This window comes from Aethalodelphis obliquidens, unplaced genomic scaffold, assembly GCF_003676395.1.
Source record: "Aethalodelphis obliquidens isolate GAN/ISIS:26980383/991018 unplaced genomic scaffold, ASM367639v1 scaffold147, whole genome shotgun sequence".
NCBI classification, from domain to species: domain Eukaryota; kingdom Metazoa; phylum Chordata; class Mammalia; order Artiodactyla; family Delphinidae; genus Aethalodelphis; species Aethalodelphis obliquidens.
In genome coordinates, this window is record NW_020838091.1 from 170,921 (window position 1) to 243,009 (window position 72,089).

General features: G+C 43.3%; 2 protein-coding genes and 1 long non-coding RNA gene across 5 annotated transcripts in view; all 3 read right to left on the reverse strand.

Annotated features, from left to right (window-relative positions):
* LOC113616522 (uncharacterized) overlaps nucleotides 1–8,269 on the reverse strand; it is a 15,863-nt gene extending 7,594 nt beyond the window's left edge. Inside the window, exons 1-2 of the long non-coding RNA XR_003431317.1 lie at nucleotides 8,024–8,269; nucleotides 7,836–7,910 (exon numbers count right to left, since the gene is read on the reverse strand). This is a non-coding gene — a long non-coding RNA (uncharacterized LOC113616522). The remainder of the gene's footprint in view (nucleotides 1–7,835; nucleotides 7,911–8,023) is intronic.
* A 4,528-nt stretch (nucleotides 8,270–12,797) lies between these two features.
* TSPYL2 (TSPY like 2) lies at nucleotides 12,798–19,960 on the reverse strand. Of its 3 annotated transcripts, none has more exons than XM_027099904.1 (7): nucleotides 19,027–19,960; nucleotides 17,684–17,761; nucleotides 17,445–17,556; nucleotides 17,212–17,357; nucleotides 16,988–17,085; nucleotides 15,821–16,659; nucleotides 12,798–13,510 (listed from the first exon to the last, which is right to left on the reverse strand). In XM_027099904.1, the coding sequence occupies exons 1-7, from the start codon at nucleotides 19,837–19,839 to the stop codon at nucleotides 13,341–13,343; spliced, it is 2,256 nt and encodes a 751-aa protein (XP_026955705.1). In that variant the 5' UTR covers nucleotides 19,840–19,960; the 3' UTR covers nucleotides 12,798–13,340. The 3 variants fall into 3 exon arrangements, with proteins under 3 accessions (XP_026955705.1, XP_026955704.1, XP_026955706.1); XM_027099903.1 differs by having other exon boundaries at nucleotides 17,684–17,794; nucleotides 19,027–19,955; XM_027099905.1 differs by having other exon boundaries at nucleotides 17,684–17,794; nucleotides 19,657–19,954.
* Nucleotides 19,961–22,309: 2,349 nt separating this feature from the next.
* GPR173 (G protein-coupled receptor 173) lies at nucleotides 22,310–43,062 on the reverse strand. Its single transcript, XM_027099906.1, has 3 exons — nucleotides 42,795–43,062; nucleotides 42,219–42,375; nucleotides 22,310–25,227 (listed from the first exon to the last, which is right to left on the reverse strand). The coding sequence occupies exon 3, from the start codon at nucleotides 25,128–25,130 to the stop codon at nucleotides 24,009–24,011; it is 1,122 nt and encodes a 373-aa protein (XP_026955707.1). The 5' UTR covers nucleotides 25,131–25,227; nucleotides 42,219–42,375; nucleotides 42,795–43,062; the 3' UTR covers nucleotides 22,310–24,008.
* Nucleotides 43,063–72,089: the final 29,027 nt, after the last annotated feature.

Here is a 72,089-nt window from a genome sequence, read left to right on the forward strand (position 1 = left end):
ATCCATTTCTTAAAAGCAGAAAGAAGAAAGAATGAAAAAAAAAAGAAACAGTCTCAAACACCTGTGGGACACCATCAAATGTACCAACATATACATAATGGGAATCTTGGAAGGACAAGAGGATGAGAAAGGGGCTAAAACATCACAAATTTGATGAAAGATATTAATCTATACATTTAAGAAGCTCAAGTAGAATAAACTGATCAAAGACAAGAAAATCTTGAATGTAGCAAGAGAAAGATGACTTATTGAATATAAGGAATACTCAATATAAGGGATACTCAATTGAATATAAGGGATACTCAATATAAGGGATACTCAATAATTGAATATAAGGGATACTCAATAAGTGTATAAGGGATACACTCAATAATGAATGTAGCAAGAGAAAGATGACTTATTGAATATAAGGGATACTCAATAATATAAGGGATACTCAATAAGGGATACTCAATAAATATAAGCTGATTTATCATCAGAAACCATGGGGGCCAGAAGACAGTGTAATGATATCTTCAAAATGTTGAAAGAAAGAGACGGAGACTTCTTTATCCAGCTAAACTGTCCTTCAAACATAAAAGAAAAGTTAAGATAAACAAAAACTGAAAGAATTTGTTGCTAGCAGACCTATCCTACAAGAAATACTAATTTCAGGCTGAAGTTAAAGGACAGTAAATGGTAACTTGAAGGTAACTACACAGGTATTATAAGAGAAAGTACTTTTGTTTGTAATACTTTTATTCTCCTATCTGTTTTAAAAGATAACTACATAAAGCAATAATAATAAAACTGCGTTGGTAGGCTTATAATGTATAAAGAGGTAATTTGTATGATAATAATACTATGAAGCAAAGGAGAGGGAACAGAGATATATTAGAGCAAAGTTGTTATATACTATTGAAATTAAGTTAGAATTAACCCAAAGTGGATTTTCTCAAGTTAAGATGTTAGTTGTAATCCCTAGGGCAACCACTAAGAACTTAACTCAAAAATATATAGTTAACAAGGAAATTTAAAAGTTATACTAGAAAATATCTACTTGATACATAAGAAGAGAGGAATCGAAGAACAAAGAAACAGAAAAGACATAAGACATACACAAAGCAAGTATCAATCCTTCACAAACTCTTCCAAAAAATATAGGAGGAAACACTTCCCAATTCATTTTATACAACCTGTATTATCCTGATACCAAAATCAAAGACATCACAAGAAAACTACAGACCAATATCCCTTATGAATATAGATGTAAAAATCCTCAACAAAATACTAGCAAACCAAGTCCAGCAACATATATAAAGTATTATATAACATGACCAACTAGGATTTATTTCAGGAACGCAGTTAGTTTACTACCTGAAAATTCATCAATGTAATATACCATATTAATAGAACAAACATAAACTCCACATGATCACCTCAGTAGATGCAGACAAAGCATTTGACAAAATCCAACACCCATTCATAGCAAAAACACTCAGAGAACTAGGAGTAGAAGGGAACTTCCTCAATTTGATAAAGGGTATCTATGTAAAACCCACAGCTAACAACATGCTTAATGGAGAAAGACTCAATACTTTCCCCCTAAGATCAGGAACAAGACAAGGATGTCTGCGCTCATTACTTCTAGTCAATACTGTAGGTCTAGCCAGGATAACTGGTCAAGAAAAATAAATACAAGGCATCCAAATTGGAAAATAAAAGTAAAACTATCTCTATTTGTAGATGACACGATTTTATATATAGAAAATCCTAAGGAAACCACTAAAAACTATTTGAACTAATAAACAAGTTCAGAAATGTGACAGGACAGAAATCAATAAACGGAAATCAACTGTATTTCTACACACTAGCACTTAACAATCAGCAAGTGAAAGTAAGAAAACAACTCCATTTATAATAGTAGCAAAAAGAATAAAATACCTAGGAATAAATTTAACAAAATAAGTGCAAGACTTGTACGCTGAAAACTACAAAACACTTCTGAAAGAAAGAAGATCTAAATGGAAAGATTTCCCATGATCATGGATCAGATGACTTAATATCGTTAAATGGCAATACTTCCCAAATTGATATATAGATTCAACACAATCCCTATAAAAATTTCGGCTGATTTTCTGCAGAAATTGACAAGATGATCCTAAAACTCATATGGAAATGAAAAGGACTTAGAACAGTCAAAATAAATCTTGAAAAAGAATTACAAAGTTGGAGGAATCCCATTTCCTGATTTCAAAATTTACTACACAGTTAATTTAATCAAGACAGTGTGCTCTGGCATAGTGACAAACATATCGATTAGTGGAATAGAATTGAGAGTCCAAAAATTAACTGTTACATTTATGATTTATGGTCAACTGATTTTTCACAAGGTTGTCAAGACAATTCAATGAGGGAAAGAATACTCTTTTCAACAAAAGGTGCTGGAACAACTAGATATCCACAAGTAGAAGAATGAAATTTGGACTCCCTACCTCACAGCATGTACAAAAATTAACTCAAAATGGATCACTGGCCTAAATTTAAGAGCTAAAACCATGCAATTCCTGGAAGAAAAAGGAATAAATCTTTGTGACCTTGGTTTATGGAGTGGTTTCTTGGATACGACACAAAAAGCTCAAATGATAAAAGAAAAAAACACATAAATTGAACTTCATCAAAATTAAAAACTTTTGTGCATCAAAGGACACCACGAGGAAAGTGAAAAAACAGGGACTTCCCTGGTGGTCCAGTGGTTAAAACTTTGTCTTCCAATGCAGGGGGTGCAGGTTAGATCCCTGGTCGGGGAGCTAAGATCCCACATGCCTTGTGGCCAAAAAACCAAATAAATAAATAAATAAAACAGAAGCAATATTGTAACACATTCAATAAAGACTTTAAAAATGGTTCACATCAAAAAAAAAAAACTTTAAAAAAGTGAAAAAATAACCCACAGAATGGAAGGAAAGATGTACAATTCATATATCTGCTAAGAGACTTGTATCTAAAATATATAAAGAATCCTTACAATCTAACAATAAAAAGACAAATAATCTAACTTTAAAAGGGCTAAGGATTTTAATAGACATTTCTCAAAAAAAGATATACAAATAGCCAATAAACACATGAAAAGATGTTCAACATCGTTAATTATTAGGGAAATGCAAATAAAAACCACAATGAGATACCACTTCATACCCATTAGGATGGCTATAATAAAAAAGACAGACAATAAGAAGTGTTGGTGAGGATATGGAGAAATTGAAACCCTCAAACATTGCTGGTGTGAATGTAAAATGGTGCAGCCACTTTTGCAAACGGTTTGGTAGTTCCTCAAAAAGTTAAACATAGAGTTGCCATATGACCAAGCAATCCCACTCCTAGGTATCTACCCAAGAGAAAAGAAAACATACATTCACACAAAAACTTGTACACAAATGTCCTTAGCAACAGTATTTAAAATAGCCAAACGTGAAAACAACTGGAATATCTATCAACTGACTAATGAATAAACAAAATGTAGTATATTCACACAATGGAATATTATTTGGCAATAAAAGCAAATGTCACATGCAACAACATGGATGGACCTCAAAACCAGTACGCTAAGTGGAAGAAGCCACTCATAAAGGCCAATATATTGTATGATCCAATTTATATAAGATGTCTAGACTAGACAAATCAATAGAGACAGAAAGTGCATTAGTGGCTGCCTACAGTTGTGGGGAGGGGAGTCATGGGGAGTAACTGCTAATGAGTATGGAGCTTCTCTTAGGGGGGAATAAAAATGTTCTAAAATTGATTGTGGTGATGGCTGCACAACACTGTGAATATACTAAAGACCACTGAATAGTACCCTTTTAAAGGGTGAATTTTATGGTGTGTGAAATATATCTCAATAAAGCTGTAACAAAAAGATGGAAGCAACAACAGGATGTCTGTGTGCTAATGGGAATGAATTTGTAGAGAGGGGGAAATTGAGGTAGGAGAGAGAGGGGGATATTGCTGAAGCAATGTACTCAAGTAGGTAAGAGGATGGGATCTAGTGCCAAAGTGGAAGGACAGGATTTTGATGACAGCAGGGACAGTTTTTCCATAATAACAGAAAAGAAGGCAGAGTATATGAGTACAGATGCTGCTTGGTGGTTGGATGTGGTAGTGGGAATCAGTGGAGGTTTTCTTTTGATGGTTTAAAATTTTCAGTCAAGTATGCAGCCTGAGCCTAGGATGGGAGAGGAGGTGTTGGAGATTTGAGGAGAGAGAAGGTATGAAATAGTTATCTAGAAGGATAGGACAGTGAATGGCCTAAGAAAGTACAGTGGAGCTGGCAGAGGTGGATTTAAGCAGGGCTGGGGTTTTGCCTGATAAGTATGCTAAAGTGACAGAGGGCAAGGGAAGTGAGGATGTATGCAAGGGAATGATTATTATGATGGACCACGGAATCTAAGCTGATTGAAGGAAGGACATGGGAACATGGAGGAAGTAGAGGGTAATGAAAACGTTCAGTTCCAGTGGCATTGAAGGATTGTTGGAATTGGGGTGCTAGAGGGAGTGAGCTAGAAGGATAAGTACTGGTTGGAGAGCAGGATGCCTGAAACTGAGATTATGGAGGAGATGCAGTCACAGATACTGATAAGAAGGGTAAGACTATCAGGGTGCGTGGCTGAGGTGGGGCTGAAAGGCAAGAGCACTGTAGAAGAGCAGACAGAACTGAGAGACAAGACCACTGGAAGGGTCATCTACGAGGATATTAAAATCACCAAGAAGTAGGACTGGAGTAGTGTTATAGAGTGACAGTAAGCTAGTAGCTAAATCCTTCTAGGAATGAGGCGTGACTGGGGCAGGTATGTGTGTATGTCTGTACCTGACTACAACACACAGGTAGGTGATGGTATAGTCTGATGAGTTGAGATTTAAAACAAAGTGGTTGATATTTATATAATCTTAATGTATCTCTCTACAAATTACTTATTAATTACAAAGGAAAAAGAGTAACTACAATGGAGAAACCTGGAGACACTAACTTAAACAAATAGTCAATGTGAACAAAACCAGTATTGGGATAAACTGACATCATGTGCCTCCTGATATAAAGCACTGAAGACACATCTCTTCTGTGGTATTCTTGCCAAAATTACATAACTTAACTGTAATCACAAGGAAACATCAGACAAACCCAAGTTCTATAAAATAGCTGGCCAGGACTCTTCAAAAGTATCAAAGTCATGAAAGACAAAGAAAGACTAAAGAACTGTCCCAGATTAAAAGTGCCTAAGGAGATATGACAACTAAACACAATGTGGGATCCTGAATTAGATCCTAGAATAGAAAAATTATATTAGTGGAAAAACTGATGAAATTCAAATAGGTTCTGTACTTTCATTAAGAGTATTGTACCAATGCTAATTTCCTAATTTTGATAATTGAACTGTACTTGTATAATTTCTTAACATTTGGGGAATGTAAGTGAAGGATATATGGGAATTCTTTGTACTATTTTTATAACTTTTTAAAAGTCTGAAATTATTAAAAATAAAAAATTTTAATTCTAAAAAACCAGAGCGTTTAAGGAGGAGGGAGAGAAAATGTCTGGGAAGGACATATAGAGTGAGGACACCTACCCCCATGTCCTGGCCTCCTGGCAGGAGGGGTATGAGGAGGCTGCTGGGGGAGCAGAGTGCTCAGGGGAAAGCCAGATTTCTATTCAAGCAGTGGTTCTCAGTGGGGGATTGAATAGACAGTCAAGGGGTGTTTCGGAGACATTTTTGACTGTCAAAATAATTGGAGATTATAGTGACATTTAGTGGGCATTGACCAGGGATGCTCAGCATTCTGCAGTGCACAAGACAGCTCCACACAGCAAAGAATCGTACTGCATCCCATATGACTTTAGAATGTTCCACCAGACAATCATGTAGGTGAAAAACGTGTTCATTCATTCATTCAACAAACATTTATTGATTGAGCCTACTGTGTCCAAGCACTGTTTTAGGTAATAGGGATACATCAAGGCACAAAAAAGACAACCATCTCTGCCCTTCTGGAGTTTACAATCTAGTGGGAGAGTCAAACAATAAACAACAAACATAATAAAGATATGTAAGAGAGTGAGGAGCACTATGGAAAAAACAGATAAGGGTACGTGCTAGGGGATAGTTGCAATTTTAAACAGGATGGTTGGGGTAGGCCTCATTGAGAAAGTGACATCTGAGTAGAGGCCTGAAGGAGGTGAGGGCATGAGCTTTGTGGATATTGGTGGGGGGCAAGCATTCTAGGTACAAGGGATGGCCTAGTACAAGCCCCTGAGGTGGATGTGTGCCTAATATGTTCAAGTAGCCTAGAGGAGGTCAGGATGGGTGAAAGAGAGGGAGCAAATGGGGACAGTGGTAGGAGATGAGGTCAGAGAGGTTATGGGAGCCAGATCATGGATTTTAATATATAATGACTTTTACAGTAATTCAACAACCATATAAATTGAGGGAAGATTGCACTTTGTTTTGTTTAGAACCTTATGAAGAATTGTTCATCATCTAGGAAAATTGCATCACCCTATCCATGGTTTCTGAGTCACAGTGTAGCTGTCACACTCCCAGGTACAAGCATCGTATGTGCAAGACCATTTCATTATGTCTTCTAGTGGAATTATATCCCAGCCTTTACATATTGAAATACATATTGTTTTATTATAAATTATTTTTCCTTTACTTCTCCCTTATATTGAATTAGACATTTTATTGATTTGGGGGGGAATTATGTGTGTAGACAGATTCTATTATCTATGCACTTCAATTCAGAACAGTGAAAGAGATGTTTCAAAACATACATCATAAAAATGGAGTGTTGTGTTCAAAAGGTATGAGAACCACTAAGGCATGGCAAGAAAACAATGGGACTATTCAGAAATCAGGGAGAGAATGAAGGGGATTTTGCTGATGACTGAAGGTGAGTTCCAGAGGCCTGGTCAATTCCAGGGCTGTATGGGAATGTAACTAGGAGACCCCTGGTCTCTGATCTTCTTGTGGAGACTAACACGATACAGGATAAGGGCCTGATCCACTTTTTCATCTAAGCTGCTCCCCACCCTGGCGGAGGGTGTCTCACCTGTTTAACACAGGAGGGTGGGGAACAAAGAGGGTTGTCTCCTCAATGAGGCCAGAAGCAGCCTAAGGCCAGCTCCATTTGTTTACCCCCAGAACAGACAAGAACCCCAGACTAAGCTCATAGGCACTCTCAGGCCAAGCTCATTGCTATAAACAATGCACCTCTAACCTGTTTAGGGATGGGAAAGAGGCAGAAAAAGGAAAAGCAATAACAGAGAAAGACAGAAGCATTCAGAAAGAAGAACAAGTTGGGGTGGGGGTAGGGTCAGAGACAGGGAGAAAATAAAGCCAAAGGCCAAGAGAGACTATATTCTTTTCAATTATAACTGTCATTATTTATTGAAACTTTTCAAGGGGCCAGGCACTGGGCAAAGTGATGCACTGTATTGTCTCAGGTGGAGATTATTAGACTCCCATTTGACAGATGGGGAAACTGAGGCCCAGCTGGGTGAGGCTCAAGGTCTTATGGCTAGTTTTAACTGGTTGGGTCAGGATTCAGCCTTATAGGCCTGGGCGGTCTACTATATCTCAGAGAGGGAGCCAGACAGAAAGATAGAGACAAACAGAAAGATGGAGATAGAGACAGAGGAAGGGGGAACGGGGTGGGCAGAGAGTGAGAGACAGACGGAGACTTACAGACACGCAAGCAGACGATCACGTGAGCTGCAGACCTGCACAGTACACCGTTTCCCAAGAGACAGGAATTGGGGGACCGCGGAGGGTGGGCATGGGCGGTGGGCTCCGCAGGGTACTCACCTGGTTGCCGTCTGGGGGCCGCAGGAGCACTCGCCCTCCCCTTGCTACCCGCACGATACTCCGCAACCCGCTGACCTAGGGTTGAGAGGCCGCCCAGGTAAAAGCTCGCTCAGGTCCCACCCCTCACGCGCTCCAGCCCGGCATCTTTCCCACCGCGTCCTCCACCCCACGTCTTTACAGCGTCTCACCGGGAACCTCGGGCCGTCGGTGCAGCCGCTGCCTCGCGCGAGTAGATTCCAGGGACCGGCAGCTGGATCTCGCGAACGCACTGGACGCGTCCCTCCCGCTTGCTGGAGCGCTAGCGGGGTCGCAGGCCGCCACCGCTACCGACGGCTCCAGACTCCCATTGGAGGAGTGCCCTCCTGTCTTCCCTGGGATTGGCTGGAGATGGACACACTTTATTTTTACCCCCCAAGCCAGGATCCAGGCCGAAGAAAACCCGCCCCTTTGGGGGTCTTTGATTGGTTTATAAGCTAAGCCCACCCTCTAATAGGATTGGCCAGGAGGAGGATCTTCATCGCTTTTTGCCAGTCCATTCGACAGGTCTTCGGGCAGTTAGTTGGGAGCACGCAGGCGCGAACCCCAAAGTGAGGCCTGGCGCGAGTCACAAGACGATCGGAGGCGCGCGGCTTCTTGACGTCTTATTCTCCGTAAGCCACCTTGCGTGAGCCACCGCTCCGCTAAGAGACACGACTCTGCCCTCAGTTTTCCATAGCTTACCCCCACCTGCAGGGATTTCTGAGCCAGGTTTCTCTCGCTCAAAGTGAACGTAGTTCCTAGTTTTATCCCTGGAGGATGAGGTGGTTATAGAGGTCTGGCCAGTCACCCACCAGCCCCTGCTACTTACTGATTAAGACATTGGTCGAGTGACAGCCTCGCTTGGAGCCTCAGTTTAACCATCTGTGAAATGGGAAGATAATTTAAAAAAATCTTCCCTGAAAATGCCATTCATTCAATGGAGGATTCAATGAGAGAACATAAATTAATTGCCTGGAGCATAAATAATTAAGGTCTCCCCTCCCAATTCTTGCCTTTGCCGTTGTTTCAGACTTAGGGAACTATGGCCCAGAGAGGCAAACTGTTTGGCTTGAGGTCACACAGCAATAAGACCCAGCATAAAACCTAGGCTTCTGTCCTCCAAACGAAAGGGGTTTAAGAAGAAAGGAGATACAGGAAGGCCCTTCCTATTACCAGGGTTTCTTAATTTGGGTTCACAGATCTCCCTCCAATCCAGTCCAGGGACAGGGTTTAGAGGGGTCCATGAATTTGGATGGGAAAAAAATTACATCTTTGTTTTCACTCTCCTCTAATTGAAATTTAGCATCTTTTCAGTAAAGAATGTAACTGACCATAGTATAATAGTGATAGTACCTGTGACTCTGTTACTAATAGAAATCACAGAGATTTTTATATCATATTATAGATGTTGTACATTTCTTGAAATATCATGTAATCTCATCTCTATCTCAAAATCATGATTGTCATTAGACTCTCCATTAGATCTCACAAGGATCATATATATTACTATAACATATTTGCTTTTCCATATTTTAGTAACTATTTTTCAATATAGTCAATATTTTGTGGCTCTAGGTATCTTATTTTATGCATTCAAAAGATACTGTTTTCTGAGAAAAGATGCATAGGCTTCACCAGATCACCAAACAGGTCCATGGCACACAAAAAATGTTAAGAACACTTGTCTTCAACTCTGGGCTCCAGGGGGACAAAGACTTGGTCTATTCATGTTTCCTTGTTGTAGTCCTATCACCGAGTTTCTATCAGGCACACAGCAGGTGCTCAGTAATGTTTACTGAATGAAAAATAGGATGCTTCCTAATGAAAAACAGGATCCTCCACACCCCCAACTGAGGGAGCCACTGATGGCCTTTTTGATCACCAAAGAAAGAGGGATCTAGTTTCCTGAATCTAGTTTTGTCCCTGCCAATCTGCTTTTATTCACAGAAGTGGGTGGTACTTTTAAGGTCTGGCCCCAGGAAGTCCTTGGAACCTTACCCTCAGGAGCAGGGCCCTCTGCTCCAAGGGAGTTGGGTGAGTTGTGAAGGATACAAGGACAAGTAGCTTCAGCATGGGAAAGGCCCTGGGGCACATTGGGCCTATGACTCCTCATTCTCCTCCTGGTTTCTGTTTGGGGTCCCAGCAAAAGGGCCTGTCTTCACTGGTCTTCAGCAAAGACTGTATTTTGGAGTTGGATGAGACCTTAAAGACCTTCTAGGAGAGTCTTCCCTTTTGGAGGACCAGACTAGGCAGGACCTGAATGAAGCCACACCACACAGTGAGGAGTGAGGGCACAGGGAAAAGATGTCACCCTAGGCAAAGAACATTTTCTCCTCCCATGCCTCAGTCCAGGACATGAGCATCCTGGCCAGCTATATTAGAATCCCATAATTGGGTCCTAACAGTGTCCCTGAAGTCAGAGGCCCTCTCTAACAGGGTGGGTGAAGAGGGGCCTCAAATGCCAGGATGAGGGGCTAGGGATTTGATTAGAGAAACAGAGAGGAATCAGGTAAGAGCATGATGAAGGCCAGGCTTCAGAGGTCTGCTTCAAGGCTAGACTCCATCTTGGGATCTTAGGCTGGTTGCTTCTCCTGGGCTGATCCCCCAGCATGATTAGCCTATTTGCAGATGGGAAAACTGAGACCCTCTATAGAGGGTGAGGAAGTCACGTTGTGAGCCAGAGTATATTGAGGCAAGGATACCCAGGCTGTCTCTCTCTTGAACTGACAGGGATCCTCTTGCCAGGCTGACCTCTTCCTGGCCCACTCCAGGTCCTTTGCCCCTCCTGCTTACCCTGCCCCTCCAATTCATCACATACTCATTGGGACTGGCTCCAGATACTGCACATAGGTGTCTCTTCCCTCTGCACAAGATGCCTTGACTCAGCATCCTGCACTCTCAGCTCTGGCCCTGGGGCAAGATGTTCTCCTTTCTGAGCCAGAGTCTCCTCTATCCACTTCTGACAGTGTGGTCCCAGGTCAGAACTAGAGGCATCCAAGCTTCCATGCTCTCCCCAAAACATTTATCAGAATCTGGAGTATGTCCAAGATCTGGTATTCCAACCATTTCACAGAGGAGGTCCCACAGCAACCTGGCAGTCATCCCTGACTTCTCTCAATCCCTCTCTTCCTATATCTAAAGCCTGTTGATTCCAGCATCTTAAAATCACAGAATACACACATTTCTCGTACAGGAGAATTCCAATTAATTTATGTAGATACTTCCTCCCCCTTGAGGAGTTGGAGGATAACTCCCCACTCCCTAAGCACGGGCTACACTTAGTGGCTTCCTTCCAAAGAGTACAGTATGGAAGGTGGGGGAATGGAGTAATTTTACAGTGGAGAAACCTGACATATACTACCTAAGCCAGGTGATCAGGTTAACATCAACAGTGATAAGGCATATCGATAGCGTGTACCCTTGATAGGATATGAAGAGAATGGTACTTTATTTCTGTGGTCTTCCTTTCCCAAACCCATAACCCCAGTCTAATCATGAGGAAAACATCAGACAAATCCCAGTTGAGGGACATTCTGCAAAATACCTGACTAGTAGTCCTCAAATGTTGATGACTCCAGGTCATCAAAAACAAGAAAAGTGTGAGAAACTGTCACAGCCAAGAGAAGTCTATGGCAACATGATGATTAAATGTAATGTTGTGTCCTGGATGGCATCCTGGAACAGAAAAAGGAAATTTGGTAAAAACTAAGGAAATCTGAACAAAATATGGAATTTAGTTAATAATAATGTATTGATATTTGTTGTGACACATGTATCATACTAGAAGTCCAATGCGCTATCCATTGCGCCACGGAGCCACCTACATGTATCATACTACATGTAAGATGTTAACAATAGGGGAAACTGGCTTTAGGGTATACGGACACTCTCTGTATTATCTTTGCGATAATTCTGTAAATCTAAAACTTCTAAAAGAAAAAATTTATTTTAAAAACCTTCCATTATTGCCCCCATCACGCCACTCTCACCTTAGGTATAGCGTCAGCTTCCTCACTGCTCTCCCTCCCTCCAATCCATGCTCCGGGCAGCCAGCAGAGGGCATTCTGTAAAACGCAAATCTGACCCAGTCTGAAGACTTCCAGCAAAGTAAGGGCGTTGGATGGAAAGTTCGGGAGGTATATTACAGAAGACATACCTGGATATCTGTGTAAATTATCGTTATGATCCAGAAAGAATCTGGGAGGTTTTTCTGGTGTCCGTGGAAATAAAGTTACTGTATCCAAAATTTAAAGCCACTGGGCCTTTCAGACGCCCAACTCCCCCCCCCCCCCCCCCCCCCCCCCCCCCGCCGGTCACACAGCTACATAGTAATTTTCCTTTGCTTTTCTTTTATCTCTATGCAAACTCCCCAGCCTGGGCTGTCTTTTCTTGCCTTCTCTCCCAGGTCCAGCTCCAGGGATCCTACACCCCCTTCCTAAGACGAGAGAGCACTCCGGCATTATTGGATTGTTAAGTCCCGACCGGTATCATTTTTATTTTACTACATGCGAGCAAGAAAAATGGATTCCTCTGGTTCCCCCACACTCAGCTCATACTAGGCCCGAGGAAAGGTTTGACGCACGATAAATAAAAAGATGAATCACTGAATAAATGGATGTTCTAGGGCCCAGGGCGTTCCTGTGCGCGTGCGCGGAGGGGAAGGCGTGGGATGCTGTTTGCCACCTGCCTGGGTCTGCTGCGGCCGCCCGGAGAGGGAGGGGCTTCCTCGGCCTCGCCCTGCCATTGGCCAGGATGGTCCGCATTGGCCTGACGCAACATTTCTGCGGTCCCGCGGAGCTCGCCCCCAGCCAGCCACCCCCACCCCCAGCAACTACCATCTTGCAGGCCACTGCGTAGGCGAGGCGACTACTTGCGGGCCTGTGGGAAGGGAGACTGGCTGCTGGGGACCGCGCACCGAATGGGACAAAAGACTCGAAGCAGCACTCTGAATTTGCTCAGAATTTTATTAGGATTACCAGGGTTCACAGGGAACGAGGCGGGACTTCTGGGGGAGGGGGACCAGAATACCGCAATGGCGAAGCGGCCTTGCATAGACACCGAGGCGGGCTAGCGGGCACAGCGGGGAAGGGCGAGGGATGGAGGGAAAGAGACGGGAGAACAGGGTGGCGGCAGAGACCCCCAAGGCCACAGCGGCCCTCCCCGCTTTGGGATCAAGGGTGTCCACTCCACACAGCACGAGGAGGGGGATAGAGGGGCCCTGACCAAGGCATCACAATAAATACGTTTAGCAGCACACAGAAGCCTGCGGGAGAGGAGGGCCAAAAGGAAGGGGGAATCCCCCTTTCCCTCCGCCCAAAATAAGAACTCTGCAATTACTAAACCATAAAAATAATCTTTAAACCCGTGTACGAAGTCAGTCATCCCCCAGAAGTGCAATATGGGGCCGCTCGGCCCTAGCTGATAGGGAGGGCAAATGGGGCAGGGGGAGAGGGATACAGAGAGGCAGCCCCCGCAAAGGTAAGACATTTATCCCGTTTTGCCCCTCTTCCCCAGGTTGGCCCAAGGGTTTGGGACTTGAAGCACCTCCTCCATGTCGGAGTCTTCTGAGTCTTCCCCTCCTTCTGAGTCTTCTTCGATTCCTTCCTCCTCCTCGCTTCCTTCCTCATCATCACTGTCCTCACCTTCTTGTTCACTGCCTGTACAGGGGAGAGAGAAGTAAGGAGGGAAAAATGGAGGAGGATGGTTAGGTAGACAGGTAGATGTCACTCTTAACAGGGAACAGAGTCCATAGTCAGGGCTTTTGAGGGGCGGGACCATTCGCCAAAAGCCTCTGCTTGGAACAAGCAGCCAAGTCTGTGTGAACTCAAGTCCAGAAAGTAAGGGCAAGTGGGAGGGAAGCAGGAAGGCAGAGTGGGATGCCTCTGTCCTATCAAAATTGATACATCTCTAAAAGTAGCTTTTTCACCCCCTGTATGCAACGTGTGTCTCTTCCTGAGCTCTGACCTCAGCTAAATAGAACTTCTGTTCATCCAGAGGCAGCTCCCTCTCTCTTTCTCCCCAGTCTGATCCAAATAGGCCTCAGTCTGTCTTCTTCAGCCCAATTCCCCACCCCGGCTCCCACCCTAGGGTTGTACAGATAATTCTGCCTCCCCTTCTCTGAAAGAAGAGATGCCACCGAGTAGGAGGGTATGGGGCCAGCAATTCTCTCCGTTTCCCTACCTAGAAATATGTCTAGATTGTGTCTACTCGCTCATTCAATTCCTCCTTCCTCAGTGCCCTCAATGGAAGTTTGCCAGGGATTCCATGGCCAAAACCCCCAGGAGTGGTTGGTCTTCCTGCACCTTCCACCTACCCCAGGGGGCTGCCTCTCCTCCATCTGCCTGCCTACAGCCAGGCTCAAACATATCCCTTGTCCGCCTTCTGCCATCCCCTTCCTAGCCAAGGTTTGACTCTACTGCCTTAACCCCTGTTCATTTCCTTCCCATTCCTACTGTGGTCTGGCTCTACCCCCACCAATCCATTGAAACTACTCTTTCCAAGGCCACAGATGATCTATTCAGCCCCCAATCCAATGGACACATCCCAGTCCTAATTTTACTTGACCTTTCAGGAGCACTGGACACCGGTGACAATCCCCTCCTTCTCAGAATGTTCCACGACCTAGTGCTCCTCCTAACTCTACCCTCTCAGAACCTCAGTTTCCCCATCTATAAAAGGATTAGTAGTACCTACCTCATAAGAGTTGCTGTGAGGATTAAATTAGTCAAAGCAAGAAAACCACTTAGAATAGTGCCTGGCAACATAGTAAATACTTCATTAATGTTAATTGGACCCAATTAATGTTAACTGGCTCCAGAATCCAGAGGTAGGATTCTGCTCTGGCTTATCTCCTTTCTTTACAATTTCTGACTTCCCAGGCATATCACCAACCACTTGCCTCTAAGCCGCCCGTACCTTATGCCCAACAAGCCCTTCCAACTCCATGTTCCTCCCTGCATCCCATCAATCCCACCACGACGCCCTTCCCCATCCCAGGAAATGGTGCCTCCTTTGGCCAGTCATCCAGGCCAGAACCAAACCTAGCAGTCACCTTAAATACTGCCTTCTCCCTCAACCCCCCATATGCAACCCTTCTTCAGCATTTCCCAAAATGTATTCTTTGGTGGACAGTGAACAATGGCCTTTGTGATCAAGATGTTTGGGAAATGCTGACTTCCACAATGTTTAAATAGGTTTCTTAGAGCAGGACTTATCAGAGCCTTTAAGGTGCCAACATACATGTGACTCTACATAAGGATATTATTGTATGCAGTATTTCCCCAACATATTTGACCACTGAACCTTTTTGTGAGCAGCTTTGGAACCAGTGAAGGGTCCTCAGATGACAATTTGGGAAACCCTGCCCAACATACTATGCATTTTCACCCTTCCAGGTTCTTTTTCATTTGATCCCTTCCACCAGGAATGCCCCATAATGCTCCTTAATGTGAAGACAGCCTCCAATTCAAATGTCACTTCTTTTCTCTAGTTCTCTCCTTCTTGATTCTGGAGATAGAATTAGCTCCTCCCTCCTCTGGACTCACTGAGCACACTGTTCACTTCACCCCCAGCCCCCCAAACAAGCCTGGGAGTTCCCAGAAGGCCAGGGCTGGGTACAGAGTGTGCTGAATTGCAACATGTTTGACATTTTTTTCCCTCTCTCTGTGTGAGAACCTGTCTTACTTAGTATATCACCCACTGCCTCCTATCTCTTCTCTCTGCTTCATTTGTCTTGTGCTCTGTTACAACCTATCTACCCATCACCAAGAATTGAAATTTGTTTTGGTTTTGTTACATTTGTGAGCTAAATGTTCCCTGACCTTGCTCTGTTTAAAAACTTACTCAGAATGCTTTTTTCTTTTCTCTACAAGAGCAGATTGTGCTCATGCCTTGATACTCTGACCATGGGCAGATTTTCTCTGAGAGAAGAGAAAGGAGGTAAGACAAGAGGTGAGGGTCTAGCTCACCTTCCTCACTGCCCTCCTCTTCTTCTTCCACTGATGATTCTTCTACGGAGATGTTCTCTACCTCGTCCTCATAGTCATCCTGGTTGGCGCTGTTATGGTGATCCTTGTCAGAGTCTTCAAGGTCATTCTCATAGTCTTCAATGTCTCTGTCGTCATCATCACTGCCTTCATTGTCACCTTCATTGCCATCATCATCACTACCTTCATTGTCACCTTCATTGCCATCGTTATCTTCAATATCACTGCCGTCATTGTCTCCATTGTCACTGTCGCTGCTGTCCTGGTTGCTGCCGTTGCTGCTGTGATTGCCACTTTTGGGGTTCTCATCATCACCAATGGTGTTCTCGTCACCATCGGCGTTCTCATCGTTATCATCAGTGTTCTCTTCGTTGTCATCAGGGTTCTCTTCATTGTCATCAGTGTTGTTGTCTTCAGGGTTCTCATTGTTGTCATCAGGGTTCTCATTGTTGTCATCAGGATTCTCATTGTTGTCATCGGTACTCTCATTGTTGTCAGTGGTCTCGTTGTCATCAGCACTCTCATTGTTATCAGTGGTTTCGTTGTCATTGGGGCTCTCATTGTCAGTGGTCTCACTGTCAATGCTCCCATTGTGGTCAGGGCACTCGCTGTCACAGAGGCTCTCGCTGATGTCAGTTATCTCATTGTCAGTGGTCTCGAAGCAGTCAGTGGTCTCCATGAAGTCAGAGATCTTGATGTCATGAATGGTCTCATTGTCGGTGATACCATCACTGTCTGAAGTCTCTCCAGTAATGTCTTCCATGATGTGACAGTCATCGGAGTCTTCCACGATCACCACCTCATATTCATCCCTGTTTTTACTGTGGGGAAGCCTGGGGTTGAGTATAGGGTTGGTGGGAGGTGGTGTACCCAGAGCAGACACTGAAAGGTGGTAAGCAACTGGGGAGGCAGTAGGCTACAGGGGTTCCCAGGGACGAGGCTAGGTGGGGAGAGTCCTATTTCTGCCCCTGACTACATAACCTCAGGCCGATCACACCCCATTTCTGGGCATCACTCCCCACTTGTAAAACATAGTGGACTGGATTATCTCAAAGGTCCCTGTTGGCTCTACAAATACTGTGTGACACTAGCCTAGTCTTTGCCCCACCCCTAACAAACCACCTCTCAGCCACCAACCCCCACCATCACCTTTCTTCCTTTTCTTGCTTCTTTCTGCTTGCCCTGTAGCCCCCTTCTCCCATCATGTAGTAACGCACAGGGTTAACCCACAGGTCATTCTTGATAATCTGTTGAAAGAGACAGGGGAAGGGAGAACAAAGCTGAGTACATGTCACAGAGCCTACTCCCAATACCCCACGCACCCAGGGGCAAGCTAGCAAGGCCTTCCCTGGCAATGCCAGGAGGGGCCCCACCTCAGCAATCCTGTCAGCCTCTGGGAGGCTATGGTTTGAGAACCAGCTGAAGAAGCTGTGGCTGGCATCCTGGTTCCTGTGCCTGTGGGCCTGAGGTTCCTGGCCCCGGTGCCAGCGAATTGGGGTGGAGTGAGACACCAGCCGGCCTGGGGGGGAAAGGAGGCTATGGAGAGGGCACTGGACAAGGATAGATGGGGCAGGGGGCATGAATTTGCTCTGGGACTGCCTCTTACCCGAGCGGCTGCGCTGGAACTCCTTGACGATCACCATATTTGTGAAGTAGGGGTTTGTCTGGAAGTACAGCTTCATTTTATAGCCCATGGAGATATGTCTGAGATCCTGTACCTGCTCAGGGTGGGGGTAATGGTGGAATTCCCACCACACTGTGACCCCTCCCACCCAACCTCCCCTCACCTCCAAGGACCAGATTCCTTGCCCGGTCCTGGTAGAAAAGATATCTCTTTGGCCTGACCTGCAGATTGGTCAAGTAGCGGAAAATGTCTTCATCACGTTGGTTGATCAAGATTGAAATTTTGGGGTGGTTGAGGAACTGATGGAGGGAGCAGTTTAGGTCAAGGAGTGACTGTTCAATGAGAAGGAGGGAAGGAAGGCCAGTCAGGGCTAGGCAGGGCTGAACAAAAGAGAGGCTGGAGAAGGAGAATTCCTTTTGTGGTCAATGGGACATGACCCATACTTTTATTCCCATGATACTGTCTGTGTGGTAAGAGCCTATGTTTATAAAATGTCAAACCTCTGTATTAAGTGGCCTTGCCATGGTTCATATTTGCCGTGTGTTTGGGTGCTGGGAGTCTATGTCCAAGTGATGTTGTGTCTCTGGGTGCTGAGGGCTTGTGTTCACAAGACATTGTGTGTCTGGGGGCTGAAGGCCCATGTGCAAATGGTGCTATATCTGGTTGCTGAGGGCCTGTCATCACACGATGTTATATATATTTGGGTGTTATGGGTCTGTGTCCACATGATGTTGTGTATCTGAGTCTGAGGGTTTGTGTCCAGGTGATGTTATGGTCTATGTACTGAGGACCTGTGGCCACATAATACTGTGCCTGGGTACTGAGCGCCTGTGATCATGTGATACTGAGAATGCCAAGGGTCTGTGTCCATATAATTCTATTAGGATGTTAAATCCATGTGTTCCTAACATGTTGCATGGTCCCCTAGAGATAAGCTTATCACCAATAGTGAATTCTTGTTATTTTTCCCTTTCCTTCATTTAACTCCTTTCTCTCCATTCCTAGCTACTCCTTCTCCTGATCCTTCAGGGCTCCAGTCCCTTTCTAGCCCCGTCCTCTCCAGCCAGGATTGGGGTTTGCCTAGTATCTAAGCAGAGACCTAGGCTTGCACAGCCATGTGTGACTTGGGCACCCTTTCTGGGCCATTTCTCTGCTGTGTGCCCTTCTCCTCCCTCTTCACTGTCTCTGAGTCAGTTTATCTTCTGTGTGACCCTCCCCTCCTCCTTTCACCATCTCTGGTCCAATTTTTCTGCTGTGTGCCCCTCTACTATCCTCCCCCTTTCACCGTCTGTGATCCATTTTCTTTTATGCTATGCTCCTCCTCTCCCCCTTTCCCATCTGTGGTCCAATTTTTATGCTGTGTTGCCCCCTCCCCCCTTCACCATCTCCAGTCCAGCTTCTCTGATGTTTTGCCACACTCCTTCCATCCCTCCTCCACCAGACCTCGTCATTCTTCCAATAGGGGCCCGCCCCCACACCCTTTCACCCAGCCTGTCCCTCCCCCCCACCGCCCCCCATTTCTGGTGATGGGCTCCTGGCCCATGAATATAGATGACAAGGATACTGCTTTGACCCAGAAGCCTGGGATATGCTGGATGATGAGATCTCTGCGCTCCAGGAAGGGTCTTCGCATCTGGATGAACTTGCGCTTGAGACGGAGGAAGGCCTTGCCCGCCTTGATATTCACCGCCTCCAGGTCCAGCTGAATGTTTTCCAGCGCCTGCAGGATACACTCTATCTTCTCGGCATTCTTCTCTCGGCTTTCCCTCTTCACCTTCCTGGGCTTCCTCTTCCTCCTCCTCCTCCTCTTCCTCACACTTTCCATTTCATCCTCGTCGTCGTCTTCCACGATGATGATGGTCTCTTCCCTCCCCCTTGGACCGGCTAACCTCTGGTACCCCCGCCCCCCTGCGCTACAGGTTTCTAGGGCCTTCTCTCCTGCAAAGCTGCTGGGCTCCGTCACCTGGAAGTCAATCTCCAGGCTTCCCCCAGAAACCTCCGAGGGAGAAAGCGTTTCCAGGCTCTCCGTGGGAGGGGGCGTCCCCCCGTACCCTGACTCGATCGCGGGCTCCCAGCCGGGACCCCCAGCCCCCAGGGTGAAGTACGCGCGGATTCCCCCCTCCTCCAGAATGACATAGGGCGGCGGCGGGGGCAGAGCGGGGCCCAGTCCCACCCCCCTCATGTCAGCCAGCACCTGTGCCGCCTCGGTTTCCTCCCGGAGCCTCGGGCGCTGCTGAGGTGGAGGCAGGGGCAGGCGCAAGAGAGGTGGAGGCGGCGGCGGCGGTGGCGGCGGCGGCGGCGGCAGCTCGCTCTGAGGGGTCTCAGAGCTACTGAGGCGGCGGGCCTTGGCCGGAGGCCCCTCATCCGGGCCGTCCATGGTGACCGCGTTCGCACAGCTCAGGGGCTCGCGCTCACCCCTTCGCTCTCAGCCAGGCCGCCGCTGCCTGTCACACCTGAAGCAGAGCCGCGCCTCACGCGACGAGCTCTGCTCTCAGCCTCGCTCTGGCGCTCCCTCCCACAGCGCCTGCCCCACTCCCTCCGCGCCAAGCGCCAGACCCCGCCCCCTCGCTGACGCCAGGGGCCATCCCGCCTCTCCATTGGCTGCCAGCCGCCGCGGCTGCTCTCGCGGCCCCCCGCCCCCTGCCCGCTCGCACGCAATCTGCTTGCCAACACCGCACCTCATCACTTTCCCATTGGCTATCCTCGGGCCCGCCAATCACCGGGCCACCTCCCTTAGCGACCTTAGAGACGGTGCAGGACTATTGGCCTCGGGGAGAGCTGAAGGGAAGAAGACCCTCTACCTCACCCTGCCGACGTCTTATCCAATGGGATAAGTACCAGTGGTTCTGAAGACCCAAACGCAAAACAAAAAACAAGCGCAAGCAGTGAGCAGGATGTGCTCAGATAGACTCGAGAGCCTCGCTGTCGTTCTCCTCCTCCTCTCCCCTCCCCGTCAGCAACTACGCACTTCTTAAATCTGCCCCTGCCCCAGCCCTGGCTTTCGCCCCTGCGGCGGCGAACTCGGAGGCGGCTCCTCGCGGCTCAGGGGGCACTCAAGGAGCCTGGGGTTTAGAAATCGAGGGTCTTTTGTTTGGGGCCAGGTTTTGACGTGGCGTTTCCCATTTCTGCACAATAGCTCTAGCAATAATAATCGCACCAAAAAAAGTAACTTCCTCTGCGTCATGAAAATGATTGTGATTCAGTTCATCTGCTAGATCTTTCTAGGACTTTCTATGTGTTCATCGACTCCATACTTCTCCTTCCCATCCTTTCCATTTCCTCAGTGTATGCTGTTTTAAATTATATTTTAGATTTTGGGGAGCCAGCTGGATGGTCTCTCGTGAGGCATGGTGGTGGGGTTCTGGCTTAGGTGTGGGATTCGCGTCAAGGATCTGCTCCTCACTTAAACCCTAACCAAATCACTGCCTCTCTCTGAGCTTGTTTCCTCTCCTCTAAATAAGGAGTCCCTAAAAAGACATGTAGGAAACTGCCCATTGCAGGCTTGTGGTAGCAGAGGATTGGAGGCAACCTAGAGACCCATCACCCAGGGGAATGAATAAGAAAAATGTGATACATGTATAAGATGGACCATGTTATAGAATGAATTAGGTCTACATACGGCAACATGGCTGGATCTCTCAAAAACAGAATGTTGAGTGAAGAAAGAAACAGAACAAGATTTATAGTACAATACTGTTTATGTAAATTAAAACACATAACAATACCATACATTTTCACAGATACACATATATGTAAATAAACACATGAACGGTGGATTGGAAGGACGGTACGTTAAATACACGAGAGTGGGTGCCTATGTGGAAGGGGACATGGGATCAGGGATGGGTGATGAAGGGGACAAAACAAAACGAAATAAAAAATATAAGGGCCTCATATGAACCAATGATGATACAGTGTGCCAAGAACTGAGGAGTATGGTCAACTCAATTCTGTGCATCTGAGAGAGTAAAGTAATTGAATGCCCAGGGAACAGGCTGGCTGGGGAGACTCCCAGGCTTTTTTTTTTTTCCCCTGTGACATCCCTCCCTCTGAATTTAATCAAAGCTTACCAAAATCCGAGCTGTATACAGTGGACCCTTCCGAAGGGCTCCTATCCCAGACTGAGCAGTCCCTCCAGAAGCCATTATTTTGTGTGTTGGGGGGCGGGCATTACCTAACCCCAATAGTTCCCCTCAAGTTTGATCCCCAATTCCCAGTCAACATTCTCCATGGTGGTCCACTTTCAGGAACACCTTATCTGGCTTTTTGAGAGGAGACTGATACAGGAGTTGGGAGTGGTACCTGGGGGCTCCAGGCTTTGGAAAGAGATGGGGTACTCAAGTATCCTGTCGCCCATGTTCAGAGCCTGGGCCAAGGGAGGAAGATCTTATGAGATGGGAGTCTACCCTCTTGCTACATACATACGTACCGTTTTCAAGTTCCATCTCTCCGACCACTCTACTTCTTGCTGCAGGCACATACTCTATTTTGTCCCCTCTCAATTAGGTGCATATGTGTACATGTGTGCACTGTATATGTCTCCACATACAGGCATTTGGTCACATGTGTGCCCCAGGCAGGAGTGCCCCCCAACAAAGTCACGCAGATACACTGTCTCACTTGACCATACCTCCCCACATGTAGTCACACAGACAGGACACACACACACACACACACACACACACACACACAAAGAGAAAACATCCAATATAGCATTGTTCATTTGTTTTCCATTTACAAAATCCAATGGTGAATCCACGCAGTTAGAAAAAGGAAATGGAGGCAAATCCTCCTGAATGTACCCTATCTACCCCCACCCCTGTGGTGCCCCAACCCACCCCCTGAAAGGCACCGCCATCACTATCACTGAGAGAACAGGTACCCCCCACCCCCAGCCTCTCAGCCACTCTGGCCTGCCTTTCCAAGGCCACTCCATAGCCAGGCTCATTAGTGTCTCTCCTGCCTAGAGTGCCTTCTCCATCCCTCTTGGGTCAAGGTTTGCCCAGTTCTGGAGCTGTCTTGGAGTAGGGAGGGAGTGTAGGACAAGGGCTTCTGTAGGGAAGGGAAAGGAGGTGGATAAATACAGATCTCCTGCTCTCCCAGGAGATGAGAGGGGGACAGAGAACTTGGGCAAGACCAGGCAAAGAATGCCAGTTTGGCTCACCAGTCCATGAGACTTGATGGGAGCCCAGAGTGGACTCTGCCCTGGGAAGGAGGCTTGGGATCTCCCACCTGGGGATTCTGGCTGCAGTCTGCTCCACTTGGGGTGGAAGTAATGGTGGAGGGAGGAAGAGGGGAAGGGCTGTTCAGTGCAAGGAAGTTGGGGGCTGAGGGCCCAGAAGGCCAAGGGTTACCACAGAGGGGCTTGAGGCTCCTGAGGCTTGAGGGGGACAAAAAGAGGTCAGAGAGGAATGGACTCAAGTCCACAGTGCCCTGGAGTTTATACCACTATGACTTACCAAGTCCCTCAAAGAATTTTCATCTTCAGGAGAGTATCATGAACTCAGGAGACAATTCTGGGGTTGAATTCCACTCTGACCCCAGCCTTTGGGATCCAGCCATTCTGGAGAGTTTGACTTTCTCCCTACACTTCCATGGGGTGGGGGGCTGCTCCTGCCTGTATGGCACCCACATCAACCCCGGTGGGGTTGGAGTGGATTTCCATCCTCAAGAAGAAGAGTTGGGGCACGGGGATCCAGTTGGCAGCTTGAGAGAATGCAGCCAAGCTGGGGTCTCTTCAGCTCAAGGCTTGTACTCACATCCTGCTCTTCACCTAACCTGGGCCCATCCCAGAAGCCCTTCTCCCTCCCCTCCTGGCTTCTCAAACAGATGCTCAAGAAACACTTGGGAGGTCTGGACATGGTGGGGATGGAGAAAAGACCGGGCGTGGGACCAGGGTTAGCCTAAAACAACATTGCACACAACATAGCAATTAAACATTCCTTGCTCCCTGGGAACCCAGCAGCCCCTTCGGTCCCTCTTGTCAGCAGATCAATTTCTCTCTAAACATCCAGGCCTTGCTAAAGGACTTGGAAGGGGAGGGTACGTGGGAGCAGAGGGGACAATAAGGACTCTGGAAGTCTATTTTACAGGACAAATTTCCCCCTTCTGGACAATGTCAGAGGAGAGACATTAAAGCAAGAAAGCCTGTCTCCTCAGCTGTGAGTAGAAAAACCTGCATTTTCAGTTTTTTTTTCTGAATTGTCACTTCTGTGTGTGTGTGTGTGTGTGTGTGTGTGTGTGTGTGAGAGAGAGAGAGAGAGAGAGAGAGAGAGAGAGAGAGAGAGAGAGAGAGATTGTAGAAGTGGAGAAGGAGGTGGCGGAGACGGGCCCCACAGAACTAGAAATGCCTCTTTCCTAGTCCCCCACCCAGTCCCCAACCCTGGGGAGGTGCTGACAAAGGTACCTAGATTCCAGGTGGTTCGAGGGGCTGGGGCTGGAGCTCAGAAAGAAAGGCTCCTGTTATGGAGCCCCACCTCTCCCCTTCTGTTGGCCCCATCATGGTGGCCCTGACTTTCTCCTTGCCTGTCTGCCTACCAGCCTGCTTCACATGACACAGTAGGGTTCTCTAGGCGCCGGGGCATCTCCTGTGCCCCAGCAGGGGGCATGAGTCCTCAGGCACTTCTTGAGGTCCTTGTTGAGCAGGAAGCAGACGATCGGGTTGACGGCAGCCTGGGCGAAGCTCATCCAAACAGCGGTGGCCAGGTAACGGTGGGGCACGGCACAGGCTTTCACAAACACTCGCCAGTAGCAGGCCACAATGTAGGGTGACCAGAGTAGCAGGAAGAGCAGTGTGATTGCGTAGAACATACGGCCCAGCTGCTTTTCACCCTTGACCTCGTCCATGCCCAGCAGCCGCCGGCTGGCTGCATGCCCATTCTGCCGGATACCCAGCAGGGTTGGTGGCATGGGCCCACGGCCAAAGCCAGCGATCCAGTTGGCAGCAGCCTGGCCGGTGGCCCCAGGACCATGGAATGTCCAGTTCTGGCTGATGGCTGGCACCATCTGCACGGGCTTCATCTTGCGGTGACGATACTCGAAGAGGAGCAGCTTGCCATAGACAGCATGTGTGGCTGCCATGAGCACAGCCAACATAAGCATGAAGCCCAGCGTGTCATTGGCCTTGAAGTAGCGATGCTCAAAGATGCACTGGTCCTCCTCACGGATGAACTTGTAGGTGCCCACGTCGAAGACAGGTGGGAAGGCCATGGCCACAGACAGGGTCCAGGCCATGCAGATGACAGCTGTGCATGTCCAGAGTGTCATGCGCTTGGCGTAGAAGCGGTGGTGGGCGATGGCCATGTAGCGTGTGACGCTGATGCAGAACAGCATGAAGGCCGCATGGAAGCAAAAGAGCACAGCCATAAAGGCCACAATCTTGCAGCTGAGCGCACTGAAGGTCCATGAGGAGCCGTGGCGCACAGAAGCCAGCACAAAGGGGAAGCAGACGGCAGAGCGTATGCCATCAGCCAGGCACAGGTCCAACAGAAAGTAGTAAGGAGCCTTGTGCAGGGCACGCTCCTTGAGCACCAGCAGGGACAAGATGGCATTGCCCGCCAGGCTCACGCACATGATCAGTCCCAGCAGCACCAGCTTCACGTAAGCCGATGCTGATGGTGGAGACAGTGCGCCGCTCACCTCCTCGGGCTCTCCAGTGGTGTTGGCCATACTGAGGGGCAGGGGCTGCTCCCAACCCTATGGGGTCAGCCAGTCCGGTGCTCGATGGGCCCCGGGGGACTCCATCAGTTGTCCTGCTGGGCTGCACCTGCAAATGAGGACACAGACACAGAGAGACAGAGATATGAGGGCAGGAAAGAGACAGAGAGAAAACACACACAGGGGCACAGAGTGAGAAAGGAGAGAACAAAGAGATAGAAAATGGACACAAATTGAGACAGAAATGGAGGGGATGAGAAAGAGTGAGAAGAGACAGGGAGAGAGACAGAACCAGAGAGACAGGAAGTGGGGGAAAGAAGGAGGGCGTAGGGAGGGAGGGAGAGAAACACAAGAAAGAGACAGTGAGAAACAGGTGGAAAGGAAAAGTGAGGAAGAAACAGAAAGGGCAGTGTTAGTATGTCTAGGTGGCCTCCCCACTTATTCCCCAGCTGGTGTCAGGCCCTGCCCCTGGCCCACTGCTGCTCCTTCTCCCTCCTTGCTGGGTGAGGAGGTGCTTCGTCTCTCTGGATGTCCTCGGTTATCTGTTTCCTCCACTGGTGGGTCTGTGGGATGGGGATGTTGATGCAGCTCTTCTCTCCCTTTGCAAAGCCCAAAGTTTGTGTTCTTCAAACTTTTTAAACTGCCACCCATAGTAAGAAATACATTTTACATCACAGCCTGGTACACATACAAGCATGTGTACATAGAGCTGAACCAAAAGTTTCACAAAACAGTACAGATCCTATGTATAATGTACCTAGTTTCTATTCTGTTTCACAGATTTTTTGGTTAATGCTGGTAGCCACTCATTAAATAGGTTTCTTTATTCATAACCAAGCATGTGCTTAGCATGCTCGTGGAACAATGGGAAGACCAGTGTGGCTGGAACAGGGTGGCAAGAGAGACAGTGGAAGGTGAATTCACAGAGGGGTCTGGGGCCAGATCGTGCAGGGCTGTGGGCCATGACAAGGACTTGGGTTTTTACTTTAAGTGAGGTGGAGAGTATATGTGAATATAAAGACTTAGGTATGCTTGTGTGTATTCATTTGTTGAAAAACTATTTATTGAGCATATACTGCATGCCAGGCACTGGTGATACAGCTGTGAAATAAACTGACAAAGATCCCTGCCCTTGTGAAGCTGATATTCTAGACAATAAAGAAGATACATAGGTGAAGTATACTAGGTCAAATGATGATAGGTTCCTAAAAATAAAAATAAAGAATGGAAGGGGGATAGGAAGTGCTAAGGGTGGGAGAAGTGCAGTTTTAGATGAGGTGGACAGGGAAGGCTTCATGGAGGAGGTGTCATCTGAGCAAAGACATGAAGGAGGTGAGAGAGTGAGCCATGTGGTCATCTGGGGGAAGAGAAGTCCAGGCAGAGGGAACAGCTAGAGAAAAGGCCCTGAGGTGAGACTGCATGTGGTACATTTGAGGAAGAGCAAGGAAGAAGGTGGAACACAGTGAGTGAGGGGAAAGTGGTAAGAGGTGAGGTCAGAAAGGTGGTGAGGCCAGATCACATAGGCCATGGTGAGGACTGTGACTTTTACTCTGAGTGAGATGGGAGCTGTGGGACGGTTTTGAACAGAGGCGAGATGTGATATGACTCAGGATTGAATGGGATCCTGCTTGCTGCGGTGAGGAGCACAGATCATGTGAGGCAAAGGTAGAAGTAGGGAGACTACTTAGGAGGCTCTTGCAGTAATCCAGGTAAGGAATAACAGCACCCCCGTGCCTCTTGCCCTGCTTTGCTTCTCTTCCTAGAATTTCTCTCTTCTAATGTACTATATAATTTACTTTTAAAATAGTTGTTTTAATTAATTAATTAATATTGATATATAGTTCATGTATGGTATTATATAAGTTACAGATGGACAACACAGTGATTCACAATTTTAAAGGTTATACTCCATTTATAGTTATTATAAAATATTTACTTTAAATTTTTGGTTTATTGCCTGCCTCTCCCTATTAGAAGGAAAGCTCCACAAGGGTAGGGATTATCGACTCACACACTCTCCTCTAGAAGAGCAGTGCACAGCCCATGGTAGGCCCTCAGTCAAAAGCTGTCAAATCAATTGGTTGAGGGACTAGAGGGGCTGGTGGCTCAGGGAGGGCTGCCTGGAGGCTTCCAGGTGGGATTTGCTGAGAGAGCTGTCTGGGCAGTAAGTGAATGGGACAGCACAGGCAAAACCTGGGGGGAAGCAGGAGAGCTCCTAGTGTGTGCGGGCTGGGTGTGGGGTGTGACAAGGTAGCAGGGCAGTTCCCTAAGGAGAGGCAGCAAGGCAGAAGCTGGAGAAGCTCAGAACTCCTGCTGGGACCGGGATGGGCTTGAAGTTGGGGGAAGTGGGGCTTGAGTGGATGTCTTTCTACCTCCTCCCTCCCAGGAAAACGGCTCCCCTCTGCACTGTTTCCCAGTTCAACCCAACATGGCCTGCCACAGCCATCTGGGGCCAGACTTTGATGGTACCCCAAAGTCTCAGAGCTGGTGCCAGTGGGCCAAGAGAAGGTGCTAGGGCAGGGGCTTGAGAGAAGCGGAGTTGGTGGGCCCCTTCGGCCCCTCAAGGCCTCATAGCTCCCACACAACTGTGGACCAGCCGATAGCTGGGTGTGTGTAAATATGCACACACACACACACACACATACACACACGCACTTCTTAGCCTTCAGGAGAGGCAGGGAGGAAGTGATAGAGACAGAGACTGAATGTAAGACAGAGTCAGAGAGACACATGAGTGACAAAGAAGGAGAGAGGAGCAGAGAGAGAGAGACAGACAGACAGACAGACAGATGGAGACATAGGAGGGAGGGAGGGAAGGGGTGGGACAAATACACAGAGAAAGGAGAGAGCCTTACACAGAGAAGAGGAGATAGAAATAGAGACAGAAAGAGGAAGAAGAGATAAAGTGAGAAAAAAGAGAGAGACACACACACAGAAACAGAGAAAGTGCAAGAGACAGACAAGGGAGAGAAATAGAGACAGAAAGGGGAAAAATACAGAGAAAAAATAGAGACAGAAAAAATAGAGACAGAGGGAGAGAGGGAAGGAGGGAGGGAGACAGAGACAGAGAGATAGAAGGAAAGGGATAATGCCAGGAAATAAAGAGAGAAAGATATAGAGAAATAGACAGGGACGGGGAATGAGAGACAGATAAAGAGGGGACGGACACAGAGGCAGAGACAGAGACAGAGAGAGGCAGAAATAAAGATGGAGACAGAGGGGGAGACACAGAGAGACACACTAAGACCAAGAAGGTGGATAATGTGTAGCCAAGTCCCAGTGAAAACAAAAACAAACACTAAAACAAAACAAACAAAACAAAAACCCATAAAATAATAGAAGCAAACAAACAAAACTCTGGTGTTGCCTGGAAAGCTGGGGTGATTATATAAAAAGTGAGGAGAGTGTTCTTCTAAGCATAGACTGGCAGCCACAGCCTGGGACCATCCAAAACTAAGGGTGCATGTGCATACACATAACATGTACACACCTGCTCGTGCTCAGATGCCCTTAGAGATACACAGACACCTACACACACACTCACAAACACATAGGCTACTCCTATAGAGACCCATAGACAGCAACCAGCTCACACACAGGGGCACTGGTGTGCACACACGGCACTCATACACACACACACACACACACACACACACACACACGGTATATCGTGTATGCGTCCTCATTCACACAGGCACAGTGTACCCTGCTTAAACACCAGTGCTTTGTCCTCAACAAAGGCATTACTGCCCCCTAGGGGACATTTTGGAAATTTATAAGAGCATTTTTGGTTGCCACAGTGCTGGGTGTGTCCTTCTAACATTTGGGGTCCTGGGCGAGGATGCTGGCCATTCAGTGACCTGCGGGGCAGTCCCACACAGCCAACATATGTCCCTCAACCCATAGGATTTTGGACTTGGAATGAACTGAACCTAGAATCTAACTCTATTTCACAGTTAAACACAGTTGTTCCTTTGATTTAATATACCCTGAATTATCCAGGAATGTGGCTGCCATGTAAGTCTAGAGACTGTACTTTGTTTTGTAGAGCACTTTCCTTGAGCTGTTCAGTATTTCAGAAACTCTCACCCCTAGGCCTTTGCCTGTCATTTGCCTGCACTTCGTACAAGGGGCAGCTTCTGATTTTTCCCCTTCTCCTAAATCCACGATTACTCATCATAAGATGTTACAAGCTTCTAATTCACTTAATCTCCTGGAGAGTGTCATGCCCAAGCATTTCCATATTGAAATGCAAATTATTTTCTTATAAGTCACTTTTATTTCTTATTTATTTATATTAGAGTTAATATAATGTGGCTATTGTATAACATACTATATGAATTTTCTTTTGAAATTATATATGCAGAGAGATTGTATTATCTAAGAACTTCATGTCCAAATAGTAAAGGGGGTGTTACAAAATATGTTACATAAAAGAGGGTGTTGGGTATGAGAGAGCTGAGAATTGCTAATATGCAGACACACTCAGACACACACACACGTGCAGTGGCCCACAAACCCACAATTATAACTCCCTTAACATACACACAAACTTTCAAATTGTGACAGATACACACACACAAACCTACTCATTGTCACTCACATGTAGACTCATATATACCCTTTGTCCCAGTGTACCTGATGATTCAAATCCTCTCACGTATTTAAACTCTTGCAACACAGTTGCAAGAAAACAGTGGCATACCTATGTCATCACATATACAAACATGGTTACACATGTTAACACTCAGTCACTTACATATGCCAGCATGCTCACATGCACTTGAACCCTGCCACACATATGTATATACAGACTGCCCCTCAGATACCCACAGAAAAAACAGACAAGTAAAAAACTGCTCACATATCACACATGTACATACTCTAACACACTCTAACATACAGAGACCAACTGATCCGAAACCTCTCACATAGATTAGGCACACTCACCAACACAGATGTGTACACTCTAGCACAGGTATACACAGATGCCCATACATGTACACGCTCACTCATGCAGAGAAGTAGACCAGCTCCAACACAGACACACACACACACCCCTTAGAAATATGCAAGCACAAGCAAACACAAAGAAAAAAGCCAGATATAGTGTATACAGATACACTCTCACACACAGGCGTCTATACACACACAAACTTGCTCACAAACCAGATACTTACTTGACATATACAGCCTGCAACAGGTATACACCCAGAGACAAACCCGTGCAAGTGCACAGAGCAGCCAACTCCAGAACGCACAGGTGGAAACATTGGCAGAGCTGTCTGGGGCTGGAGCAAGAGGGGGCTTGAGGGGACCATGTGAGAAGGGAGGTTGTAAATGTCTGGATTGCTTCCTGTTGAAACATTCCAGATAGTCAGATTTATTACTTTGGTTGCCACTGGTTGTTCATCATCAGTGAGGTTTTTTGGCTTTGCCCATATATGTACAATGTTTGTTTTTCTTTTAATTTGATCTCATTCTTATTTTTCCACAATTTTTTCTATGAAAATAGAAGGGCTGTATGATTGTAGCAGTTATTACTATTATATAGAATTAGGTGTTCCTAAAGAGAATATAACAATTTTGTTAATTTCCTTGATTGTTGCTTCTTTATTAAAAAAGTTTTCTTCTAGAACATTTCATAATTAATTTCATAATTAATTATTATCTTTTGTTTTTAGGTAAAATATTTGTCAGTAAATGAGTGCAGCCTGACTATAGTTGAATTGAATTGATTCATTAAAGGGAACTCTAGGCCTTTCTGGGTTTGTCTCAGAGTGCTGCTTAAAAATGCAGAAGACCTAAAACTTGATTTTTGGAAAAAATCAGTTTTCAGAAGTCACAAAGGGTCACACAAAGGGTCAGTCTGCTGACCCCTTCAATACTTTATATTCACGTAGATTTAATTCTTAAGATATTTCTTTCCCCATCAAATTGGACTTTTTGATTAAAGCTGGAAAATCAAGAGACTCATAAGACAAACACAGTAGTCTCCCCTCCAAAATAATCCAGGATGTTCCTAATTTAAGCAATTTAATGAGGATTGTCTCAAATTTGAGTTCAGCTGCCCAGTTAGCCCTCTTTTCCTCAACCTAAATGTCCAATTTGTGTGGAAAAGTTATCAACAGAAACCTTCGCAGTAGGCTATGTTGGTCAACTGACCACAAAACACTCTATCACACAGAGAAAGATTTGGACTTTTTGAAGCATCTGGAAGAACAAATTAAGAAACTGGGCTCTTTTTTGAGATGAGTTAGAACATTCTTAGATGGAGTTCAACCAGCTAGTAACAGGGTTATACAATTAACAAGTAAAGCTAAGATGCCTGCCCAGTAGAATCTCATATGTTAGCAGTCTGCCAGGAAAATGTCCACACTGTATTTGAGACCAACAAGGTAGAAGAAATAGGACAGGGGCCACTTTCAATTATTTCTGTTAGGAGATACACTGGTGACAGGTCAAAGGACATCGAGATAACACTAACCCAGAAGATTGCTGAATCAAAGGGGTTTTCATTTTCTATTGATGTATCTCAGGATGTTGATTAACTGTGCTTGGTTTATAGTACTAGTCAGAAAGCCTGAAGAGAAATGCCAGAAGCACCAAAATAAACTAAGGTTGAAATACTCAAAGTGATACATAAATATTTTGAAATATTGTGGAAACTCTGCATAAATCTGTGGACTGACGCTGCTGTTGTGATGGCAGGAAGTTTACAGCTGGAATTTGTTCTGAAAATGCTGAGAGTCATCCACTGAGGAGCCTTAACCTATAAAAGTTTGCCTGAAGGTCTAACTTCCACAGTAAATGATGCCAGGTGAATTTAATTAGATCCAAGGCACTACCCACCCACTTGTCAGCTTTCTGTGAAGCACTGGAATCAGTACACCCTTCTCTATTGTTTTAAGCCTAAGTGTGTAGAGTTTATAATGGATTTATGAGCTAAAAGAAAAATTTCAGCATTCCTCTGTGAATGACTCTCACTTTGCAGATTTGATGCTTACTGGCTTCAACACATGGCTCTTTGAGCACATGAATAAAATTACATCAAAAATTTTCGACACTCAAAGATACATGAAAGTATACCAACAAGGTTTATGGATTTGAAGCCAAACTTCAACTTAGAAGAAATCAGGTCAAGTACGGTTCCTTGGGTGATGTTTAGTTAGCATTATAAGTTAAATACTAAAGAAGATTTACTAGGATGAATAGAACAAGGTCTACTTAGGGGAAAACTTCATCATTATTTTTAAATACTCAAAATGAAAATTTTCTGTTGGATCCAAAATTCATGAGCATTTGTTACAAGAAATTTCAAGATCACATTTGACTGAAAGAAAAGAAAGAGGTGTTAGATTTAAAGAAGGATCTCACCTTTGAAGTACGAAATTCAAAGACTAAGAATTATAGATTATTGATGAGAAAAGAGTTTTAATAAATTAAAAAATACCCTTTGACCATTTGCTGCCACTTAGGCAAATGGTTTCCTGTTGATGGTGACTACCAAGAGACAGAAGAGAGTATGTAGCTATTCTGAGCATAAAAGCTGGGTCTCTGCCTGGGCATAGCAAGAACAAGTGAGTTATAAAAGGGAGGTGAAAAAGGGAGGCACGAACAAGCAGTTGTTCCATTTGTTAAGAAAGGTTGGTATGGTGTGAAAGCACCAGCCATATTCAACACAAGAAACTGCACCTGATGCTTCAGAGAAACCAAAATGATACCTGATGACCCCAAAGCTCATGCTTTTGAGGTGAGTTTTGCTGACCTGCACAACCATGCTGCTACATTCATACATTCAAGCTAATTATGAGGACATTAGGGCAAACTATGCCTAAACAACCTCCATGGAATGGGTCTTACCTTCAACAACATGCCTTCCAAGATCAAGAAGAGGCAGGCCACAATAGAAGTTTATATCCGTGTCAAAAGTACCAATGGTTATTTGCTTCATTTGTTCTGTTTGGGTTTTTACCAAGAAACACAACAACTTGGCATAAGGGATCTACGCTCGGCACCAAGTGATTTACCAAATCATGATGAAAATGACCATAAAATAAACCAAGACAGTCATGACCAAAGATGCAGAAGAAGTGGGCACGAATGTTGACCACTACAGATTTGCACGAGTGAATTAAAAAGTTATGTTTACAGAAGTGAGCTCAAGTGTACTATGAAAATATTTGGAAAAGATTTCATTTGAAAGTTGCATACAAATTCAATATTAAATAACTCTCCTAAAACTTGGCATTTTAATTTTTCTTACCACAATTTTTATAATATAAAGAAAATGTAAGGAATTTCTTTTCACCAAACCCCAGTAGCCCTACATCCTCTTAAGTTTACTACAGTGTGCCATACAAATATTTCACCTTCTCTGTGTGCCTGACACATTCACAGCTAGTCGTATTGCGTGGACACTTGCACACATGAACAGATACACAGCACACAGGCATAGGTGTACATGGAGATTCAAATTTACACACACATCCAGACTTACCCCAGCTGATAGGTGCAGTCAGATGCTCACACACACACCTCCTCCTCTACACAGAAAGAGGCATGTGTGTAGGTGCCCACTTACCAGCAAATCATGCAAAGATTTATATAACACACACACACACATATAACCACACTTCTATAGAAATACAGGCCTAGGCACCAATACATTCGCCATTCACATGGGCACGTGCACACACATACACCTACAGACCAAATCGTATGGACCTATATGCTTTCAGACACAGTCATGTATGCACAGATGTAAGAACTTGACATTCAGTCACAGGGCAAGTGCAGCTCACATCCTACAGATCCAGGCCCTTCCCCACCCCAGGTTCTTACACTAAGAGATTAAAACCTACCATCTTATATGTACCCTGCCCTGGCACACATACATATACACACAGTACAGACTTGCTCGCCCATACAGACACATGGCTCAGGCTCACTGAGGCAGGCATGGCTCAGGCTACACACAGAGGCAGGCAGGCAGGTGAAGCAATGCAGGCTCACACATACACACCCATATAGCTACTGCTGCTTATAAACACAGACAGACACACTCATTCACACCTACACATACATTCACATGACACAGATACACACATCCTAGTACATGGCCATATAGGCCTAAATCCTCTACACACACACGCATCCACCTACATCATCACATATAAACCTGAACACCAACCTTCTTACATTTACAGACACTCAAAACATGCACACATTTACATCCTGACCACTATAAACCCGTTTACATATTCAGATAAAAACGCACTGCGCACTACCACAGATACAGGTATATGCACTCATACACTCAGATGTGTGTATGCTGGGAAGCATACACACAGGGCCAAACCTCTTCCATCAACCTCCTAGACCCACACTTCCATCCTTATACACCCATGGTTTTATATACACACTGGGACACATATAAGTACAAACCCACTTTTATGTATAAACACACCCTCACATACACCCACAACCTGCTCATTCTCTCACACATACATGTGGATACTGATAATGTGGCAAATACACACATAGAAACTACCCCGTTCACACTTGCAGATAGACACATACTGTCACTTACACATAGGCGTATGTGACAATTATAGTACTGGGTAACTCCTTATGTGGCACAGAGGACTCAATATGTACCAGGCACAGTCCAAAGCACTTTTTGAATATTAACTCATCCAATTCTCACTCTATGAGATAGGTAGTATTATTACCCCTACTTTACAAATAAGAAACTAGGGCTTAGTTGAGGTTAGGTGACTTGTCCAAAGCCACACAGCTAATAAAGGCATGTAAACCCAGAGCCTGGCTCAAGACCTTACAGATCCAACTTACTCACATGTAGAAACACACTCACCTCATACACATATACAGATACACACTACTTTAGCACAAGCACATGCACACACAAGCCATGTACTGACAGGCTCAGGTACAAACAGTTACACACATACACATACACAAACATGGACATGCTCACATTTACAGACACTCCAGCAGAGGTATATCTTGCCCCAGGAAAGATATACACATTCATACACACACCCACAATCATGCACCCCACCAATACACACCCACACTACTAAACACACAAAACACCCACATATACCACCTACACACCATCTAAATAAATCCACACTCACATACAGATGCACCCACATTCTCAGATACTCTCCCCAACCAGATATACCCAAATGCTCTCACACACACTACCCACATATATTCACATGCACACACATCACCCAGATATACCCTATCTCCCTCCCATACACCATCCAGAGAGAACCGCACACATCCTACTTAGATATACCCACTCCCACACTCCCCAGCCCAGGTGGGTACACATTCTCTTTCTCACACACACTATTCAGATGCACCCACTCTCACACACACACCCAATACTGATACACACTCTCTCACACACATCCCATCTAGACACACCCATCCTCATACACACATACCTCAAATACACCTACACTCACAGGCACTCCACCCAGGTACAGCCACACTTTAAGCAAACTTCCAACTCAGTACACCCACACTCTCACATACAACATTCAGATACACCCAAACTCACACACACTCCCAACCCAGAGCCCTCATACCCAACCCAGGCAAACCTACAGTCTTTTTCACATGTGGTATCAAGATACGCCTACAATGACACACACACCATTCAAACACACTACACTTACACCCCACCCAGATACTCACACTCACCCAATTCAAATACATCCACATGAACAGATACCCACATACACATAATCCAGAGACACCCACTCACAAACAAATCCTATCCATATATGCCCACACTTCTCATGTTCTTTCTTTGTCTCTCTGTCTCTGCCTCTCTCACACATACACACACACACAGAGCCCACTCACACAGCCCCAGCCAGATACATCCACACTCTCATACATACACACAACATCCAGATTCATCCCATGTGGACCACTGAGATACATTCACACCCATATGCATCATCTAGATACACTCCACTACCATCTAGATACACTTGCAAATTCACACACACACATCCCATCCAGATAATCCAACTTTCATACATGCCATCCAGGTGCACTTCCCCAGACACTCCACTGCCCAAACACATCCAATGTTCTCATCCTCTCCACACCACCCAGATGCCCCCACATTCCAAACTCACACTTCCCACCCAGTAATGTCCCCCAAACTCTCGTTCTCACACCTCATCCAGTTATACACACACTCACACACATACCCAAGTACATATATACCCAGATATGCACCCAAAGCTCTAACAACACACCATTCAGATATACCTTAATACATACTCCACCACCCAAATACACCTGTGCTCTCACCCACCCACCATCCAGATGCACTCACATTCAAACACACTCCACCCAAAATACACCCACACACTGTCTCACAAACAGCCCAGATGTACCACATTCTCTCACACATCATCCAGATACACCCAGCCACACACCAAAACACTCACATTCACTCCCTGACCCAATAAAACCCAAACACTTCTACCCCATCCAGATACACCTACACACTTCTCCCACTGGATACATTCATGCTCTCACACTCCCACCACACTCAGAAACACCTACGCACTCTCTTATACATACACACAATCCAGCTCCCCCCTCTCTCTTAATCACCATCATCTAGAATACCCACACTCCACGCACACCATGCAGGTATACCCATGCTCTCTCACACACCACACACACCTCACTCACATATGCCCCCCACAGCATCCACAGATACTCCCAATTATATACACACTCACATATACCCCACCCTCACCCAGATGTGCCCAAATTCTCTCTCTTACACACACACACACACAGACACACACACCATCTAGATAAACTCCATCACACACTTATATTGCCTAGATACACGTGTTCTCTCACCCACCTACACACCATCCAGATACACCCACACTTGAATGCCCCCACCCCAATACACCATACTCCTTCATACACTCACTCTACCCAGGAATACCCACACTCCCTCTTATACACGTAACATAGATAGGTCCACACTGTAAAACATACATCATCTAGATAACCCCCGACTCTCTCTTGCGCCATCCAGATACACGCATACCTACATACCCCTCAAATATATATATCCTCACACATATTCCCACACAGCCACACCCAAAATGTTACTTATACCATCCTCCACCGAAATAGGCCAATGGTCTCATAGTGCCTCACAAATGCACCATTCACACACACCCACATCCACACTCATCCCTCTCAAATACACCCAAATGTCTCACACTCAAACCCTACCCAGATACGCCCAGGCTCTCTCTTACATACACACAACCCAGATCCCTTCTCTCTCTCTCTCTCTCTCTCTCTCTTTTTCTCTCTCAACAAATATAGCACCCACTCCACACACACACCCCACTTTACCTGAATATACCTTCACTTTTCACTTATACATACACATTTAGATCTAGATTTCTCCCTGGATAGCACAACTTGGGTGTTGTGTGTGAAAACCATTTACCAACCCTTGATACCATACAATGCCATTTTGTCCTGGGCCTTTGATGGTGGGGGGAGGATGGGAAATGAGGTCTTTGTGTTTCAAGAAATCCTTTTCTAAAGAGGTCACAGGCCCCCTTCCCTAGTAGGATATCAGTCATTTTTGGTTCTTACTTCTTGAGTGTGAATGATGACAGGAATTCTCCTGAGACCCTCACAGAAGCCCAGCACATGGTCAAGGCCAGAGAAACCCCAGAAGGGGGTCATGGATTGCTCAAGTGTTTTGGCTTCCATCATCTAGGATGTCTACACAATTAGAGCCAGACATAGTCTAGCAGGGTACCTGACTTTCAGACAGGCACATAAATACACGCTGGAGTACACATAGCATCACACAGACTCATAAGTACCCCCCCTTATCACCCTCTCAATGATAAGGCCTATCTGCACAAGCCCAAGGCCAAATCTTTCTCCCTCTCTCACATACATACCATGAGACAGGCACATGCACAAATACCTACACTCATCCCTACAACAGGCACACCCACAGCAGTGCACACTCACACTGCACTTGGTCCCACATATGCACATCCATTTATTCTCAAACACAGACATATATGCATAGCATATACTCATATGACATAATGCCCATGAAGGACATACTTTCACTCACAAACACAGGCGTACACACAGGCATATTTACATATGTCCACAGACAGGCAGACTCTGTATCACACCCAGTGAGACAATGAACAAACACGACACACAGAGGTGAGCTCCCAAATGTATACACATACAGCCCCAGACATGACCACATAAGCATATTCACACATACTCACACCAGGATGTACTCACACAAATGAACACCCAGATGTGCACATGCTTGTCAATTAGATGGTGTACTCATACACGGACATTCTAACACACATAGACTTATACACACAACTGGGCATGTACACCTATAAGCGTATTCACATGAACTTAGGCTTGTACCTCATTCATTTCTGCATGCACAGAATCAGACATGGAGACACAAATGTACTTACAAAACACAATTACGCACACCATTTATGTTGACACATGTTCATACACCCATGAGAAAATATGCAAACAAAAGAAGACTCATGCACACATGGAAGAATAGTCACATATTCTCACACACTTGTACATCTGCACAAGAAGAATTGCTAACACTCATTACAGACACACACATGCAAAGACAACCTCACACACACACACTCAAACGCACTTATAGGCCAAGAGTGGTGTGTATGTACATTCACTTACACGGTTCTACAACATATGCTCCAGAACAAACAATGGTAGATAAATACAAATACACATATGCAAATAATTAGAACTATACAAATTGGTGCAGTTCAGACACCACCTGTACATTCAGACAGACACACGCCCAGGCATATTTACACACACATACACTTAGATGTGTGTGAATACACAGGTAAATATACAGACATGTTCACTCAAGTGCACACACAGCTAGATGTTCACACATACTAGCATATACACACACATTCACTCAGTCACTCACAGGCATTTCCACACACACATTCACATTCACTCAGAAATTCAAACAAAATACATAATGAGACAGGTGCATCCAAGTATTATGAGTTGTAGTTACTCATGCACACACCACACTGAGTGAGTGTGAGTGCACACTCACACTAAGAGATGCACTCACACCACGCTCAGAGATGTACGCTCAGAGGTACAACAGTGTACCCAGAAACACAACTAGACATATACATGAATGCAGCCATTTACCTATGCACACAGCTTTTTGTGCATATATTTAAAGGTGTACAGCCCCCCAGCCATACCCATATATATAATCAAATGTGCACACATAGGCAAACCACAAGGCATACTTTCATGCACAAAACATGTGCATTCACACACTCTCCCCTACCCACACAATTAGTTATCCTTATACTAGTGTGACCATCTACACTAACATTTCCCTAATCAGATGTAGACCCATGGGTCTGTCTACAGACAATATGTATTCAAACATGCACACACAGACGTAGACATAATTCAAAATGCTGGAGAATCCACAAAGACATTCACACACAGGCCTACTCATACATATACACGACAGGCACACCCACACAGAAGCATGTGTATCCACACTTACCCTCCCATACATGCATGGCCATACACACATACACATGCCCTTACACTTACAAACACACCATTTAGATGCACTTGTATTCATATGCACACAGGGGCATACACAAATATACACAATCAGATATATCTGGACAATCACCTAATAGGACATGTACACCCAGGCATTCTGAAACCCTCACACTCATACACATACAATCAGACATGTACACTCAAAGACAAATGTATACCACATACATATATTTAGCCAGACATTCAACAGGCCTATTGGCTCAGAGAAACACACCCTCACTGAGGCTCAGGATCCAACATGCCCATTTGCTCACCCACACAGACATGCAAAGTCATACCCACTCCCTTGTACACACACCATCCTACCCAGACACCCACACACTTTCACACCATCATGTGACCTGCTAACACACACAGACTCATACACATTCGTAGTGCCCATGAACAGACAGACACACACAGCTATATGTTTTCAGTTGCACATATACACCCACGCTCAGGCCTAGATGCCTCTGGACCACAGGTGGGGTTCTCTCCCTTCTGCACCTAATGCTTCTTCAGAAAAGTCTACTCCATAAGCCTACTCTATATATCCCACCCCTCCCTGCCCCCACAGAGGAGGTCTTCTGGGCCTCAGTGTTTCCCCTCTTTCTAATGCTCCCCTGGCCTTGAGGACTCTCCTCCGGCCACTGACCCCTCACTCAGTGTTCTACCACATCTCACACCCAGAAACCAGCCAGCAGACCCAACTGTCCCTCCAGCCTAGGCTCTATGTTAGTGACTCCCTGGGACCCGTCCCCCACAGCTCTGGCTGCTGCATGGGCCACACCCGAAGCCCTGTGATCTCAGAAGCTTCAGCCCTGTCCCCACGCCCTGCCAACCACTGACCACAGGCCAAACTCTTGCCAAGTCTCCCCTCAACAGGGAGATGCATATATCACCAGAGTCAGCAATGCTGCAGGCTGCAAGCCAGGCCTCTGCTAGCTCACGGGGGCTAGAGCCTCTGTGTGTGTGTGTGCACAGACAGGGGAAAGTGCAGGAAAGGAGCCTGGAGGAGGGTGGGGGCAGGAGGCTCTGCCCACAGCCACCACTTATTCCTCCTTACAAATGAGGAGTAACAACACAGAGTTGCTCCTGCCTCCCCTTCCCCTCCTCCATTTACCTACCTGCTGCCCTCCCCAGATCTCAGCCAAGACCCTGGAGAAGAGGGGCCAGTCCTTCCCCCAAATAATTAATGACAATATTAATCATGAACAATCAGCAACAATATTGACCATGAGCTTTGCTGACATTGCTTCAGGGCCACTTCTATACACATCCTTTACTTACATGCACCAACTCATTTAGTCACTACACACAGCCATGAAGGAAGGGTTACCAGTCTCTTTGACAGATGAGAAAACTAAGGTTCAATAAGTAGCACACTTTCACTAAAGTTGCAGAGCCAGTAGTTGAGGGAGGTGTCCCTGAAGAATCCATGTTCTCCATATACCAGGCTTTCCTGCTTCTTCAGACAGAGGGACCACAAGGCCATAATATCTGGGGAATCCCAGACACAACATGGGAGTCCGAAACAGACTGAGAGCCTTGGATGAAGGCTGGGGCCCACACTGTGGGGACAACCATGTTGTGTCTGGCCCCTGCAGGATGTTGTGTGGCATGGTCCTTGCCTCCACCAAGGCATCAAGCAGACTAGGGCCTGGAAGTGCTCCCCACCCCCACCTCACCTTCCTTTTAGCCCTACAGTGGCTTCCTCCCCCTTGCTGGAAATCACAGCAGTATCTTCCCTGGTGAGTGAGCAAAAGTCAGTGCTACTTGTGGGCAGAGACAGGGGAAGGAAGGAAGGAAAGAAGGAAGGAAGGAAAGAAGGAAACAAGGAGTGGGGGGTGGTCTGGGCTGGGAGCAGCTTCTCTGTCACGTCTACTCACCTGCCAGCTCACACACTCAGGCAGACACACATACACCCTGCATGCTGGCCAAGGAAGCTGTCGGAGAGTGGAAGAGGAGGGAGAGGGAGAGGAGGCAGCTGCAGGAGGCTGAGCCTGCCCAGGGTGCAGGCATCATGAGGGGAGCACAGCCGGGCTCCAGGCATGCCTTCCACAGACAGCACACAAGGAAATATTAACACAGCCTCATGCTCAAATGTGACCATAATGATAAAAACAGACCTTGTACGGGGAAACAGGTGGTGGTTCCCTTCCTCACGGGACATTTGGGATTGAGGAAGATGGGGATGGCTAGAGGACTCTCCAGGCTTGAGTGCCCAAGTAGCCCTTGTGATGGAGTAGAAAGAGAGAGAGACTAACAGAACCAGAGAGAGACAGAGAGCATGGCAGTGATGGAGACTCTGGAATATGTGTGGGGAGACAGAAGTCCCAGCCCCCCATCCTCGGTGGAGGGACGCTGACTACTTACCTTGGCTCTCTCAGCAGGGCTGTCTTGGAATCGAGGGAGGGGGCTCAAGCTGTCTCACTCAGGATAAATCACAGCCCAGGCCACATTGTGGGACCCTCCGTGAGCTGGCAGCCAGTGACATTCCTGCTTCTGTTGCCGTGGATACAGCCGGGCTGGTCTAAATCGCAGACATCAGGGGAAGCAGGCACTGAAGGAGTGCACTGGGCAGGGCTGGGGGTGTTGGGGAACACCAGGTGGGCAGCACACAGCCTTGGGGTGCCCAGCTAGCTGGCAGGTGGGGGTCCAGGCAGGTGCTTCCCCAACTACACACTCCCACCCCCATCTTCACGCCACCGCCAAGCTGGGAGGGGGGCCAGCACTGGCCCCTGCTACCCGTCTGCCCACCTGGCTGCCGGTCCCCCCTTCCCCCTCCCTGTCTGCCCGCTGGCCGCCGCCTTTTGTCCTCAGAAGACACGGTCCCCGCGGGGCCTCTGCCAAGCCTCCAGCAGATGCTCAGGGTCTGGGGCTCCTCCCTGGGAGCACTCGGGCCATGGCCTGGGAGAGCCCCAGGTTGTGGGAGCTCTCATCCAGGCTCACCTCGATCCCCAGGCCTGTCGGGGATGGGGAAGAGGTGCAGGTCCACAGCCAGAGGCAGCAGCAGAGGTGGAGTTGGGGAGGGGATGGACGCCAGAAAGAGGGGGTGGGGTGGAGAGAGAGGCTGGCCTGATAGCTGTGTCCCGGGTTTTAGATCCGGGTTGAGGAGGGTGGCTCAGAGCATCCGAGGGGGGGGGTCCTGATGCAAAACAGGGGCACCGTGGGCCTGCCGGAGGGACCCTCCAGGCCTGGGAAGCACCCCAGCTTACACAAATTTAGGTCCCAAGATGCTGGGGACACCCAGCCTGGATAAGGCATCGGCGGGGAGCCCAGGGCACTAAGCTGGACCCCATCTGGGCTGTCCGTCCCCCCTCTCCTCGATTTGCACGGTCCCTGCCTCAGGGGCGGGCGGAGGAGGGAGGGAGGCAGGGAGGGAGAGGGAGGGAGGGAAGGAGGGAGGCTGAGCAGGCAGGGAGACTCCCAGCCGCCAGCCTGGTCCTCCCTGGGGCGGAGCGGGGCGGGGCGGGGCGGGGAAGGGGGGCTGGTGAGGCCGGGGAGGACCCGGCTGGCTGGCAGGCCGACTGGGTGGGGATGCTGGCGTGGCGGCTGTGCTGCCAGGACAATAGCTGCCTGGGGAATTCAGACTCCGGCCTTTCTGAGATGCTGGAGAGAGGCATGCGTGGAGGTGGGGAGAAGTGCATGGGCTACAAGTGCAGAGGAGGCAGGGGTGGGGGGATCTACGGTTGGGGTCAGAGCAGAAAGGTCCTGTGGAAGTTTCTCAAAAGCTTTCGCTTGGGAGGGATCCTTAAAGCTCTGAGAGGTAGGATAGACAACCTTATTTAGAATGGGTTCTATGGGCATTTTCCCAGCAAGGCCTGTAGGTGGGAGGGGGTGGGGGCGGGGGCGTGGCAGGGAGCGCTGCCCATCTCTGAACAGCCCTTCTCAGGACGTCATCTCCCGTGCCACCCCTACTTTCTCTGGGCCAGTAGACAGATACGCACCCATAGTTATGGCCACGTTCCAGGACAGCAGAATGGGCCAGGGGAGGAGAAGCCTTGTAGGCAGAGGTTCGAAGGCAAGGAAGAAATACTTCTGTCCTGAATAGATTAAATTGGGACCAAATGATGCCATAGTGGTTCCCCTAATTTATAGCATTTAAGAATTCCAGTTCCCTTGATATAAGCAATTTTCTTCTATTTTCTTTCTTCCCTCATTCATTAGTTCACTCATTTATTAAGCATGGCTGTATGCTAGGTCCAGTGGTGGGCACTGACAATGTAGGTGAATCAGACTTGCTCTCTGCCCTTAGGAAACCCTTGCTCCACTGCCAAGCTGTGGTCCTGCAATCCACCTGCATCTGAACCCCCATAGAGTTTGTGAAACCCAGGCCTACCTCCCAGAAATACTAATTTAGGAGGTTTGAGATGAAGCTCCAAAACCTGTATTTTGACACGGCCCTCAGGTGGTTATTGTTATGTTTGGGCATCATGCTTTGGAGAGGGAAGAAAACCCATGAGTCAAATATAAATTCACAATGGAAATTAGAAAATATTTTGAACTGAGTGATAATGAAAATATTATATCTGAAATTCTGTTGGATGCTGCTAAGGCTATGCTTAGAGAGAAATTATAGCCTTAAATATATATTATTCTTTAAAAAGGCTGAAAATCCATCTCAAGAAGTTAGACAAAGCAAATTAAAGAAAGTAGAAGGAGAGAAATAACAGAGATAAGAGAGAAATCAATGAAACAGAAAACAGAACCACAACAGAGTATTGACAAAGCTAAAAGTTGATTCTTTGAAAAAAAACTAGAAAAATGATAAATCCCTGAGACTGATCCAGAAAAAAAAAATAGAAGGCACATAACTAGTATCAGGAACAAAAGGGGGCACTACAATATGGGTTGGATATACATTAAAAAATACAATAAGGCAGTATTATGAAGAACTTTATACTAATAAATTTGAAAATTTTGATAAGATGGGGACATTCCTAGAAAAATACAATTTACTAAAACTTGCACAAGAAAAATTTTTTATCTGAATAATCCTATAACTATTAAATCATTGAATTTATAATTTAAAAAGCTTTCCACAAAGAAACCTCCAGACCCAGAAACTGCCAATGGTGAATTTTACAAAATAAGGAAAGAAACCCCATCACTTTTCTAATTTTACACAGAATTTTCCGGGGAATTGAAGAAAAATCATATGATCATTTCAATAGATGAAAAAAAAAAGCATCATGACAAAAAACTTAGCAAACGTAAGTTTGCTAAGAATATAAGGGAAGTTCCTTAATTTAATGTACATTATCTACAAAAAATCTATAGCAAATATCATACCTAATGTGGAAACGTTGAATGCTTTCCCTCTAACATAGGGAATGAGGCAAAGATGCCCGCTATAACCACTTCTATTCAAATTGTACTGGAGGTCCTGGCCAGCACACTAAAGCAAGAAAATAAATAAAAGACATAAAGATTAGAAAGGAAGATATAAACATACAATGTCATTTAGTAGTCAAGAAAATATGAAATAAAACCACACTCACTAGAATGACTAAAAAGAGAAAGATAATACTGGATGTGAGAATGTGGAGTGACTGAAATTCTCATACAATCCTGATGAGATATAGCTGATATAATCACTTTGGAACCTGGTTAGCAATATTTACTAAGGGTGACCATACACACATCCCATAACCCAGTGATCCTACTCCTAGGTATATGCCCAACACAAATGCTAATATATGTTTACGAAAAGGCATATACAGTAACGTTCATTTCATAAAAGCTATTTGTAATAAATAGCTACAACTATTTGTAATAGTTAAACTGGAAACAACCCAAATGTCATTAACAGAAGAATCATAAATAAATTGTAGTATATTCACAGGATTCGATATTACACATCAATGAGAAGAAATGCCTCACAACTGCATACAACAATATGGATGGATTCTGTAAACATTATGCTGAGGAGCATAAACCAGACACAAAAGAGCACATACCCTTTTGGTTCCATTTATAGAAAGGTCTAAAACAGGTGAAACTAATCTATGGTGATAGAAGTCAGAATCTTGATTGCCTTTGGGCCCTGAGTAGGAGGCCCAAGGAGACTTTCTCAGGTGCTGGGAATGTTCTGTTTCTTGATTTCGGTGCTGATTACATGGGTGGTTACTTAGTAACAATTCATTGAGAGCTGTACATTTATGCCTATTGTACTTTTCTTTATATGTGTTATGCTTCAATTTTTAAAAGTTTTTAAAAATGAAAAAGTAGAACAAGCAGTCAGAATGTTTCACATAATGGGAGGCAAAAGTGGGATTTGGGAGCTGTGGGAGCTGGAAGATGTCAAGGCCAGTGTGGGGAGAGGTGGTGATACCCAGGATAAGTGTGGAAGAAGTGGAAGTGAGTTGGAAGAAGTTTAAGAGGCAACATAGTATGGTGGCTAAAAGCACTGACTTTGGCTCCAGGCTGCTGGGGTTTGAATCTGTGTCTCTTAACTTCCTTGCACCTCAAGTTCCTTATCTGTTAAATGAGGTAGTAATACTGCTTACAACATAGGGTTGTGAAGATAAATGAGGTAATATTTGTAAAGTGTTCATAATAAAGTCAAGACATAAAATTAATACCATGAGCATCTTGATTAAATAAAAAATGGTGCCTAGGTAAGTGAAACAGCCTGTACAAAGGCTTGAAGGTCCCAGAAGGCAAGATGCATTTGGAGCATGGCAGAAGCAATTTGTTGTGGCCTGGGTGAAGGATACTCCTCTGACATAGGCCAGACCCTGAATGCCAGGCTAAGGCTCTCAGACTTTCTCTTGAACACAGAGATATTGACCTGGGCTCCTGCTATCTTGATTTGCCCTTAGTTGGCCTCCAACTCATGTCCTTCTAAGGCCTCGGGAGAAAGGATTGTTCTGTTGAGGTCGTTGGAGATGACAGGGAACCGCGATGAGGAAAGAAGGGCTTGCAAAAGAGGGTGGGAGACGCCAGCTGGACTCAAGCCCCCCACCCTACCCTCCACCCTGAAGCAACCTTCCTCCCTTAGGAGGGGAAAGAAAGAGTTCTTCAAAAAAGGCATGTCTCTATGAGATAAGCACATAGCATCCAACAGGCAGAGCTGTAGGTGGAGAAGACAGGGGAAGCTGCGTAATACACTTCTAGCCACAGTCCTCCATTTTTAATCAACTCCAACATTCCAGGAATGGGAGAACCCTGGTTCCCTTCTGCCTGTACCATTCTGTTTACATCCCCTGAGCAGGTGAGGAGATAAGCACATTTTAGAAGATTTTAAAAGTTCCTTATTTCCTCCTGTTTCTTTCTCTGAAATTACAGTACTGCACCACCAGGTGGGCAAAAGCACCTTAGTGGGTTCCTGTGGTCTGCTTAACAAGTCCAGGCTGCATTGGATTGGGAGAAAGAGTGCCATGTTTTACCATTCAATTATGATTTGAAAAATTTAACATTTTAAAGTGTGAAATGTAATATACAGATAAAAATGTGCATGAGATGTATACATACAGACTAACAAATAGTTATAAAGTGAACACCCATGTAACTAACCACTGCTCAGCTCAAGAAATAGAATATTAACAGTATCCAGAAGCCCCTAGCATTAATGAGTCTTTTGTTTTAAAAAACAAAAAACACATACTTATCATAAGGAATGTTCTACTTGGTGTCTAAACAGTTGGGAGTGGTTTGGTACATTTCTCACCCATGTTTAACTGTCCTAGTTACTGAATCTAAACAAGGCTTTTACCCCAGCCTTGAATAAAAATGCTTCTTTCCAACTTATTCTGGAATTTTTCTTAGTTGGGGCCCCCTTTCATTCTCTCAACAAACTTTAACTTTTTTATTATGAACATTTCAAACATACAAACAGGGAGTAGTATCATAAATACAGACACACACAACCACGATTGGATAATGAATAAGATGCTGCCATATTTGTTTAATCTATTCCATTTTTTCTTTCATTGAAGTACTTAAAAGCAAATCTCAGACACTGAATCATACCCATATATACTTTAGTATGCATTTCTAAAAAAGGACTTAATTTAATAAAACCACTATTCCATTATTACACTTAATTCCTTGGTAATGTCTAATAATAAATAAGCAAGTCCATAATTACCCAATTGTTTTTATAATCAAATGACTTTTTACAGTGGGTTTGTTCTAATCAGAACACACTGCATTATTTGATATGTCTCTTGATGGTCCCTTAATCTAGAGCAGGTCCTCTCTTCGCGCTTTTTGTGTCATGCCCTTGACTTATTGCAGTTGTGCTGTAGAAGGACTCATCTTCTCAATTTGTCTGTTTGCTCCCTTGTAGTGTCATTTAACATGTTCTCTACTCCCCATTTTTCCTGGAGATAGAAGTTAGCTCTGAGAACTCTATTGCATCCGGGTTATTATTATTATTATTACTAAGAACACTTCAAAGGCGGTGCTGTGAGATTCCTATTTCATCATACCAGGAGTCATATAATATCTGGTGGTCCTGCTTTTAATGATGTTAAGATTCATCAGTGGGTTAAGGTGGTAATAGCCTGATACCTCCATGGAAAATTTCCCCATCAGCCTTTCATTTAATGATTTCATCTATTGATGATAGTTGCCTGGATCAGTTATTTCATTAGGACTTGCAGAGTGGTCATTTTTCTAAAATTCTATCACTTTTCTACATTTATTAACTGGCGTTTTTATATAAGTAAAAACGTTCCTTCATCAACTCAGGCTATTGGGTTACCCAAAATACAGTGAATACAGGAAAAACAAGATATAGATGTAATTCTGTCATTATAAATGCCAATTTTAGAGCAAGGAATTGATGCCCTACGGTTCTAGTGGTTCAAATGAGGTTTTTGGTTAAACTTCTTTTTTGCTTCTTCTTATTTTTAGTGTCATTATGAACTCATGGGTTTGTTGTTGTTGTTTTATTTTGGCTGCTCCAGGTCTTAGTTGCGGCACGTGGGATCTTTGTTGCGGGATCTTTAGTTGTGGCATGCGGACTTCTTAGTTGCGGCATGCGAACTCTTAGTTGTGGCATGCATGTGCGATCTAGTTCCCCAAGCAGGGATCGAACCCGGGCCCCCTGCATTGGGAGCGCATAGTCTTACCCACTGGACCACCAGGGAAGTCCCAAACACATGGTTTTTATTTTTTAAAAGTATATTTAGTGTTTCGATCCATTGCAATTATTATTCTATTTGATGTTCAAATTGTCCCTCATTTGGCCATTGGGAACCCCTTCAAGTTTGCTCCTGTACCTTTTTGACATGAGACTAGTAAAACTTTGATAGTTTTCATGGTTTCTAGTATGAAAAGATGTTCCAGGCTCATAGTAGACATTTACTGCTCCAGATCTAAAATCAGCCATTTCTCCAAGGAGTCCTGGTTCTTTTTAGTTGGGATATATTTGGACAAGATAAGGGTGCTAGGTGTGTGTATTGATAGTGGGTGTCACTGCTTCTTGGTATTTTCAGTGAACAGAGCAAGAAAATTTTTTCGTTGAGAGAAACAAAAAAGTCATTGGATCATATTGATATTTCCAATTCAAAATGAATATTCCAAGTTGTTTATGCAATTTTAAAATTTTATACTTCAAAAGTGGCACTTTTATATGGAAAACCTTGGTTCCTAACAGCATTTATATAATGGCTTCTTTGCAGTAAAGTAACAAAACCAATATTTCTACCAGCAATTAGACTCCTGAAAGAAGTCTAAGATTTCTTAGCAGCTCTATTTGTCCTTGGAATATATTCCATTAAGGGCATGCGTTCAAAACACGGTGTTCTAAATTTGCTGGAAATAATATTTTATCTTTGGAAGCTATGTCATGAATGTGATATAGCTAGGTTTTTTCAGTCCCGTTTGTTTTCAATTTTGGGGGATTGTTTTTAAAATTTTTCGTCGAATTTTTGAATATGTAAAACATTTTTATGTTTTCAGTATATAGGCTAAACTATATAACTTCCATCCTGTCCTTACACCCTGTTATGCTCTCTCCCTCATAGGTCACTTTTTAAAAATGAGTTTTTGGTTTATCCTTCCAGTGTTGCTCTTTGAAACTATAAGTATCTACCTATATGCTTATATATGTATATCTATATATACTTATATATCATACTTATACTTTGCATTCCCCCCTTTCTTATGCAAAGGTAGAGACTGGATATACTGTTTTACACCTTATGCAAGTTTCTATTGAGTGCTTATTGTGTTCCCAGCACTGTGCTGAGGTACTTAGGCAAGAGTGATCCCACTTATCACCATGCTCTAGTGTATTTTTTCGGTATTACAGTTAATTAGAACTGCTGCTCTTATCTCTGTCTCTCAGGAGACAGTGCTCCTGGGTATCACCTCAGTGCGACTTATTTATCTCCCACTATCTCGCAACAAACACTGACAATGACAAACACTTGTCCCTCAGCATGTCAAAAGAATAAACATATTTTTAATTACACAAGTGATGCAACATGCACACTGTGATATGCTCAAACTACACAGAAGTGTATGGAATAACAAGCCATGGTTTGCCCTCACTCTCGCCCCATCCCACTGCACTTGGCTGAAACAATTATTCCTACTGTGGTTGCCAAATGGTGATTTTCTAATCCTATTATTCCTTCTACATTTATTAGTTCACATTGTACAATAAGGAAGAGTTCTCTCTCTTTTCCTTCCTTCCTTCCTTCATTTATTCATTCATTTAGTTTTGTCATATGGATTTGTGGATTCTTATTTTATCCAATAAGTTATAAACTGCTACATTCATTATTTATTTTGTTGCCCAAATTGTCCCAGAATTTGACAAGGGGAGTCCTTTCAAGCTTCCTTTTTTGTCCTTTCGATATGTCGATCGTCCTTTGAGCATTCCCTTACTTTCTGGAACATCAAGGTGTTTCAGGCTCATCTTGTGCTTTTCCTGCCCCAGCTCTGGAATCAACCATTTCTCCAAGAATCCAGCCTTGGTTCCTTTTGGTAGAGATACCAAAATAGGGGCATGAAGTGTGCTCATTGCTGCAATTAGGAGTCACTGAATTATAGTCCATCTCAGTGGGCAGAGCTGGTGTGTATGTATATATTCCTAAGCACATACACACACATTATCTATCTATCTATCTATCTATCCATCTATCTATCATCTATCAACCATCTACCTATATCTATCTATCTATGAAATCTCTGTATCAACTTAAAATCATGAATTCATACTGGTACTCCAACTCTTATCTCAAACCACAAGATTCATTCTAGCCTTCCCCCCTTTCCATATTTCTAACTCCCTTCTCTGACAGTGAGAAATCTGGTTCTCATTATCCATAATATATTTACTTATTTGTTCAATCCTAGGATATGCATATAGTTGTTTCAGAACTGCCAACCCACTACTGTGAAAAATAAAGCTACTAACTAGGGTTTAATATTTGTTTACAGTTTTTATTTTGTTTTTCCCCTTCAGTGTAGTTGTTATTCATTTGAAATAGACTCATTTGTTTCCATTTGTATTTCATTTTGTTTCTCCCCCATCCTTTTTGATTGATTGACTATGTAGAACATTAATATGAATTTTAAAAATTGAAGTATAGTCAATTTACACTGTTGTGTTAGTTTCAGGTATACAGCAAAGTGATTCAGTTATACATATATACATACACCTATTCTTTTTCAGATTCTTTTTTATTATAGGTTATTACAAGATACTGAGTATAGTTCCCTGTGCTATACAGTAGGTCCTTTTTGTTTATCTATTTTATATACAGTAGTGTGTATCTGTTAATCCCAAACTCCCAATCAACCCCTCCCCCATTCCCCATTTGGTAACCATATATTTGTTTTCTATGTCTGTGACTCTATTTCTGTTTTGTAAATAAGTTCATTTGTAGAATTTTATAGATTCCACATATAAGTGATATCACATGATATTTGTTTTTCTCTTTCTGACTTACTTCACTTAGTATGTTAATCTCTAGGTCCATCCATGTTGCTGCAAATGGCATTATTTCATTCTTTTTTATGGCTGAGTAATATTCTGCTGTATATATATCACATCTTCCTTATCCATTCATCTGTCGATGGACATTTAGGTTGCTTCCATGTCTTAGCTATTGTGAATAGTGCTGCTATGAACACTGGGGTGCATTTTAAAATTAGAGTTTTCATCTCTTCCGGATATATGCCCAGGTGTGGGATTGTAGGATTATATGGTAGCTCTATTTTTAGTTTTTTAAGGAACCTCCATACTGTTCTCCATAGTGGCTGCACCAGTTTACAGTCCCATCAACAGTGTAGAAGGGTAACATGATTTTAAAAGTCAAAGCCATACAAAGTATTATATCCAGAGAAGTGTCACTCCCCTATCCCCTGTACCCCATTCCCATCCTCCCATCCTTTTCACCCTATTCCTGCTCATCCCCTGTAGGTAATAAATCCCACTAGTTTCTGATTTACACTTAGTGTATTTCTTTTTGCACAAATGAACAATACATTTTTTTCATTTCTACTTCTTTCTTACATAAAAGATAGCATACTATTGATACTCTATTGCACTTTGGTTTTCTTTGGCACTATTTGCTTTACAAAATATATCCTGAAAATGTATGTACTTATAAAAACATTTTAACGGTTAAATATAATATACATACAGAAAAGTTCAGAAAACATATATCCACTTTTTAAGAATAATTATAATTCAAACACCTGTATAAACACCACACAGGTTAAGAAACAGAACATTGCTAACACCCTAGAAGTCTTCTGCGTGACTTTTGCTAATCATAGCTCCCCCTCTCTCACCCTGAATTTTATGCTATTTACTTCCTTGCTTTGCTTTATGGTTAATCATCTTAGTTTAGTTTTGCTTTTATTCAAGTATAACACATATACCAAAGTGCACAAAAATTATGGACAACTTGATGAGTTTTCACAAACCAAACATACCAGATTCAAGAAACAGATCATGACCAGTACCCCAGAAGGCCCACCTGTGCCCCCTCCTAATCACTTTCTACCTCAGGGTAGCCACTATTTTGATTTCTAAGGATGTGGTTTGGTTTTGCACTTTATATAAATGGAAAACTAATAGAGTATATGCTTCTTTTATTTAATTATGCTTGTGCAATTTCTCCACTCTGTTGACTGAACAGATAGTTCATTTTTATGGCCGAATGGCATCCTATTGTATGAATATGTCACAATTTCAAAAATCTGTTTCATTGGCACTGTTGGAAACTTGAGTTGTATACACATAGCTTGTAAAAGAGGAAAAAAAGTAACCTGAAGATCATAGCCCTGCAGGTGAGACAGACAGATGAGGCAGAGAGTTGCAGCATAAGCTCTCCATGAGAGTTATACATGTGGGGTTATGGATAGATGGACTTTGAGATGTTGAGGAAAGTTTTGAAGGACGAGAAGACATAATGTCCTTAAGAGGATATAGGGAGAGAGGGGGGGAGGGAGGGAGGGAGGGAGGGAGAGAGAGAGAGAGAGAGAGAGATTCTAGGCAGGGGAGATCTAGGAACTGGTACCATTTTGGGAAGGCTGGGTCAGAGCGCACTGCATTTAGAGGTGGAGGGGAGAAATGAGGTTGTAGGGTAGATTGGTAAGGCAAAGAACATGTCACAAAAATCCTAGGGTGCTAGATTAAGAACATGAGACTTTATCCCTTAGGGGACTGGGATGCTACTGAAAATTTTTTTCTCCTCCTCCTTAATTTCCTCCTTTATTTTTTAAGCAGGGGCATTATATGACCTATTTTGCAGTTTAGAAGGATTCAACCAGCAGTGGGCAGGGAAGATGGATTGGAGGGTTAAGAGCAGGAGGCAGGGAGACTTGTGAGGAAGCCATAGCAACATTCATATTGGTGGTTATGCCTGAAAGCCCTGGAGTTGGGCTTCCAAATTTTCTCCAGCCCAGTTCTCTCTTCTGATCTCCAGTCTCTCATATCCAGCTTTCTACTCAATATCCCCGTTTGAATGTCTAATAGGCATTCTCAAACTCAACACAACCAAAACTGAACTCCTGACCTTACCCCTAAAACCAGCTCCTCCTGCAGTCTTTCTCATATCATGTTCCATCCTTACGGTTGCTCAGGCCTCATTCTTAGAGTTTTTCTTCACTCCTCCCTCTCTTTCACACCCCACATCCTGAAGTCTACTAATCTATTTGTTTGTACTTCCTAGATTTCATATAAATAGAATCACACAATATGTTTTCTTTTTTTGTCCAGCTACTTTCACTCAGCATAATTAGTTTGAGATTCCTCCTTGCGGTTGTGTGTGTCAATAGATCATTCCTTTTAGTGCTGAGTAGTATTCCACTGTATTTATATACCAGAATTTCTTTTTTTTTTTTAACATCTTTATTGGGGTATAATTGCTTTACAATGGTGTGTTAGTTTCAGCTTTATAACAAAGTGAATCAGTTATACATATACATATGTTCCCATATATCTTCCCTCTTGCATCTCCCTCCCTCCCACCCTCCCTATCCCACCCCTCTAGGTGGTCACAAAGCACCAAGCCGATCTCCCTGTGCTATGCAGCTGCTTCCCTCTAGCTATCTATTTTACGTTTGGTAGTGTATATAATAGAACTACCATACGACCCAGCAATCCCACTACTGGGCATATAACCAGCTTTTAGTTTTAGTGATCTTTGCTATCGTTTCCTTCATTTCTTTTTCATTTATTTCTGATCTGATTTTTATGATTTCTTTCCTTCTGCTAACTTTGGGGTATTTTTGTTCTTCTTTCTCTAATTGCTTGAGGTGCAAGGTTAGGTTGTTTATTCGAGATGTTTCCTGTTTCTTAGGGTGGGCTTGTATTGCTATAAACTTCCCTCTTAGAACTGCTTTTGCTGCATCCCATAGGTTTTGGGTTATCGTGTCTCCATTGTCATTTGTTTCTAGGTATTTTTTTATTTCCTCTTTGATTTCTTCAGTGATCACTTCATTATTAAGTAGTGTATTGTTTAGCCTCCATGTGTTTGTAATTTTTACAGATCATTTCCTGTAATTGATATCTAGTCTCATGGCGTTGTGGTCGGAAAAGATACTTGATACGATTTCAATTTTCTTAAATTTACCAAGGCTTGATTTGTGACCCAAGATATGATCTATCCTGGAGAATGTTCCATGAGCACTTGAGAAAAATGTGTATTCTGTTGTTTTTGGATTGAGTGTCCTGTAAATATCAATTAATTCCATCTTGTTTAATGTAACATTTAAAGCTTGTGTTTCCTTATTTATTTTCATTTTGGATGAGCTGTCCATTGGTGAAAGTGGGGTGTTAACATCCCCTACTATGAATGTGTTACTGTCGATTTCCCCTTTTATGGCTGTTAGTATTTGCCTTATGTATTGAGGTGCTCCTATGTTGGGTGCATAAATATTTACAATTGTTATATCTTCTTCTTGGATCGATCCCTTGATCATTATGTAGTGTCCATCTTTGTCTCTTCTAATAGTTTTTATTTTAAAGTCTATTTTATCTGATATGAGAATTGCTACTCCAGTTTTCTTTTGGTTTCCATTTGCATGGAATATCTTTTTCCATCCCCTTACTTTCAGTCTGTATGTGTCTCTAGGTCTGCAGTGGGTCTCTTGTAGACAGCAAATATATGGGTCTTGTTTTTGTATCCATTCAGCCAATCTGTGTCTTTTGGTGGGAGCATTTAGTCCATTTACATTTAAGGTAATTATCGATATGTATGTTCCTATTCCCATTTTCTAAATTGTTTTGGGTTCGTTATTGTAGGTCTTTTCCTTCTCTTGTGTTTCTTGCCTAGAGAAGTTCTTTTAGCATTTGTTGTAAAGCTGGTTTGGTGGTGCTGAACTCTCTCAGCTTTTGCTTCTCTGTAAAGGTTTTAATTTCTCCATCCAATCTGAATGAGATCCTCGCTGGGTAGAGTAATCTTGGTTGCAGGTTTTTCTCCTTCATCACTTTCAGTATGTCCTGCCACTCCTTTCTGTCTTGCAGAGTTTCTGCTGAGAGATCAGCTCTTAACTTTATGGGGATTCCCTTGTGTGTTATTTGTTGTTTTTCCCTTGCTGCTTTTAATATGTTTTCTTTGTATTTAATTTTTGACAGTTTGATTAATATGTGTCTTGGCGTATTTCTCCTTGGATTTATCCTGTATGGGACTCTCTGTGCTTCGTGCACTTGATTAACTATTTCTTTTCCCATATTAGGGAAGTTTTCAACTATAATCTCTTCAAATATTTTCTCAGTCCCTTTCTTTTTCTCTTCTTCTTCTGGAACCCCTATAATTCGAATGTTGGTGCGTTTAATGTTGTCCCAGAGGTCTCTGAGACTGTCCTCAGTTCTTTTCATTCTTTTTTCTTTATTCTGCTGTGCAGTAGTTATTTCCACTATTTTATCTTCCAGGTCACTTATCCGTTCTTCTGCCTCAGTTATTCTGCTATTGATCCCTTCTAGAGCATTTTTAATTTCATTTATTGTGTTGTTCATCATTGTTTGTTTCATCTTTAGTTCTTCTAGGTCCTTGTTAAATGTTTATTGCATTTTGTCTATTCTATTTCCAAGATTTTGGATCATCTTTACTATCATTATTCTGAATTCTTTTTCAGGTAGACTGCCTATTTCCTCTTCATTTGTTAGGTCTGATGCGTTTTTATCTTGCTCCTTCATCTGCTGTGTGTTTTTCTGTCTTCTCATTTTGCTTATCTTACTGTGTTTGGGGTCTCCTTTTTGCAGGCTGCAGGTTCGTAGTTCCCATTGTTTTTGGTGTCTGTCCCGAGTGGCTAAGTTTGATTCAGTGGGTTGTGTATGCTTCCTGGTGGAGGGGACTAGTGTCTGTGTTCTGGTGGATGAGGCTGGATCTTTTCTCTCTGGTGGGCAGGTCCACGTCTGGTGGTGTGTTTTGGGGTGTCTGTGGACTTATTATGATTTTAGGCAGCCTCTCTGCTAATGAGTGGGGTTGTGTTCCTGTTTTGCCAGTTGTTTGGCATAGGGTGTCCAGCACTGTAGCTTGCTGGTCATTGAGTGAAGCTGGGTGCTGGTGTTGAGATGGAGATCTCTGGGAGATTTTCGCCATTTGATATTATGTGGAGCTGGGAGGTCTCTTGTGGACCAGTGTCCTGAAGTTGGCTCTCCCACCTCAGAGGCACAGCACTGACTGGAGCACCAAGAGCCTTTCATCCACACGGCTCAGAATAAAAGGGAGAAAAAGTAGAGAGAAAGAATTAGTAGAAGTAGGAAGAAAGAAAGAAAGAAAGGAGGGAAGGAAGGAAGGAAGGAAGAAAGAAAGAAGAAAAGCAGGAAGGAAGGAAAGAAGAAAAGAAAGAAAGACGATAAAGTAAAATACAATAAAGTTATTAAATTAAAAAATAATTATTAAGAAAAAAATTTAAAAAAAAACGGACGGATAGAACCTTAGGACAAATGGTGGAAGCAAAGCTATACAGACAAAATCTCACACAGAAGCATACACATACACACTCACAAAAAGAGGAAAAGGGGAAAAAATCATAAATCTTGCTCTCAAAGTCCACCTCCTCAATTTGGGGTGATTCGTTGTCTATTCAGGTATTCCACAGATGCAGGGTACATCAAGTGGATTGTGGAGCTTTAATCCGCTGCTTCTGAGGCTGTTGGGAGAGATTTCCCTTTCTCTTCTTTGTTTTCACAGCTCCCAGGGGCTCAGGTTTGGATTCGGCCCCGCCTCTGCGTGTAGGTCGCTGGAGGGCGTCTGTTTTTTGCTCAGACAGGACGGGGTTAAAGGAGCCGCTGATTCGGGGGCTTACCAGAAATTCTTGATCCATTCACCCGTTGATGGATATTTGGTTTGTTTCCAGTTTTTTGTCTATTATAAATAAAGCTGCTATGAACATTTATGCACACATTTTTGTACGGACATATGCTTTCATTTCTCTTGGGTAAATACATAGGAGTGGGAAGTCTAGATCGTATAGTAGGTGTATGTTTAACTTTGTAAGAAGCTGCTAAACTCTTTTCGAAAGTAGCTGTACCATTTCATTCCCACTAGCAGTGTGTGAGAGTTCCAGTTCCTTCACATCCTTGCCAAAACTTGATATGGTCAATCTTTTAAATTTTAGCCATTTTAATAAGTGTGCAGTAGTACCTAATCATGGTTTTAATTTGCATTTCCCAAATGACCAATGTTATTGAACATGTTTTCATGTGCTTATTTGTCATCTGTATATTTTCTTCAGTGAAGTGTCTGCTCAGATCTTTTGTCCATTTAAAAAATTGGGTTGCTTGATTTCTTATTATTGAGTTTACAGAGTTCTTTACATATTCTGGATACAAGTCCTTTATTAGATACATATTTTGCAAAAATTTTCCTTCCAGTTTGTGGCTTGCCTTTTTATTTTCACAGTAGTTTCTTTTTGAAGAAAATATTTCTAGTTTTGATAAAGTCCATGTTATCAATGCTTTTTTTTTTACATTACATAATTTTAATTTTATCTTTCCAATAAATTTGTAAGGTGGTTGGTTATGGTCTTAAGTAAGTCGCTTCTGTGAACTTCAGAATCCTCACCTTTAAAATGGAGATAATATTTCACAGGGTTGTTGTGAGGCTAGAACAAAGTAATATGTAAAGTACTTTGTACAGAATACTCAATAAATGGTAGCCAGTTTTTACTATTATTATTATTGTTATTACAAATAGAGGAAACAATCACTTAGGGAAAGTAACCAGCCCAAGGGCATTCAGTGAATAGACTTTATTGAGTACCTGAATAGGGCTGTGAGTATAAAAATGCGTAAGATCCCATCTTTGCCTTCTATCTAGGAACTCACACTCACTCTTAGTAAGAAAGCAAACAAAATCTAGAACCAAATGCTCTTTTCACTCCATTCTGATGCAAATCTAGAAAGGAAGAGGTAAAATTAGACCCATGTCAACTATTTCTTAGATGAAAAACCTTCATATGCACTAAATTTCGTTCACTGTGCTTAAGGGTACTCTAACTCAGTGTGCCATCCCCAAGCTGCCTCCCCTCCATAATCAGGAAATCCTTATATACAAACTACTATAATATATATAAGATAGACATCTAATAAGGATACTGTATAGCACAGGGAACTCTACTCAATACTCTGTAATGACATATAGGGGGAAAGACTCTAAAAAAAGTGGATATATGTATATGTATAACTGATTCACTTTTCTGTACACCTGAAACTAGCACAACATTGTAAATCAACTATATTCCAATTTAAAAAAGAAAAACAAAAAAAGAAATAAGACCATTTCAACTCCCCTCATTTTAGAGATAAGAAAGAAAAAAAAGTTCCCTTTCCCTAATTTTTTCCTAAGTACTCTTTAAAAGAATATTTGCAAATGGTTCTGAAGAACCTAGGGGCAGGACAGGAATAAAGACGCAGACGTAGAGAATGGACTTGAGGTCACGGGGAGGGGGAAGGGTAAGCTGAGACCAAGTGAGAGCGTGGAACGGACAAATATACACTACCAAATGTAAAATAGATAGCTAGTGGGAAGCAGCTGCACAGCAGGGAGATCAGCTGGGTGCCCTGTGACCACCTAGAGGGGTGGGATAGGGAGGATGGGAGGGAGACGCAAGAGGGAGGAGATATGGGGATATATGTATATGCATAGCTGATTCACTTTGTTATAAAGCAGAAACTAACACACCATTGTCAAGCAATTATACTCCAATAAAGATGTTAAAAAAAACCATTTGCACAGTCTTTTAAATATAGCACAATGGTATTTTGTGTTAAAGCAATTGTTTAAAGATATTCTTAATGTTTTGTATAGCTATGTTTTTGCTAATTATATGTAGAAAACTAAAAATTACTGATAAGCCATGAAATTAACATAATTTTAGATGTAACTTTAAAGAGACAAATGATCACTACTTTTTAAAATATCAAAAAGAGGGCTTCCCTGGTGGCGCAGTGGTTGAGAGTCCGCCTGCCGATGCAGGGGACACGGGTTCGTGCCCCGGTCTGGGAAGATCCCACATGCCGCGGAGCGGCTGGGCCCGTGAGCCTTGGCCACTGAGCCTGCGCGTCCGGAGCCTGTGCTCCACAACGGGAGAGGCCACAACAGTGAGAGGCCCGCGTACCGCAAAAAAAATAAAAATAAAAATGTAGCAAGACAAAATAAAGTCATAAAACAATGAAAGTAAAACATAATCAGGGAATCCTTAACAGTGGTATTTTTCTCCTTTGAATGGAGAATTCATACCATTGCTTTGGTGTATTGTTGTACAGTTAACTAAAAACACCTTCACCTATGCTAACTAAACTAATCTAACTAGCTAACTTAATCTTCCCCAAATCCTGTGAGGTATGAATTACTAAAATCATTTTAGAGAGGAGGAAATTGAGACACAGCTATAAGTGTCATAATCTAGATTAGAACAAGATCAAAAAACCTCATCCTAGTTTAATTACTCATTTAAAGCTTGCTCACTAAGCTACACTGAACCTATATTAAAATATTTTTGCACTCTCACCTAGATTGCCTTCTATTTTCTCTGAGTCTGTGATACTCCAATTCTCCTAGGGGTCTAGTACTGAACCTTGCATTTGAAGGATTCCCTCAGGCAATATGTTTATTCAATAACCCATGCAACATAATATAATATCACCTTTTCAAGTATGGCTATGACTTTTACATAGACTAGATCCATAAAGGGAGATGGAGAATGATACTTTGCATTTGTTTAGCAGTCTTTCAAAGTGCTTTCATATATATTATTCATAGAAGGAGAATGGAATTTGAATTTAAGAGTAGAAAGGATGTTAGAGATTCTCAAATCCAGTGTTTCCTAACCTTCCTCAGGTCACTTGCCCATTTGAGAATCTGACAAAAACTACAGACCTCATACCCAGAAAGATATACGTGCAAATTTGCATAGTTTGAAGGGATTCTTGGAACACTACCAGGTTAAGAACTGTCTAATTTGCAACTCACATTTTATTTTATTTTATTTATTTTTATATTTATTTATTTATTTACTTGGCTGTGCCGGGTCTTATTTGCGACGGGCTCTTAGTTGTGGCATGTGGGATCTAGTTCCCTGACCAGGGATCGAACCCAGGCCCCCTGCAATGGGAGTGAGGAGTCTTAACCACTGGACCACCAGGGAAGTCCCTGCAACTCACATTTTACAAACGAGGAAGCTGCTATTTATCATGACAGTATCCCTATGAGGAGGCAAAGTAAATATTATTACCCACATTTTCCAGATCTGGAAACTAAGGTCCAGAGAAGTTTCAAGACTTGCCCAAAGTCTTAAAGCTAGGTTGCAGCAGTAGCAGAACCCAGGACTCTGGAGAGTCTAGTTTTGTTTTTGTTTTTTTATAAATTTATTTATTTTATTTTTGACTGTGTTGGGTCTTCGTTGTGGTGCATGGGCTTCTCACTGCGGTGGCTTCTCTTGTTGTGGAGCATGGGCTCTAGGCATGCGGGCTTCAATAGTTGTGGCACGTGGGCTCAGTAGTTGTGGCTCACGGGCTCTAGAGCACAGGCTCAGTAGTTGTGGCACACGGGCTTAGTTGCTCCGTGGCATGTGGGATCTTCCCGGACCAGGGCTCAAACCCGTGTCCCCTGCATTGGCAGGCGGATTCTTAATCACTGTGCCACCAGGGAAGACCTTGTTTTTGTTTTTAATTTAATTATATTTAACATACAATATTATATCAGTTCCATGTGCTCTAGTTCTTATTCTTCTAGATCACATTGACTGCATACTGCACTACAATGAAACTTCTTCACCGTAAGAAAGCCTTCTACAGCCAATAGTTTATTTTACCCTCCACAACACAAACAACTCTCGATCTCTGGTGAAAAAGATCCAAGTACAAAAACTGTTCTATTCACAATAATAACTAATTTCTTAGAGATTTCCAAAAGATTTTTTTTTTTTTTTTTTTGCGTTACGCGGGCCTCTCACTGTTGTGGCCTCTCCCATTGCGGAGCACAGGCTCCGGACGCGCAGGCTCAGCGGCCATAGCCGCTCCGCGGCATGCGGGATCTTCCCGGGCCGGGGCACGAACCCGTGTCCCCTGCATCGGCAGGTGGACTCTCAACCACTGCGCCACCGGGGAAGCCCCCAAAAGGTTTTAGTCATCACTGGCACATTAAATATTGGAATCTGGTAATTAGAATTGTAAACAACTCTGTAACTTCTACATTGGTCAACTAAATACCAATCTGGTCAAATTCTCCTTTTAGCACACTTGTTCTCCTTCTTACTTCAGGGAGTTTAGAAACAATAGCAAAACTCTCCAAGTGGATTTTATTGCACTTAAAACTACAATGACCACAAACTGGACGTGATAATGTGTAAAGGCTGGGCGCTGAGCTCCCGTTCGCCCCGCCGCCAGAGGGAGCTGAGAGCGAGCGGAGGAAGCAGAACCCTCGAGGAGGCCTGGGCGTCGCCGGAGATCCAAGTGTGGGGGACGTGTCTATCAATGCTTTTATGTCCATGCTTTTTGAGTGCTAATTAGGAAATATTTGCCCACCCAAAGGTGACTAAGATTTCCTTCTAAGTTTTCTTTAATACATTTTTGTAGTTTTCAGTTTTACATTTAGGTCTATGACCCACCTTGCATTAACTTTTGTACATGTTGTGAGGTAATGGTCAAAGTTCAATTGTTTTTCCATATGACTATTCAATTATTGAAAATATTTTTTCCCTCATTGAACTGCATTTACACCTTTGTTGAAAATCAATTAGCCATATATGTATGGGCCTATTTCTTGACTTTCTTCTTTTTCACTGCTCTTTACTCCGATACCACATCGTCTTGATTACTGTAGCTTGAAATCAGGTAGTATAAGTCCTCTAACTTTGTTCTTTTTTTTTTTAAGCAGGAACTTGATCTCCTTTTTAATTTATTCTTTCCTCCTGTTTCAGTTTCAAATAATTCAAAGAATTATAGGACTAGAGGCTTTAAATAAGCTACAATCAGCAATAGAATAGCCAACTATTTTGGCTATTCTAGATCCTCTGCATTTCCATATAAATTTTAGAATTGGCTTGTCAATTTATGCATCTTAGCAATATTGAATCTTCCAGTGTGTGAGCATAGGGTATCTTTCCATTTATTTAGATCTTTTATTGCTCTTAGTAATGTTTTGTAATTTTCAGTGTACAGGCCTTGCACATCTTTTGTCAAATTTATCCTTAAGCATATATCGTGAGGCTATTATAAATGATATTTTAATTTCAAATTCTAATTGTTAATTGCTAGCATATAGAGATGTAGTTGATTTTGAATATTGACCTTTTATCCTGCAACATTGCTAGACTATTTCATAGTTTTTTGGTATATTTCTTAGGATTTTCTATAGACAATGATGTTATATGTGAAAGGATAGATTTACTTCTTTACTTACAATCTGGGTTTCTTTTATTTCTTTTTCTTACCACACTGCAAGGGCTAGAACCTCCAGTAGAATGTTGAATAGAAGTGGGGTTGGATATTCTTGCCTTCTTGCTGATCTTAAAGAGAAAGCATTCAGTCTTTCCTCCATAGAGTATGATGTTAGCTGCAGGTTTTTCGAAGATGCTCAACATCATTAATCATCAGGGAAATGCAAATGAAAACCACAAGGAAATATCACCTCACACCTGTTAGGATGTCTATTATAAAAAAAAATACAAGAGGTAATGCATGCTGGTGAGGATGTGGAAAAAGGGGAACACTTGTACACTTGATGGGAATGTGAACTGGTGCAGCCACTATGGAGCTTCCTCAATAAATTAAAAATAGAACTGCCATATGATTCAGTAATCCTACTTTTGGGTATGCATCCAGAGGAAATGAAATCACTATCTCAAAGAGTTAATCTGTATGCCCATGTTCATCGCAGCTTTATTTACAACAGCCAAGGTATGGAAACAACCTAAGTGTCTGTCAACAGATGCATGGATAAAGAAAATGTGGTGTGTGTGTGTGTGTGCGCACACATACACACACAATGGAATATTAGTCAGCCTTAAAAAAGAAGGAAATTCTGCCATTTGTGACAACATGGATGAACTTGGAAGGCATTATGCATGGTATCACTTATATGTGGAATCTAAAAAAAAAGTTGAACTCAGAAATAGAGAGTAGTATGGTGATTGCCAGGGGCTGGAGGGAGGGGAAAATAGGGAGGGGCTGGTAAAATGGTGCAAAGTTTCAGTTATATGATGAATAAGGTCTGAGGATCTAGTCACATGGTGACTATAGTTGATAATACTACATTGTATAATTTAAATTTGCTAAGAGAGTGGAACTTAAATGTTCTCATCAAAAAAAAAAAAAAAACAAAACCAAACAAACAAAAGAAAGTTTATATGTGAGGTGATGGATGTAATGGTGGGAATACTTTCATAATGTACACATATCAAATTATCATGTTGTACACTTTAAATATATCACAATTTCATTTGCTAATTATACCTCAATAAAGCTGAAAAATTTTCTATTCCCCTTTTTGATTTCTTTTTTTTTTAATTAATTAATTTTTTGGCTGCGTTGGGTATTCATTACTGCATGCAGGCTTTCTCTAACTGCGGCGAACGGGGGCTGCTCTTCGTTGCGGTATGTGGGCTTCTCACTGCAGTGGCTTCTCTTGTTGCAGAGCACAGGCTCTAGGCACGCGGGCTTCAGTAGTTGCAGCACGTGGGCTCAGTAGTTGTGGGGCACAGGCTTAGTTGCTTCATGGCATGTGGGTTCTTCCCAGACCAGGGATCAAACCCGTGTCCTCTGCACTGGCAGGCAGATTCTTAACAACTGCACCACCAGGGAAGTCCCTTGATTTCTTCTTTGACGCAATACTTATATGTGTTATTTAGTTTCAAAATATTTGCATATTTTTCAAATACCTTTAAAAATTTATCTCTAATTTTATTCCATTTTGTTGAGAGAAAATACTTTGTCTGATTTGATTCTTTTAAGTTTATGGAGATTTGATTTATGGTCCACAGAATATGGTTGTATTAGTTTTCTGAGGCTGCCATAACAAGTTACCACAAACTTGATGTCTTAAAACAATAGAAATTTATTCTCTCACATTCTGGAGGGAAGAAGTCTGAAATCAAGGTGTAGGCAGTGTTGGTTCTTCCAAAGTCTCCTTTTGGAGACTTTGAGGGAGAATCTGTTCCATGTCTCTCCTCACCAGCTTCTGCTAGCTGCTGGCAATCCTTGGCATTCCCTGGCATGTAGATGCATCATTCTAATCTCTGCCTCTCTCTTCACATTGCCTTCTTCTCTGTGTCTCAAATCTTCCTCCGCCTTTCTTTTATAAGGATGCCTGTCATTGGATTTAGAGTTTACACTAAATTCATCATGATCTCATCTTGAGATCTTCAACTTAACTACATCTTCAAAAACCCTCTTTTCCAGAGGGCAGACAGCAGAAGCAAGAAGAACTACAATCCTGCAGTCTGGGGAACAAAAACCACATTCACAGAAAGATAGACAAGATGAAAAGGCAGAAGGCTATGTACCAGATGAAGGAACAAGATAAAACCCCAGAAAAACAACGAAATGAAGTGGAGATAGGCAACCTTCCAGAAAAAGAATTCAGAATAATGATAGTGAAGATGATCCAGGACCTCGGAAAAAGAAAGGAGGCAAAGATCGAGAAGATGCAAGAAATGTTTCACAAAGATCTAGAAGAATTAAAGAACAAACAAACAGAGATGAACAATACTATAACTGAAATGAAAACTACACTAGAAGGAATCAATAGCAGAATAACTGAGGCAGAAGAACAGATAAATGACCTGGAAGACAGAATGGTGGAATTCCCTGCTGCAGGACAGAATAAAGAAAAAAAAATGAAAAGAAATGAAGACAGCAGAAGAGACCTCTGGGACAACATTAAATGCAACAACATTCGCATTATAGGGGTCCCAGAAGGAGAAGAGAGAGAGAACGGAGCAGAGAAAATATTTGAAGAGATTATAGTCGAAAACTTCCCTAACATGGGAAAGGAAATAGCCACCAAAGTCCAGGAAGAACAGTGAGTCCCATACAGGATAAACCCAAGGAGAAACACGCCAAGACACATAGTAATCAAATTGGCAAAAATTAAAAACAAAGAAAAATTATTGAAAGCAGCAAGGGAAAAAGGACAAATAACATACAAGGGAACTCCCATAAGGTTAACAGCTGATTTCTCAGCAGAAACTCTACAAGCCAGAAGGGAGTGGCATGATATACTTAAAGTGATTAAAGGGAAGAACCTACAACCAAGATTACTCTGCTAGGCAAGGATCTCATTCAGATTCGATGGAGAAATCAAAAGCTTTACAGACAAGCAAAAGCTAAGAGAATTCAGCACCACCAAACCAGCTCTACAACAAATGCTAAAGGAACTCCCCTTTAGGGAGTCATAGGAAATGACTGGTCATAAAATGGTCATAGGAACATACATATTGATAATTACCCTAAACGTGAATGGATTAAATGCTCCAACCAAAAGACACAGGCCTGCTGAATGGATACAAAACAAGACCCATATATATGCTATCTACAAGACACCCACTTCAGATCTAGGGACACATTCAGACTGAAAGTGAGGGGATGGAAAAAGATATTCCATGCAAATGGAAATCAAAAGAAAGCTGGAGTAGCAATTCTCATATCAGACAAAATAGACTTTAAAATAAAGAATGTTACAAGAGACAAGGAAGGACACTACATAATGATCAGGGGATCAATCCAAGAAGAAGATATAGCAATTATAAATATATATGCACCCAACCTAGGAGCACCTCAATACATAAGGCAACTGCTAACAGCGCTAAAAGAGAAAATCAACAGTAACACAATAATAGTGGGGGACTATAACACCCCATTTACACCAATGGACAGATCATCCAAACAAGATAAATAAGGAAACAGAAGCTTTAAACGACACAATAGACCAGATAGATTTAATTGATATTTATGGGACATTCCATCCAAAAACAGCAGATTACACTTTCTTCTCAAGTGTGCATGGAACATTCTCCAGGATAGATCACATTTTGGGTCACAAATCAAGCCTCAGTAAATTTAAGAAAATTGAAATCATATCAAGCATCTTTTCTGACCACAACGTTATGAGATTAGAAATGAATTACAGGGAAAAAAACGTAAAAAACACAAACACATGGAGGCTAAACACTATGTTACTAAATAACCAAGAGATCACTGAAGAAATCAAAGAGGAAATCAAAAAATACCTAGAGACAAATGACAATGAAAACACGCGATCCAAAACCTATGGGATGCAGCAAAAGCAGTTCTAAGAGGGAAGTTTATAGCTATACAAGCCTACCTCAAGAAATAAGAAAAATCGCAAATTCATGCAGTTTTGATTGCATTTCCCTGATGGCTAATGATGTTAAGCATCCTTTCATGTGCTTATTGGTCATTGTATATTTTCTTTGGAGAAAGGTCTATTCATATCTATGCCCATTTTAAAATTGGGCTATTTGTCTTTTAACTATTGAGTTGTAAGTATTCTCTCTACAATCTAGATATCAGGCATATGATTTACAAAAAACTGTCTCCCATTCTATGGATTGCTTTTTCACTTTCTGATGGTGTCCCTTGCAGCATAAAAGATTTTCATTTTGATGAAGTCTAATTTATCTGTGTTTTTCTTTCGTTACTTGTGCTTTTGTTGTCATACCTAAAAAACTTATTTTACAATCATGTAGTTTTATGTCCATATTTTCTTATAAGATTTTTATAGTTTTAGCTCTTAACTTAGATATTTGATCCATTAGGAGTTAATTTTTGTATATAGTGCAAGATAGGCATACAGCTTCATTCTTTTGCATATGGATATCCAGTTGTTCCAGCACCATCTGTTGAAAAGAATATTCTTTGCCATTGAATCCTCTTGGCACTCTTGCCCAAACTCAATTGGCCAGAAATGTGAGTGTTTATTTCTGGACTTTCAATTCTATTCCATTGATCTATATGTCAGTCCTTATACCAGAACCATGCTGTCTTGATTACTGTAGCTTTGCAGTAAGTTTTGATATCAGGAAGTGCGACTCCTTCAACTTTGTTCTTCTTTTACAAATTGTTTTGGCTATTCTGGGTCCCTTGCAACTTTGTATGAATTTTCGGACCAGTTTGTCAATTTCTGCAAAAAATGCAGTTAGAGTTTTGAAAGGAATTACATTGAAATAGATCGATTTGGTGAGTATTGCCTTCTTAACAAGCATTAAGTCTTTTGATCTATTAAGTCTTTCTGTTTATTTAGGTCTTCTTAGATTTTTCAGTGATATTTTGTAGTTTTCAGTGCACAGTTTTGCACTTCTTTTGTTAAATTGACCTATAAGTATTTTATTGTTTTTGATGCTATTGTAAATTGAATTGTTTCTTTAATTTCATTTTAGGTTGTTCATTGCTAGTGTATAGAAATACAAATTATTTTTGTGTTGATCTTTTATCCTACAAACTTTCTGAAGTCATTTCTAAACTCTAATAGTTTTCAGTGGATTCCTTAGGACTTTCTATATACTAGATCACATCATCTGCAAATAGAAATAGTTTTACCTCTTTTCCAATCTGGATGGATTTTATTTCTTTTTCTTGCCTAATTGCCCTGGCTAGAGCCTCCAGTCAGTTTAGCTTGTTGCTCTCATAGGGCTACCAGCCTCCTCTTAATTGCTTACAGCAAAATCTCCATTGTTTTTGAGGGTCCTTAAGTTTGAACTTCTCCACATTCTACTTGAAATAAAGTCAGTTCCTTTGGGGTTAATTTTGGAGCTCCCTCTTCTTAAGGACTGCCTATCTCCCTGGGCAAAATCTCTGAGCCACTCCTCCAGGCACTGGGTGAGGGTGGTAACTTCTGCTTTTCTCAACTGAAACTTCTTCTTATGAGTAAGCTGGGGCAAGGGCTATAGATGCTCTAGTATTTTTGGCCTGCTGTGTCTAGGGTAAAGTTTCCACTCTATGAATGGGGGCTGGATGGAGGAACGGAGCCTCCAGCCTCTCAGAAACATTCACTAGGAATTTAGCGTCTGCAATTTGGAGTAGGAGGGGATGAGAAATGTTGGTGTCCTGCCCCTTTCAGTGAGATACTGTATCCCTCAATTGGGAGCTCAATGGAGAAGGAGCCTCATCTTTTTTGGCACATTTTCTCACAGTGGAGCTTGCATCTAGCTGAACTGGGAGTTGGGGGATAGAGTGGGTCATGGTTCAAGTGCCACAAACTTTAAATTTTCTGAGATTTTTTTTTTTTTTTTTGTGGTACGCGGGCCTCTCACTGTTGTGGCCTCTCCCGTTGTGGAGCACAGGCTCTGGACACACAGGCTCAGCGGCCATGGCTCACGGGCCCAGCCGCTCTGCGGCATGTGGGATCTTCCCGTACCGGGGCACGAACCCGTGACCCCTGCATCGGCAGGCAGACTCTCAACCACTGCGCCACCAGGGAAGCCCAATTTTCTGAGATTTAATAGAATTTCTTGAATAAATGTTTATTTGTTGTATACCCTTAGTACAATATCTGAAGACTTTAAACACTTTGGTGTTTAAAAAATAATTTTCACTAGTTGTTTCACTGGTGAACAGATCCACAGAGCACCTTATATTGCCATTCTGGAGGTAGAATCTGCTGAGCAGTCCATCCTCTTACATTTAACTTATTTGTGTTTTTATATTCAAATTTGGTTTCTTTTAGCCAATATATAGTTGTCTTGCACTTTCACCCAAGCCTACAATTGTTGTCTTTTAATGGAAGCATTTAGACTCTTTCTATTTAATTTTATGATTGTTATGTTTGGGTTTACATAGTCCATATCATTATTTTTTTTCTATTTGTCACATCTGTTCTTTGTTCCCAGTATCCTCTTTTTATGCCTTGTTTTGGAGTAATGTAGTATTTTTATGATTCTATTTTATGATTTTTTGGCTTATTTGCTGTACTTTTACTTTTTAGTAGTTTATTCAGGGTTTATAGTTTATAGTATACAACCACAATGTATCACAATATACTCTTAAGTAGTATTATACCACTTTGAATACAGTGTAATAATTTTACAACTGTATAATTCCATTTCACTTCTTGCAGCGTTTTTGCTTTTGTTGGCATACATTTTACTTTTTCTTATGTTATAAATGACAAAATATATGGGGTGTTTTTGCCTTAAACTGTCAATTTTTAAAAAATTAATTTATTTTTAATTTTTGGCTGCATTGGGTCTTTGTTGCTGTGTGCGGGCTTTCTCTAGTTGCGGTGAGCAGGGGCTAGTCTTCGTTGCAGTGTGCGGGCTTCTCACTGCAGTGTCTTCTCTTGTTGCGGAACACAGGCTCTAGGCGCACAGGCTTCTGTAGTTGTGGCTTGCGGGTTCTAGAGTACAGACTCAGTAGTTGTGGTGCACGGGCTTAGTTACTCTGCGGCATGTGGGATCTTCCCAGACCAGAGCTCAAACCTGTGTCCCCAGCATTGGCAGACAGATTCTTAACCACTGCACCACCAGGGAAGTCCAAACTGTCAATTTTTAAAGTTGTTTTAAAAATGAGAAAATGGGTGATTGATATTTACACGCTTATTTATCATTTCTGGTGCTTTTTCATTCTTTGTTTGAGTCTTATTTTCCATCTGATATCATCTTCATTCTATCTGAAGGACTTTTTAAAACTTTTTTTGTGTGCAGGTTTGCTGATGAATTCTTTGAGCATTTGTATCTCTAAAAAAGTCATTATTGGGGCTTCCCTGGTGGTGCAGTGGTTGAGAGTCCGCCTGCCGATGCAGGGGACACGGGTTCGTGCCCCGGTCCGGCAAGATCCCACATGCCGCGGAGCGGCTCGGCCCGTGAGCCATGGCCGCTGAGCCTGTGTGTCCGGAGCCTGTGCTCCACAACGGGGAGGCCACAACAGTGAGAGGCCCGCGTACCGCATTAAAAAAAAAAAAAAGTCATTATTTTGTCTTCATTAGTGAACATTATTTTATCTTGGGTTTCAAATTCAGTGTGACAATTCTTTTCTTTCATTACATTAATGATGTTACTCCACTGGGTTTTTTTTGTTTTGTTTTGTTTTGTTTTTGCAGTACGCGGGCCTCTCACTGTTGTGGCCTCTCCCGTTGCGGAGCACAGGCTCCAGACGCGCAGGCTCAGTGGCCATGGCTCACGGGCCCAGCCGCTCCGCGGCATGTGGGATCTTCCCGTACCGGGGCACGAACCCGTGTCCCCTGCATTGGCAGGCGGACTCTCAACCACTGCACCACCAGGGAAGCCCCCTCCACTGTTTTTTGGTTCCCACTGCTTCTGAAGAGAAATGTGCTGTTATAGTTTATCTTTGTTCCACCTTACATAATGAGTCTTTTTTTCCTCTGGATGCTCTTAAGATTTTCTTTTTTATACCTTTTAAACATTTTGATTATAGTGTGCCTTGGTGAAGTTTTATGTTTCTTATGCTTGGGATTCATTGAGCTTCTTGGATGCGGGTATACGGTTTGCACTAAATTTGGAAAATTTTCAGCTATTATTTTTGTAAATATTTTTGTGTTCACCTTCTTTCAGCAACTTATAATATATAGGCTATTTAAAGTTGTCATACATTTCACTGTTCCTCCATTCCTTTTTAAGGAAGCTTTCTCTTGCGCTTCATTTTGGATTTTTGTTGTTGTTGTTTTGGGGGCTTTTTTGTTTTTAAAATTTCTTGGCTGCACCGTGCAGCATGCAGAATCTTAGTTCTCTGACCAGGGATTGAACCCCTGCCCACTGCATTGGAAGCTCGGAGTCTTAACCACTGGACTGCCAGGGAAGTCCCCATTTTGGATGTCTTTAAAATCTCTTTATGTTTCAAGTTCACTAGTCTTTTCTTCTGAAATGTCTAATCTGCTGTTAATTTCATCCAGTGTATTTTTTTTTTTGTCTAAGACCATGTGTTACTCATCTCTGGAAGTTCAATTTGAGTCTTTTAAAAATAATGTCACAAGAGTCATGTACCAAAATGTTCATTGCAGCTCTATTTACAATAGCCAGGATATGGAAGCAACCTAAGCGTCCATCAACAGATGAATGGATAAAGAAGATGTGGCAATATATACAATGGAATATTACTCAGCCATAAAAAGAAATGAAATTGAGTTGTTTGTAGTGAGGTGGATGGATCTAGAGTCTGTCATACAGAGTGAAGTAAGTCAGAAAGAGAAAAACAAATACCGTATGCTAACACATATATATCGAATCTAAAAAAAAAAAGGTCATGAAGAACCTAGGGGTAAGACGGGAATAAAGACACAGACCTACTAGAGAATGGACTTGAGGATATGGGGAGGGGTAAGGGTAAGCTCTGACAAAGTGAGAGAGTGG

Bases quoted from the DNA above. Each gene is read 5' to 3' on its own strand.
- TSPYL2 (XM_027099903.1), bottom strand. From the start codon at position 19,839: ATGGACGGCCCGGATGAGGGGCCTCCGGCCAAGGCCCGCCGCCTCAGT. The intron at 17,358-17,444 runs GTAAGAGGCAGT...TTTCCCCCCCAG, and splicing joins GTTCCAGCGCAGCCGCTCGG to GCCGGCTGGTGTCTCACTCC. The intron at 17,086-17,211 runs GTGGGGCCCCTC...CTCTTTCAACAG, and splicing joins AGGCTGACAGGATTGCTGAG to ATTATCAAGAATGACCTGTG.
- GPR173 (XM_027099906.1), bottom strand. From the start codon at position 25,130: ATGGCCAACACCACTGGAGAGCCCGAGGAGGTGAGCGGCGCACTGTCT.